General features: G+C 32.9%; 5 protein-coding genes and 1 long non-coding RNA gene across 7 annotated transcripts; all 6 read left to right on the top strand.

Annotated features, from left to right (window-relative positions):
• Positions 1-3,276: 3,276 nt before the first annotated feature.
• Positions 3,277-5,768, top strand: LOC133781800 (uncharacterized). Of its 2 annotated transcripts, XM_062220877.1 has the most exons (3): positions 3,279-3,431; positions 3,790-3,827; positions 4,909-5,768. In XM_062220877.1, the coding sequence occupies exon 3, from the start codon at positions 4,957-4,959 to the stop codon at positions 5,518-5,520; it is 564 nt and encodes a 187-aa protein (XP_062076861.1). In that variant the 5' UTR covers positions 3,279-3,431; positions 3,790-3,827; positions 4,909-4,956; the 3' UTR covers positions 5,521-5,768. The 2 variants fall into 2 exon arrangements, with proteins under 2 accessions (XP_062076862.1, XP_062076861.1); XM_062220878.1 differs by lacking the exon at positions 3,790-3,827 and having other exon boundaries at positions 3,277-3,431.
• A 7,829-nt stretch (positions 5,769-13,597) lies between these two features.
• On the top strand, positions 13,598-15,355 carry LOC133784796 (uncharacterized). Its single transcript, XM_062224068.1, has 2 exons — positions 13,598-14,678; positions 14,960-15,355. Exons 1-2 carry the CDS (start codon positions 13,598-13,600, stop codon positions 14,995-14,997), a joined length of 1,119 nt encoding a protein of 372 aa, XP_062080052.1. The 3' UTR covers positions 14,998-15,355.
• A 13,900-nt stretch (positions 15,356-29,255) lies between these two features.
• LOC133781799 (coatomer subunit alpha-1) lies at positions 29,256-34,883 on the top strand. Its single transcript, XM_062220876.1, has 4 exons — positions 29,256-29,471; positions 29,779-30,000; positions 30,756-31,250; positions 31,522-34,883. The coding sequence occupies exons 2-4, from the start codon at positions 29,793-29,795 to the stop codon at positions 34,473-34,475; spliced, it is 3,657 nt and encodes a 1,218-aa protein (XP_062076860.1). The 5' UTR covers positions 29,256-29,471; positions 29,779-29,792; the 3' UTR covers positions 34,476-34,883.
• A 2,818-nt stretch (positions 34,884-37,701) lies between these two features.
• Positions 37,702-38,747, top strand: LOC133781798 (uncharacterized). Its single transcript, XM_062220874.1, has one exon. The coding sequence runs from the start codon at positions 37,795-37,797 to the stop codon at positions 38,356-38,358; it is 564 nt and encodes a 187-aa protein (XP_062076858.1). The 5' UTR covers positions 37,702-37,794; the 3' UTR covers positions 38,359-38,747.
• Positions 38,748-47,716: 8,969 nt separating this feature from the next.
• On the top strand, positions 47,717-48,156 carry LOC133781797 (uncharacterized). Its single transcript, XR_009870268.1, has 3 exons — positions 47,717-47,741; positions 47,823-47,927; positions 48,014-48,156. It is a non-coding gene; the product is annotated as an uncharacterized LOC133781797 (long non-coding RNA).
• An 8,448-nt stretch (positions 48,157-56,604) lies between these two features.
• On the top strand, positions 56,605-58,776 carry LOC133783865 (protein EXPRESSION OF TERPENOIDS 1-like). Its single transcript, XM_062223476.1, has 2 exons — positions 56,605-57,132; positions 58,088-58,776. The coding sequence occupies exons 1-2, from the start codon at positions 56,742-56,744 to the stop codon at positions 58,714-58,716; spliced, it is 1,020 nt and encodes a 339-aa protein (XP_062079460.1). The 5' UTR covers positions 56,605-56,741; the 3' UTR covers positions 58,717-58,776.
• Positions 58,777-72,089: the final 13,313 nt, after the last annotated feature.

Raw genomic sequence — 72,089 nt, 5'->3', positions numbered from 1 at the left:
TCAAAAGTTTCCTTCTCTTAGGATTCGAACAAATACTTTTGAGGGGGCAAGATGTTACACCCAGATTTCGAGCTATGTTAATTATGACCTCGAAAGTTGGATTCGCAAATAAGTGGACTCATAAGGTTGGAAACATGCTCCAGGATTGTATGTCGAGCTTGCAGGATATAGACGACCTCGAAGTATTCATGATCTCGAAAGATAGCTTCGGGAACACACTCATCTTCAGGGACGACTTCGGATCAGGGGTCCCGAGCTCGAAAGCTGTGTCCGATCTCGAAAGTCGTGTGGCCTCAGGAGATATTCCTAGCTCGATAGATGACGGGAAACCTGGGAGGCTAAAACCTTAGAGATACGCGATAACCACCTTGAATATCTACAAGTGTTATAAATATGAGATGTAATCCTCATTTATTATTGTAAATCCCCTAGAATCGTGGGATATTATTTGGTCAGTTGTACGTCTCCTGGTCTTCAGGGGACGTTTCCTTTTATATCTGAATATAGGCATTTAAAGCCATTTATTTTATTTATACAAAAAGAGTAACTACCCAAAATATGTGGGATAGTATTCTATAGCCTTCTCTATAAATAGAGAGGTCATGCATCATTGTAAATGACCGAAATTCTGATCCTTGAGAGAAAACTCTGGAGAATTCATTCTTGAAGAATTCCTAGAGATAATCTTGAGTTTAATAACAAAGACTCGTGGACTAGACATATTTAACTGCTGAACCACGTAAAAATCGTGTGTTTACATTGTTTTATTTCAATTGGCCATTATTAACTATTGTTTATGTGATCTTCTTTCACTGTTTGACGAAAAACGGCGTCAACACACACCATGATGTATATTCAATTTTAGCCATAGATATTCTTAAGTGGGGACGCATCACTTTTGATTATGTGGTTGAGATTAAATACATATCATTGTGTGTAAAAATTGTGTGCAATTTAAGTATGTTCCAATCATTACTCATAATATATAGATATAGATTAACATAATAGAGTGTCTATGTTTTTTCCAAACTAACTATATATCACCACACCATATGATTTTTTATATACCGCTTCAAAATTTTTATTTTATTAGTATATTATGTAGTTTTTTTATTATTTTATTTTTTGTTAGTTTATTAGGTATTTAATTAAAAAATATCTTATTTAAATATTTAAAAAAATAAAGTTTAATTAATCAATAATAAAAATGAATAAAAAAATTACATTAAAGGAAAAAATAGAAAAAATAGTTATTAATAATAAAAATGAATAAAAAAATTAGATTAAAGGAGAAAATATTAAAAATAGTTTGGAGTAATTTTAGAGTGCCTCATTATCTCCTTGAAGCTCTCCTTTATATATATATATATTAAAAAAATATCTTATTTAAATATTTAAAAAAATAAAGTTTAAATAATTAATAATAAAAATGGATAAAAAAATTAGATTAAAGGAGAAAATAGAAAAAATAGTTTGGAGTAATTTTAGAGTACCACATCATCTCTTTGGAGCTATATTTAAAAAATATCTTATTTAAATATTTAAAAAAATAAAGTTTAAATAATTAATAATTAAAATGATTAAAAAAATTAGATTAAATGAGAAAATAGAAAAAATAGTTTGGAGTAATTTTAGAGTGCCACGTCATCCCTTGAAGCACTCATTTATATATATATATAGATTTTCCAAACTAACTATATATCACCACACCATATGATTTTTTATATACAGCTTCAAAAATTTTATTTTATTAGTATATTATGTAGTTTTTTTATTATTTTATTTTTTGTTAGTTTATTAGGTATTTAATTAAAAAAATATCTTATTTAAATATTTAAAAAAATAAAGTTTAAATAATTAATAATAAAAATGAATAAAAAAATTAGATTAAAGGAGAAAATATTAAAAATAGTTTAGAGTAATTTTAGAGTGCATCATCATCTCCTTGAAGCTCTCCTTTATATATATATATATATATATTAAAAAAATATCTTATTTAAATATTTAAAAAAATAAAGTTTAAATAATTAATAATAAAAATGGATAAAAAAATTAGATTAAAGGAGAAAATAGAAAAAATAGTTTGGAGTAATTTTAGAGTACCACATCATCTCTTTGGAGCTATATTAAAAAAATATCTTATTTAAATATTTAATAAAATAAAGTTTAAATAATTAATAATTAAAATGATTAAAAAAATTAGATTAAAGGAGAAAATAAAAAAAATAGTTTGGAGTAATTTTAGAGTGCCACGTCATCCCTTGAAGCTCTCCTTTATATATATATAGATATATAGATATAGATTAACATAATAGAGTGTCTATGTTTTTTCCAAACTAACTATATATCACCACACCATATGATTTTTTATATACCGCTTCAAAAAATTTATTTTATTAGTATATTATGTAGTTTTTTTATTATTTATTTTTTGTTAGTTTATTAGGTATTTAATTAAAAAATATCTTATTTAAATATTTAAAAAAATAAAGTTTAATTAATCAATAATAAAAATGAATAATAAAATTACATTAAAGGAGAAAATAGAAAAAATAGTTATTAATAATAAAAATGAATAAAAAAATTAGATTAAAGGAGAAAATATTAAAAATAGTTTGGAGTAATTTTAGAGTACCACATCATCTCTTTGGAGCTATATTAAAAAAATATCTTATTTAAATATTTAAAAAAATAAAGTTTAAATAATTAATAATTAAAATGATTAAAAAAATTAGATTAAAAAAAAAATAGAAAAAATAATTTGGAGTAATTTTAGAGTGGCACGTCATCTCCTTGAAGCTCTCATTTATATATATATAGATATATATAGGTTAATAATAAAAAGATACCGTAATGTTATGGCATCTTAATAATAATAATAATAATAATAATAGTGTCTAAAGGTTAAAAACATACATTTGATTAAGGATATTATCATGGCATAGATCAATAACATATATTGTGTTGATAGTAAATGTTAATTGATGTAATTCAATAATTCGTCATATAAAATAAAATATATGAGATTTGATGTGAAATTAGAATATCGCTCATTGAATAATAGGTCATGAATGTTCTTTGTACATTTTTTTTTTCTTCCTATTCCTTTCTAAGCTCCTATATTCCTTTCAAAGGTTTTTTTTTTCTAATGTTAAAAAATTAGAATCGATGATAGAATTGTTTCTAATATTTTTTTTTGTCAGAATATAAAATATTTTTTAAATAATAATGAAATGGCTCAAAATAATAGGGGGTGCATGGTTGCTTACCGCGAGCCTCCGCACACACAACATAGAAACCCCAATTCTCACCCTAACAAGCCTAAAACCCTAAAAACCCTCCACTGCACTTCATGCGTTTGTCTCCACTCTCTCTCACAATTCTCTCATCTCTTTCTTCCTCAGCCCCTTCCGGCCAGCATCTCTCCGTAGGTAATTTTCATATTAAGATATCCCTTTGTTCTTAATTGCTTTTGACAATTGTTTTTTTTTTTTTTGGGTCTGGTTCTTTGGTTTCTATTGTATATTCATTGTTCAGGATTTTACGTTGGTGAGCTTTGATTTGATGTTGGTTTGTGTTCTATGGTTGATGATGTACTTGACTAGGCCAAAATCATAAATTTATTGCTAAGCAATCTTATTCATCCAAGCATATGATTTCTCGCTGCAACCCTGAAATGCCAATTTTTGAAATACCCTTTACGCTGTTGTTATTATTTTGGAGTATAGCTTGGATTTTGGTTGTGTATTATGTGAAGTTTTGCGTTGTTCTTCTGTCTTTCTTTTGCAGAGGAAGATTAAGCCCTGACATATAGGTCTAAGGCTCAGGTATGCCTCCTCAATTAGTTTTCTTGAATTTTTCATTCTTATACTGGCTTAATGATTTGAAATTTGATTTGTTATGTGTGTGCTTGTTTTATAATTTGATATCATGCCTTTATGCATAAGATTGTGTTTGATTAATAATTAAATACATTTGTGTATGATATTGACTTTCCTATGTATAACCATCTGCTGAGTGCTATATGTTTTCTTTTATGTCCTTTTTTGTTATGTTTGGTGAACACAAGTAATTTTTTTAGCAGAGAAGGTTTTGGGGGTTTTAGGGAAAAAATCACCATACTCAACTCTGTATTTGGATTAGGAATACTATCCATTATATACTCATACATGATGTTCAAATAGATACCACATAGTTAATGCATTCAAAATTTAAAATATGTCTTATCTAACTTGGATATTTCAGAGAGAAGAAAAAATTGTGAACCTAAATCCAAAAACAAAAGAAATCCTATAAGTTTCTAAATATTGAACATAGGAACCTCCATGCTGCCTCCTCTATTCTTTCTTCCACATGACTTTGAACATTTTTTTCCATTTCAGAAACAGATCATAGGGAGATCTTGATATAAGTGTTTCTGTTTTGTTCCATACCTTATATTCTATCTTGGCTATTTTATTTCATTTTTGTTTAAGAGGGCTTATGTATCCATTTTCGTACTAGTGTAATTAGGGGTTTGAGGATGTATATCCCTAAATGCTCTAAGCAAATTAGAAAGTAACCTTTAGATGTTGTCGCTTTGATCAATCATAATCTGGCTGGCTGTTGAATTTTTTTTGCACAATTAATTGCAGTTTTTTTTTTTTGTTTGCTCACTATCTGTCAATTTTCCTTTGATGTTTGATTGCACTTTTCAATTTTGGATGTGATACATTTTGTGGGGGTTTTTGTTTCTTTATAAGCCACTTTTACTTTCTATCTTCATTGGAAAATGTCTTACATACATCCTTACATACATTTTGTGGTGGTTTATGTTTGTTTATAAGCCACCTTTACTTTCTATCTTCATTGGAAAATGTCTTACATACATCCTTATTTGTATTCATTATCTTCTTTTTCTTGTTTCAGACACATATTACCTAGGCAGAAAACTGCCATATTCTCTTACAAACCAAGATGAGACCTCTCGATGAAACAGAGACAACAGCAGTATTTGAGAAGATCTTCAAGTTCACAGGAAATAACCTCAAGAATATTGTAGAGAATCCTTCTCATGAAGGTCCAGACTCCGAACCTGGCCGCTATTGCTTCCGTCTTAACAAGAGCAAAGTCTACTATGTCAGTGAGTCCCTTGTCAAACGTGCCACCAACATTGCTCGCGCTAACCTCGTCTCTCTAGGAACCTGCATTGGCAAGTTCACACATGGAGGTAATTTCCACCTCACCGTCCAGAGTCTGAGTGTTTTGGCCTCGAATGCCAAGCACAAAGTCTGGCTTAAACCCACCTCTGAGATGGCATTTCTGTATGGAAACCATGTTTTGAAAGGTGGTTTAGGGAGGATTACAGAGAATATTTCGCCCGGTGATGGAGTCGTGGTGTTTTCCATGTCTGATGTGCCTTTGGGGTTTGGAATTGCGGCCAAGTCCACCCAGGATTGTAGGAAGATGGACCCTAATGGAATTGTTGTGTTGCACCAAGCAGATATTGGGGAATATTTGAGGATGGAAGATGATCTCTGAGTTTGAAATTAATGGTTTCTGAGAGTAGTTTTTGACAAGTCATATACATAATGTGAACAAGAAATATGAGATGAGAACTTTGATTAGATTGAGTGATCCAAATGGTCACTGTTTACAGTATGTAATTCAAATTGATCAGTTTTGATTCTATATGACATTATGCTAAAACAATTTCAAGATTTTCCTTCTATCCTTTTTTGTAAACAAATGATCTTGATTTTTTTTATATATATATTAATTTATTTTAAGTCCGAATTTTTTTTAGTTAGGGTTCTTTACACAATATAATCTTATAGTATATGACGTTATTTCTTTATATTTGGTCCCACTTAAGATCACTAAACCTACCTTTTATTATATGCACAATAGAATTTGGAGCTAATCCTTTAAAAAAAAATTGGAGTTGGAGCTAATAATTAATTTGGACTTTTTTTCTTCCACTTTTGGTGATTATTGCTATAATTAAAAAAAAAAATGGAGTTGGAGCTAATAATTAAAAAAAAATGGAGTTGGAGTTACCTTTTATTTTTTTTCACACTCACAATTAATTGGATTATTGCTATACGGATGATAAAATATGTGATTATGAATAAAGTTTTGGCATAATTTTTGCTTTTACAGTAAGATTTGTTTGGAAGTAACTACGTAATTATTACTCACTTGTTATATTTTAAAATACAAGTGTGTTTGGATATCAAATAATAATTATTTGTGAATTCCTTTCGTCATATTTGTCAAAACAATTGGTAATTTTTTTATGGGGCATATTTATCAAAACAGTTAGTAATTATAGAGTAAAATAAAATTCTCATGAGCTATGAGAATTGGAGAGTTTCAATCTTCACTTACATGATTAAACAAACACGCTAAATTGAGTAATTGTCTTCGAATTACACTCAAATCCAATTATAGAATGTAGTTTAAACTTTTTCAATTTGTAAAAAAAATTAACTTAATTATTTATTTTTATTAATTTTTTTTACAAATATTTATTTTTATTAATTACAATTAATATAAAAGAACCAAAGTTATATATGTACATTTTTTTGGTTAATTAAATAATAATTAAAAATCCTTAGTTTATAATATCCTGGCTCAAAAGTTTCTTATGTCATTCTCCAATTCCCTCTCTACACATATATATTATACAGAATCTTTTAGATAAATACAATTTAACTACCTTCTCTAACTATTTATCTATCATTCTTTCAAAGTTTAACAATCTCTCTCTCTATCATTTCTTCTTCTTAATACTTTGTCAGTAAAGTTTCTTAGAATTACCGAACTTAACTACCTTCTCTTACTGTATAATATAGATCATTCTTTCTAAGTTTAACAATCTCTTTCTCTTTCTCATTTCTTATTCTTCTTGTTGATATCAACAATGGCAGACAAAGTTTCTGCATTGATAGAATTGGTGGAATCAATGGCAAGCGAATTGGCCTAGTCCTTTCAGAAGACTGATACCATGATGGAAGAGCTGAAGAACCTGATGAGTGATGATTATAATCATTATCATAATCATAAACATCAAGAACATCTCAGAAAAAAGTTTAATCAGTTACTAACTGAGTTCTTTTCTTTTTCACATCTTGAGAATGGCAATAATGAGAACAACGACTCCAACTTCAAGATTTCAGATGAACTCAAGTCCCCCAACAATGATAACCAGTTTAATCTTCTTTGTTTGAAGTCAGAATTCCAAAAGTTGAAAGATAAAGAAGAGGACTTGAAGTTGGAGCTGACCAGTTTAGGAACCAAGTTTTGGAGCTCCTTTGCCAAGAAGCTTAGACTCATTAAGCACTATTATCTTTCGAATTGTTTCGAACGAGTTCAACTGAAGGAAAAGGAAACCGCGGATAATGTTGTTGATTCAGAGTTGAGAGTGAAGAGTAGGATGGAACTGTTTCATAGGACTACAGATTTGATTATTGAAAGGCGTGAAGAGGCCTTGGTGGCTGAATTAGAAGGTAAGTCTTCTTACATTGATTTGTTTTTTCTTGATCAGGCAATTGAATGGAGTAGATTTTGTATAGTTCATTCTAAAATCATTCGGACTGGGAATCATCTTTGCTTCCACCTGTGTGATCTCATGTTAGTTGCCTCGAAAAATTCAGAACTAAGAAAGTATGAAAAGTGGGCATTCTTGAAAATAACACTCAAATTACTCAAGTATGGCCAGATCAAGGATACCAAGGTCTTCAAGAGGGTTGTTTATGTGATTTTAAGAGCTGAGATTGAGCTTAAGAAGATTGAGAGGAGCAACCCTTTTGAAGATGATGAAATTGATGAAATCTTTGATATGTTCTTTAGGAAAGTTCTGCTTTTGGAGTCTATTTTGAGTTATCCGAATCTGTCTTCCTCAAAAGAAACCTTAGAGGATGAGCTTGAAGCTGTTAAGAAGGGTGTTGAGGAGTGTATGAAGCAAGTGGAGGAGATTGGATCAAAAGTGGATGTTTTGAAGACATGTTTGCTATCCGAAAAAGCAGGAGAGAAACAGGTGATGGAGGAATTTCAGACAACAATGAAACTTTGGATTGATTCACAGTGGAAATTTCTAGATGATGATGATGAGCCAGATCAGATGGTTACTAGTTCTTTGCAAGTAATGAACTTTTTCATTTTCTGAAGTAGAAGAGGTTTTTAGAGTTTGTTTTCATCCTTTTTGTTGTTTTTTCTTCTTTTGTAAATGGTCATATTGACCTTGCTTTGATTCCATTATGTGATAGTATGCATTGTGTGAGAACAAAAAGAAATAAAATATAGTTTGATTTCAGAAGATATTTTCTGTCTGCTTTTAAGGAATACACAATACAAACTTGTTAAAAATATAGAAGGTAATGAAATAAGGCATGGTGATGAAAATAAGACAGACGAAATTGATCAAATTGTGGACTCATTTTTTTTCAGGAAAATTGATCTAACACCACTAAAACTTTAGATTGATTCACAGTGGAAAAGTTTAGATGATAAGCCATAACAGATGATAGCTGGTTCTGCTTACTTGAGATTACACTAATGCAGCCATGAAATGTCATGCCAAATATCATTGTAAACATTAGATTATGTAATAAACTCAGGTATTCCTTTGATTTTGTTATGTTTTGGTTTAGCTTTGAAAATTACTTGAAAGCTAAATACCCATATCAAGTTGGTTTTTGATTTTTGTTAAGGTAATATTTGACCTTACTAATCTTGCATATCATTTCTGGTGTGGTTGGCATATATTGATACAAAAGCAACTATATGTTTATATATATATAAAAATAATATACATATCCAAAATGTTAGAATTCTCATGCTCAGATATTAAAAATTTTCTTCTTATTTTAATGATTTTTACACTTCTTTATCTATTTTTACACCCTCTGAGACTATTCCAAGTATTCTTCAATTTCCTTACATCACAATGTTCACATATACAGTAACTATACTTTGTCAACTAAGAATCTTTTAGAGAAATACCAAATTAACTACCTTCTCTTACTATATACATTATATCATTATAGGAAGGCTATTATGATCAACAAGCCAATTCACTCTATTATTATTGCTCTCTAATAGTACCATTACTCTTTTGATTGGAGAGTTTGGACTAATGGAGAAGAAGTTGTTATCATCTAAAAACTCAGCTGACCATAATGAAATCCTTGGACTAGAAGTTGGTTCAAGAGATGTAGAGTCTGCCTGAGGTGTTTCTGGCAAAACCATTTTCTTGGTTTTGGATTTATAAGAGAAGAGGAAGGTGGTTTTTTGTTTACTCAAACCAAGTTTTTGTGTTATAAAAAAAAAAAAGAAGTTTCAGGAGATATATAAAGGGAACTAACTATCATTTATCTGATTTTATCAACTTTAAACCCTTTTGTTTTGTGAGCTTTTAATGTTCATATATGGCTTATAAAATAAAAGTAAGGAACTAGTGGCCATAGTTTAAGAAGCATGCCACCAAGATTTAAGAATCAATAAGGAAGTGGCCACACTAACCATATATAACGAAAGACTTAACTAAGTTAACCTTGTCATAACAGAAATACCTAACTTAACTACCCTTTCTTACTATGTATATATATAGCTCTGATCTTTAACAACTTGTTTGCAAACGAGTCTCTCTCTCTGCTTTCCTCTTCTTGTTCTTGTTGACATCATCGGCAATGGCTGACACAAAGTTAAGTACATTAACAATTTCTGAATTATCAAAGTTCTGAGTTCTTCTCAGTCAAAACACATCAACAATTTCTTAAACGAAAGTTCAGTCTCTTTTCTTCTTCTTCTTCAGATTCTGTATACAATAATGACAACAGTACTAGCACTCCAATGGGATCCCAGATTGAATCAAAATATGTTGTAATTTACAACATCAATCAAGATCCACCGCAATATAAATAACACACATAACAAGTACCATGTGTTAGAATGTGAAAAGTGGTGCATGTTATAATGTGGAAAGTGGTGCATGGTAAGAAGCATGAGGTTCCATCTCAAAACCAATTGGTGATGAGTGGAGTAACCCATGCTCTTATAAATGGTATGATAATCCCACATACTTTCCATATGGGATTCTATTCTCTAACATCTCCCCTCAAGATGGTGGCTATTTTTGCTCACCAATCTTGGACGGCTTGATCGCAAGTGGCTCGTTGGCTCACTATCCCCGAATCACAAAGGACTCTTTTGGCTCTTTTTTTTTTTTGGACCGGTTTTGGATTTGGATCGCACATACTCGAGAGTTTTCTTTGGCTCTGATACCATGTTATAATGTGGAAAGTGGTGCATGGTAAGAAGCATGAGGTTCTATCTCAAAACCAATTGGTGATGAGTAGAGTAACCCATGCTCTTATAAATGGTATGATGATCCCACATACTTTCCATGTGAGATTCTATTCTCTAACAGTGCATGGTAAGAAGCATGAGGTTCCATCTCAAACCAATTGGTGCTGAGTGGAGTAACCTATGATCTTATGTATTGTTGAATATACCCACACACTTTCCATGTGGGATATTTTTCTCTAACATCCCCCCTCAAGATGGTGGCTATTTTTGCTCACCAATCTTGGATAGCTCGATCACAAGTGGCTCTCAATCTTTTTTTGGCTCACTATCCCAGAATCACAAGTGGCTCTCTTGGCTCTCTTTTTTGGACCGGTTTTGAATTTGGATCGGATATATACTCGTTAGAGTTTTCCTTGGCTCTTGATACCATGTTAGAATGTGGAAAGTGGTGCATGGTAAGAAGCATGAGGTTCCATCTCAAAACTAATTGGTGATGAGTGGAGTAACTCATGCTCTTATGTATTGTTGAATGTACCCCACACTTTCCATGTGGCATATTTTTCTCTAACACCCCCCTCAAGATGGTGGCTATTTTTGCTCACCAATCTTGGATGGCTCGATCACAAGTGGCTCTCGCTCTTTTTTTGGCCCACTATCCCCGAATCACAAGTGGCTCTCTTAGCTCTCTTTTTGGACCGGTTTTGGATTTGGATCACATACATACTCGTTAGAGTTTTCTTTGGCTCTTGATACCGTATTAGAATGTGGAAAGTGACGCATGGTAAGAAGCATGAGGTTCCATCTCAAAACCAATTGGTGATGAGTGGAGTAACCCATGCTCTTATGTATTGTTGAATGTACTCACAATTGGTGAATGTACTCACACACTTTCCATGTGAGATATTTTTCTCTAACACCATGCAACAACTACTCAAACTGTAAATCAAAGCAGCAAATACAAATGAAATGAAAAAAACAGAGTAAACACGAGAATTATCCTAGTTCAGATCAATGAATGATCCTACATCCAGCTGAGAAACACCACAAGCAATCCACTAATCTTTGAGTCAAATTACACCCTAACAGTTGAATAAACCAAGATTTCTCTCAGTACAAATGTCACACTCACAGTACTTGTACAATACTCGTGAACTCTCAGATTTTCACTCACAGTTTCTGAAGAATTCACTCAGCTTGGTTTTCTTTTGTCTCAGAAGTATTACAAGTAACATTGACTAACTCTCTCTTAAAAGAAAGGGTATATATATATATATACATATAAGGTTTGGTAATCCTAACTGAAATTGTTAGGAAGTTTTGGGCGGCAAAACATATGATAGAATAAGTTGCTAAGCAAATAGAGAATTAACTCCAGAAATTCCACCTTAATTCTTCAAAGCTGCAACTACATAACCCCATTTGGATGCTTGTAGTGATATACTCTAATTCATCATCCAGTACCAATATTCAGCAAGCTAATACAATGAACTAGCTTGCTGAATGGAAGAACTTTTGTCCCCAAGTCGGCTGGATTCTCTTCGGAAGGAACTTTCTCTAATTCTATTACTTGGTCTTCAATCTTCTCTCGAATCCAATAAAGACGTATATCTATGTGCTTTCTCTTCTCGTGGTACACCGGGATTTTGCATAGGTGTATTGACGATTGATTGTCTGAATACACTATGCATTTACTCTTCAAATAGCTGTAGTTCAAGAAGGATTCCTTGTAACCAGATAGCCTCTGCAGCAGCCATAAATACCACTTCCGTAGTGGACAAAGCTACCACCTGTTGTAACTGAGATTTCCAACTGATGCAACTTTGGTTTATTAGAAAAACATATGCAGTAGTAGATCTTCGGTTGTCCTTGTTTGAAGAAAAATCAGAGTCAACATAGCAACTCAAATTCAGCTGACCAGCTGCATTCTTGTAGACCAGACCATATTTTGAAGTTCCTTTGAGATACCTCACTTAAGAGCATTCCAATCCTCAACCCCTGGATTAGACATGTACCTACTGTGCAATATCTGGTCTTGTACTGACCATGATGTACATTAAGCATCCAAAAGCCATGGCATAAGGTATTGAGTCCATTTCTCTCCTTTCACTGTCACTTTTAGGACATTGTTCTGCATAAAGCTTAAAATGACTTGCCAATGGGACTCATTTAGCTTGAGCTCCTTCCATATTAAATCTCTTAACTTTGTTAATGTAATTAACTTGACTCAAGATCATCATACATTTGTGCCTCTTGACAGGTCTGAGATCTTTCATCTCAAATTCAGCCTTGAGTTTTTTCTTCACATTGTCAATCACTGCTGCATTTTTTCCAATAATTAGCATATCACCAACATACAACAATAAGTAAACTGTTGTTGATGATGCCAAGTCTTTAAAATACAAACATGAATCAAATTTTGATCTTGAGAAACCAATTTCTTGAACAAAGAGATTGAATCTCTTGTTCCATTGCCTTGGTGATTGCTTTAGCCCATAAAGTGATTTTTTAAGCAAGCATACTAGCTTCTTTCCTTTTGGTTCCACCTGAAAGGTGGTTGCTTCATATAAATCACTTCATCTAAGAAGCCATTAAGAAACATCGTCTTCACATCAAGTTGCTCAATCTCAAAGTCACACTGAGCTGCGATTACTAGCATCATACGAACAATTTTATACTACTACTGACGAAAACACATCCACATAATCGACACCCCCCACTTGAGTAAATCCGTTAGCCACCAATCTTGTTCACTTGGTGAGTTTCCTACTTTAATTTTGAACAGCCACCTACAATCTATTATCTTTTGATTTTCTGGTTCAGCAACTAATTCCCATGTCTTATTCTTGATAAGTGAGTCTATTTCTTCTTGCATTGCCATCTTCCGGGTGTTAGAGTTATTATTTGAGGGCATTTTAGTCTTTTCTTAATTATTGTTATTTTATATCTTTTTGCTATCTCTCATTTGTGTGTGTTATGGATTGTGTCTTTGCATAATTATCATGGTATCAAAGAAGGGTTTATGGAATTGAATTTCTTAAGCGTAACCATAGCTTTTGCGGATCCAACTTCGCTGTGAGTTGGCTGGGGGGTTGCAGGGGGGCAGCGCGCCACCTGCCCGGGGTTCGGGGCGGGGCCCCGAAATTTTTTTTGGCTTGGGTCTCCTTCGTATTGCAGCAATTTGGGTCGAAGCATCTTTGCAGTAACTCGGTATGTGATTTTTGTGTTCATTCTGAAATTTTAGGGTTTTGTCAGATTGCAGAATTTGGGAACTTTTGTCTGAGATAGCATTTGGAAATTTGTTTATGAAATGGCAAGTAATAGAGATGATTCCCTTCAATCCATTAGTGTGAGGTTAGATGGAAAGAATTATTCTTATTGGAACTATGTGATGAAAAAAATTTTGAAAGGGAAAAAGATGTGGGGTTATGTTTCTGGAACTTTGGTTAAACCAACAAATGACAAAGCGAATTATGCAACTTTGCTAGAAAATTGGGAAGTGGATAATTCAAAAATTATTACTTGGATAAACAACTCTGTAGAACACTCCATAGGTACCCAACTAGCCAAGTATGAAACAGCGAAGGAAGTTTGGGACCATCTTGCAAGGCTGTATACTCAGTCTAACTTTGCAAAGCAATATCAATTAGAATCAGATATTAGAGCTCTTGAACAGAAAGATATGAGTATTCAAGAGTTCTATTCAGTTATGACAGATCTATGGGATCAATTGGCCCTTACTGAATCTGCAGAATTACGAGCTTTTGCACCATATATTGCTCGTAGGGAGGAACAACGATTGGTTCAGTTTTTGATGGCACTTCGTGGTGACTTTGAGGGACTCCGTGGCTCTATTTTGCATCGTTCTCCACTTCCTTCGGTTGATTCAGTAGTTAGTGAACTATTGGCAGATGAAATTCGTCTTAAGTCTCAAGCAGGAAAAGGCATCCTCCCAGCACCCAGTCCCTCTGTTTTGGTAGTTCCTCCTCGACACTTTACTCACCATGAGAATAAACCTAACACAAAGGTTGGAGTTGATGAATGCAGCTTTTGCAAACAAAAAGGTCACTGGAAGGCTCAGTGTCCTAAATTAGTAAATCGTGCACCTCAGCAACAAAGACATCAACTCAGACCTCCTCAATTCGGTAATCAACCGCCTCATTATGGTAGCCAACCACAGTTTGGCAACCACTCACAACCTCGACCATACCGTCCTCCGCAATTTAATGCCGCTGCTACTGTACCTCCATCTGACTCGTATGATTTTGGGGCCTCATCTTCCAATCCTGCTCTTGCTGCCCTCTCAGAACAGTTTCAGAAGTTTCTTACCATGCAGCCACATGCCATGTCCGCCTCTTCTTCGGTAGGTCAGCCCCCTACTAGCTCTTCAGGTATGACATCCTCTACATGGATTTTAGATTCTGGAGCCTCGCACCATATGTCTCCACATTCGAAATCTTTTGTTTCCTTGTGTCCTGCATCATCTGTGCCTGTCATGACTGCTGATGGTACTCCTATGCCATTAGCAGGTGTTGGTTCTGTTGTCAGTCATCATTTATCGCTTCCTAATGTTTACCATATTCCTAAGCTTTCACTAAACCTTGTATCTGTTGGTCAATTGTGTGATTCTGGTTACTCAGTGTCTTTTTCTTCTACTTCTTGTCATGTGCAGGATCCGCAGTCTCAGAAGCTGATTGGGACCGGCCGTAGGCGGGGGGGTTTATATGTTTTGGATGAGCTGAAATTACCAGTATTTGCAGCTCCTAGTGTTGATCTGTCTTCCTTTCAATTGTCTCCATCATCGTCTAGTTTTTATTTATGGCACTCTCGCCTTGGTCATGTTTCAGCTTCCCGTTTAAGATTCTTAGCTTCTACAGGAACCTTAGGAGATTTGCAAGTTCATGATATTTCTGATTGTAGTGGTTGTAAACTTGCAAAATTTTCTGCTTTACCTTTCAGTAAAAGTACTTCATGTTCTGTTGCACCTTTTGACTTAGTTCATTCTGATGTGTGGGGACCCTCTCCTATTGCTACAAAAGGAGGGTCTAGATATTATGTCTCTTTTGTTGATGATACACTCGATTTTGTTGGGTTTTTCTAATGAAATGTCGTTCTGATTTCTATGATATTTATGATCGTTTTCGAGCTTATGTAAAAACTCAACATGCTTCTGTTATTAAATGTTTTAGATGTGATCAAGGTGGTGAATATACTTCAAATAAATTCTGTAATTTGCTTGCTTTAGATGGAACTGTGTATCAAACTTCTTGTACAGATACCCCTGAACAAAATGGTGTTGCTGAAAGAAAGCATAGACACATTATTGAAACTGCTCGTTCTCTTTTGTTGTCCTCATCTGTGCCTAGTCAGTTTTGGGGAGAAGCAGTTCTCACTGCAGTCAACCTTATTAATAAGATTCCATCTTCAATCACTTCAGGTTTGTCCCCTTTTGAAAAACTATATGGACATATTCCTGATTATTCTTCTTTGAGAGTCTTTGGTTCTACTTGCTTTGTTCTTCGTCCTAGTGTAGAGCGTACAAAACTGTCATCACGCTCTGCACTTTGTGTGTTCCTTGGTTATGGTGATGGCCAAAAAGGATATCGTTGTTTTGATCCAACTTCTCAAAAATTATATGTATCTCGCCATGTTGTTTTTCTTGAGCATATACCCTTCTTTTCTATTCCTGGCACTACTCACAACTTGACCAAATCAGATCTTATTCATATTGATCCTTTTTGTAAGCATACAAGTACCTCTTCTCCTCAAGTTCCTCAAATTGTAGAGTCTGAATCTTCTCCTGGTCCTATAGTCCCCTTTCCACGTCATTACTCTCGCAGGTCTCGAGTTATTGATACTGGTATTTCGCAGGCTGACATTTCTGAAACACCTCCGCCTACAGCTGTTCTAGATCCTTCTGATACTGTAGATCCTCCTCGCTATCCTCAGCGCACTCGTAAGTCTACTAAACTACCACATTTTGTTTATTCGTCTTATTCTATCCCTTTCACTTCGTTTTTAGCGTCTATTCATTGTCTCTCTGAGCCTTTATCCTATAAAGAAGCAGTTACTGACCCTCTTTGGCAGCATGCTATGAATGAGGAACTTTCAGCTTTGCACAAGACAGATACTTGGGATTTGGTATCTTTACCTCCTGGTAAACATACAATTGGTTCTCGTTGGGTCTATAAAATCAAGACCAAGTCTGATGGGTCTGTTGAACGCTACAAAGCTAGATTGGTAGCTAAGGGATTTTCTCAACAGTATGGTATGGATTTTGAGGAAACTTTTGCTCCTGTTGCAAAAATGACTACTGTCCGTGCTCTTATAGCAGTTGCATCTGCTCGTCAGTGGAATATATCTCAGTTGGATGTTAAGAATGCTTTCTTGAATGGCGATTTACATGAAGAGGTCTACATGGTTCCTCCTCCTGGGGTCCCTCACAATCATGGAGAAGTTTGTAAGCTTAAGAAAGCTCTGTATGGTCTCAAGCAGGCTCCTCGAGCATGGTTTGAGAAGTTCTCCAATGTTGTTACTTCTCTTGGGTTTCTCTCAAGTAATCATGACTCAGCACTATTTGTTAAGTGTACCAATGCAGGTCGTATTCTCCTTTCCTTATATGTTGATGATATGATCATTACTGGTGATGATTTAGATGGAATTGCAGTGTTAAAGTCTCAATTAGCTTCTCAGTTTGAGATGAAGGATTTGGGGCCTCTTCGGTATTTTCTGGGTATTGAAGTTGCCTTCTCCCCAAAAGGCTATCTTCTTTCTCAGTCAAAATACACTTCTGACATTATTGACCGTGCTCGTCTTACAGATACAAAAGTAGTTGCCACTCCTTTTGAGCTCAATGTTCAGTATTCTCCTTCTGATGGCACTCCCTTGCATGATCCTACTTTGTATCGCACTATTGTTGGCAGTTTGGTTTATCTCACTATCACTCGCCCCGACATTGCATATGCTGTTCACATTGTTAGTCAATTTGTTGCCTCTCCTACTACTGTTCACTGGGCAGCTGTTCTTCGCATTTTGAGGTATCTTCGGGGTACTATCTTTCAAAGCCTTTTGTTTCCCTCCACTTCTTCCTTGGAGCTGCGTGCATACTCTGATGCTGATCATGGTCGTGATCCCACGGATCGGAAGTCTGTTACTGGTTTCTGTATCTTTTTGGGTGATTCTCTTATTTCTTGGAAAAGTAAGAAACAAACTGTTGTCTCCCAATCTTCCACTGAAGCAGAGTACCGCGCTATGTCATCTACTACCAAAGAAATTGTTTGGTTAAGATGGCTGCTTGTAGATATGGGTGTATGTCATTCTCAACCCACTCCTATGTATTGTGACAATCAGAGTGCCATCCAGATTGCTCACAACTCAGTTTTTCATGAACGCACCAAGCACATTGAGATTAATTGTCACTTCACTCGTCACCACCTGAAGCTTGGCACTATCACTTTGCCTTTTGTTCCTTCTTCTTTACAGATTGCTGACTTCTTTACTAAGTCTCATTCTATTTCTCGTTTTCAATTTCTAGTTGGCAAACTCTCGATGCTTATTGTTGCTGCATCGTGAGTTTGAGGGGGGGTGTTAGAGTTATTATTTGAGGGCATTTTAGTCTTTTCTTAATTATTGTTATTTTATATCTTTTTGCTATCTCTCATTTGTGTGTGTTATGGATTGTGTCTTTGCATAATTATCACCATTCACTTTTATATTGGCTTGTCACAGCTTCATCATATGTAGTCGATTCAGGGATATCATCTTGTACTGCAGCAAGAGCATAGGCCATTAAATCAGCTTCCCCATACTTAGCTGGTGGTTTTATGACTCTTCTTGTTCTATCTCTTGCTAAAAGGTATTCTGAAGTTTCAGGGGCTTGTCTGGCTTTTTGAGTTACACTTGTTTCAGTTTCTACCTGAGCTAGTGGTGTAATTGTAGCATTTGGTTTAGCCCTTCTTAATTCAATTTCAATTTCAGCAAGGTCTTCATCATTACCCTGTGTACCTGCATCAAGAGAATCACAGCCTTTCTCGGCTTTCAAGTGAGCAAAATCATGTTCATTAAAAACATCTCTTGAAATTATTATTTGTGGTTTGTCATTCTCAAAAGTACACGGTCTATAACCTTTAACTCCTCAAGGATAACCTAGAAAAACACATTTTTCTGCTCTAGCATCAAGTTTTGTCTTTCATACTGTGAGCATATGCAGTACACCCGAATTTTTTTAAATGTTTCAAACTTAATGCTTTACTAGTTAGTTTTTCATAAGGTGCTTTAGAGTTAAGAGACCTACTTGGGCTACTATTTATTAGATAGCATGCAGTAATAAGTGCTTCTCCCCAAAATGATTTTCCTAAACCAGAACTAATTAATAAGCACCTTACTTTATTTAAAAGTGTTCTATTCGTCCTCTCAGCTACATCATTTTGCTAAGGGGTTTTTATTAATGTTCTATGCCTAACAATGCCATAATCAATGCATAATTTTTTAAATTCATTTTTTATAAATTCAAGTCCATTGTCAGTCCTTAACACTTTAAGTTTCTGGTTTAGTTGATTTTCCACTTCAGTTTTCCATGCTACAAATTTATTCAGGCATTCATCTTTACTTGTAAATAAGTAAACCCACACACAACGACATCTACAATTGATAAAAAATAGTGCTTACCTGAATGTGTAGCCACTCTACTAGCTCCCCAAAGATCTGCATGAACATATTCAAGTGGTTTCTTTGAGCAGTGTGTTGCAGCTGCAAATTTCAGCCTATGGTGTTTTTCGAGTACACAAGCTTCACAAAAGGTAGAGAACCTGCCTACACATCTCCCAACAAGCTTGTTTATGTAATTCCTTCAGTCCATGCTCACTCGTACGACCCATTCTTTGATGCCACATTTCCCTTTCTGACTCTTAACCACATCTGCTTCGGCACTAGGCATTGTCTCACCTTTGAGTATATATAAACCATGGAGTTTTTCACCTTTCATTACTGTCAAAGAACCTTTAGAAATTTTTTAAGCTGCCATTTGATGATTTAAAATTATATCCTTCATCTTCAAGAGTGCTAAGGGAGATTAAATTCCTTCTTAAATCAGGCATGTGCCTGACTTTTGTAAGTTTTCTTATTGTACCATCAAAGTGCTTAATAGCCACAATCCCAATGCCAAGAACTTTACAAGCTCTGTCGTTTCCAATCAAAACAGACTCACTATCCACCTGTTGGTACTCAATGAAGCTTTCTTGATTGGGACACATGGAATGTACACCCGGAGTCAATGATCCATTCATTTGTGATCTTGTTGTCTGCAACCATGAATAAATCACCTTCAAATGAGCAATAATCTGAATCTTCAACAACTGATGTAGAGTCTTGAGACTTGTCACCTTCTTCCCTTAATTTCTTTTTGAATTCAACAAAATCTCTTGTATCCTTACCAAACTTGACCTTAGACTTGGATGTTGAGTGTGATCTTTCTTGATAGATCTGCCTCTAGCAAAATAAGTGTTAGGCTTGATAAGCCTAGTATCCGGTTCACCTATACTAGGAGGGGGTCGGGTCAGAAGGGTCAAGGGTAACTGGGCCATTTTGTGTTAGTTGGTTAGAAGGGCAAATTGGGTACTGAGTAGCCTATTAGTGGGAAAAGGAAGCTAGTAATTAGTTATGCAAGAATTGAGATGATTCTAGGCATCATGGGGATATTTTCCTCTCTGTTTGTATGAGACTCATAGCATTTTTCATTCAACAAAGCTTCAGATTATTCATTATTGGTTTACTGTTTTATTGCTTGCTATTCTATTTTCTGGTTTCTACTATTCTGTTTTCTGGGTTCTACAGAGATTGTAGATAGGTCCTATTAATTGGTATCAGCAGCCAGGACCGGCGTTCGGTGTATGCCGGTATCGACGAGAATGGAGACTCGTGTTGTGGGTGTTGAATCGGCCTTATCCAGTGTCCAAAACCAGCTCAACGATCATGGATTGCTGCTTAAGGATCATGCGTTGGAGCTGGGCTCTCTGAAGGACGTGTTGGATCGTTTGGTTACTGCCCAAGGCAGGGTGGCAGATGAGCTTGCTTCTCTTCGCGAAGGGTCTCACGGTATTCCTGGTTCGGGGCGTCGTCTTTCCGGCGAGGGGTCTGTGGCGACTGGCGGGGGCGCTTCCTCCGGCCGTGTGGTGGATGGTGGGGATAGACGATCTGAATTTCGGGCTCGGAAGATCGAATTGCCAGTTTATACGGGAGATGACCCAGATGATTGGACTTATCGTGCGGAGCGCTACTTTAATTTACAGCGATTGTCCCCGGCCGAGCAACTGGAAGCGGCGGTCTTGTGCCTTGAAGGAGCGGCTCTGTCTTGGTTTCGCTAGGAAAATCAGCGGCGACCCATTCCTACGTGGGAGGAGTTGAAACTTCTACTCCTCCGGCGATTTCGTCCCACCCATGAGGGGTCCGTTTATGATCGGTTCTTTGTCCTCCAACAGGTCACTTCGGTTCAAGAATATCGTCGACGATTTGAAGCTCTTGCTGCTTCGGTAGAGACAATGGGGGAGGCTGCATTGCAGGCTGCTTTTTTGAAGGGCCTTAAAGTAGAGATCCAGGCCCCTTTGAGAATTTTGGAGCCCAATGGGCTGTTACACATGATGGAATTGGCTGAGCAAATTGAAGTCAATCAAGTTTTCACTAAAAGCTTTCGGACTGGGCCTAGTGGGCCCCTTAGGGCACATCCACGACCACCTTTGACCAGCCTCTCCCTACCTGAACACAGTAAGGGCACTTTTGTCATCTCTCCATCATCTTCCTCCTCTTCTAGCCCGACTCTTACTAGCCCTAAACCAGCGGCGGCTCCGGCGACGTCCACGGCGAATCGCCGCCTGTCTGAAACCGAACTCCAGGAGAAGAAACGCAGGGGAGTTTGCTTTAAATGTGACGGGCGTTGGACTCGAGGGCACGAATGCTCGCAGGCGGAGGTTCAGGTGGTGATTATTCAAGATGAGGCCGTGGATGCACCGGCCACTAATCCGATTGGGGAGGTTCTGGGCATTGCAGCAGCTACGGAGGCGGCTGAGGCGCACATGGTGGAAGTTTCTCTCAATGCAGTGGTCGGGTTGACGTCCCCCAAAACTATGAAGATTTTGGGTTCTATCTTGGGCCACGAAGTGGTGGTTTTGGTGGATAGCGGGGCGACACACAATTTCATCACCACGGAATTAGCCCAGAAATTGGCATTGCCATTATCCACGACTGATGCTTATGGAGTGCAACTGGGCAGTGGTCAAGCAGTGAAGGGGGAAGGCATATGTCGCTCGGTGCCGTTACATTTGCAAGGACTGGAAATAATCGAAGATTTCCTACCGTTGCAACTAGGCAGTACTGATGTTATCTTGGGCATCCAATGGCTGCAAACTTTAGGGGAAACCACTCACCATTGGAGGAACCATACGATGAAACTTCGAATCCAGGATCAGCCCGTGGTTTTACATGGAGACCCTCTGCTTCACAAGACTTGCATTTCGTTGAAACAAATGGTACGGCTGCTCCAACATGAGCGGCAAGGCGTTTGGGTCGAGTTGGGTTGCGCTTCGGTTATTCCGGGCTTGGCAGCATATTCGGATGAGATACAGCAACTTTTACAGCGGTACAAACATGTTTTTGACACACCAACTTCGCTACCGCCGCCGAGACGACATGATCACGCCATTGTCCTTCAGCCCGTCACCACTCCAGTGAGTATTCGCCCCTATCGGTACCCACATGGCATCAAGGATGAGGTCGAGAAAATTGTTCAAGAGATGCTGAAATCAGGGGTGATCCAGCCAAGTAACAGTCCCTACTCGAGCCCTATTCTTTTGGTTAGAAAAAAGGATGGCGGATGGAGGTTTTGTGTGGATTATAGGGCCCTTAATAGAGCCACGGTACCCGATAAATTCCCCATTCCAGTTATTGATGAGTTGATAGACGAGTTGCATGGGGCTCATGTATTTTCGAAGCTTGACTTGCGCTCGGGGTACCATCAAATTCGGGTGCGGCCGGAAGATATCCATAAAACGGCCTTTAGGACTCATGAAGGCCACTATGAGTTTGTAGTGATGCCATTTGGACTGACCAACGCCCCCGCCTCCTTTCAATCTCAGATGAACGACATTTTCCAGCCCCATCTTCGAAAAAGAGTATTGGTCTTTTTCGACGACATCCTCGTCTATAGCCCGGATGAGGAAACTCATGTCAAAGATCTTGAAATCGTGTTGCAAACATTGTCTCACCACCAGTTTTTTGCTAATTTCAAGAAGTGCTGTTTTGGACAGCGGCAAGTTGAGTATTTGGGTCACATTATTTCAGGCAAGGGGGTGGCGGTGGACCCTTCTAAGATCCAATCTATGCTGGATTGGCCGCTGCCCAAAACAATTAAAGAGCTGCGGGGATTCCTTGGGCTCACAGGGTATTGTAGGAAGTTTGTCAAGAACTATGGGGCCATTGCTAGACCTCTTACTGACCAACTCAAAAAAGACCAATATGGCTGGACCGAAGAAGCTTCTGCTGCATTTGAAGAACTGAAGAAAGCGCTGACCACAGTACCTGTCTTAGCACTTCCAGATTTTACCAAGCCGTTTGTGGTTGAAACTGATGCTTCGGGGTTTGGCGTAGGAGCTGTTTTGATGCAGGAGGGACGGCCACTAGCGTATTTCAGTCAGGTATTGAAGCCCAAAGCGAGGCTGAAATCCATATATGAAAAAGAACTCATGGCTATTGTTCTAGCGGTACTCAAATGGCGACCTTACCTCCTAGGACGACGATTTATTGTGCGAACAGACCAGAAAAGTCTCAAATTTCTGTTAGAACAGCGGCTGGTTACTCCGGAACATCAGAAGTGGTTAGTCAAATTGTTGGGATTTGATTTTGATATTCAATATCGCTCAGGGGAAACAAATAGGGCGGCTGATGCTTTGTCTCGGGTCGGTCATGTGGAATGTTCTTTACTGACATCTACTACATGGATGGATTGGAAGCTAGTTGATCGTGAGGTGGCAGCGGACCCTTTTTTGTCTCGGGTTAAGGCAGATTTGGAGCAAGGAAAAGTCATTGCTGGGTTTTCAATATCCCAGCAACGGATACTGTACAAGGGCCGCTTAGTTTTGTCCAGCACTTCAGCTTTGTTACCCCATTTTTTGCGTGAGTATCACAGTTCGCCCATAGGGGGCCATTCGGGGGAGCTGCGAACTTACCAACGACTAAAAGGAGATGTTTATTGGGTAGGAATGAAGGCTAGGATCTTGGAGTTTGTGCGTTCTTGTGAGATTTGCCAGCGAAACAAATATTTAGCCATGTCACCAGGGGGTTTATTGCAGCCTTTATCGCTGCCAGCACAAGTTTGGGAGGAGTTGACTATGGATTTTATAGAAGGGCTGCCTAAGTCGGAAGGTGTAGACACTATATTCGTGGTGGTGGACAGGCTGAGTAAATACAGCCACTTTATAGGCCTTCGGCACCCCTTTAATGCTAAAATGGTGGCTGAAGCGTTTGTTACACATGTAGTCAAGTTGCATGGAATCCCGCTGTCTATTGTGTCTGATCGTGACAGAATTTTTCTCAGCCATTTTTGGTCAGAATTGTTTAAACTACAAGGGACGGAACTTCGCCATAGTACTTCTTATCACCCCCAAACGGATGGCCAATCCGAGGTTGTGAATAGGTGCCTAGAGACCTATCTTCGTTGTTTCGCTTCGAACCATCCAAAAGCTTGGGCTAAATGGTTAGCGTGGGCTGAGTATTGGTACAACACCACTTTTCACTCCTCCTTGGGTTGCACTCCATTCAAGGTCTTATACGGGCGTGACCCCCCACCGTTGATTCGGTACGCAGCAGGTACCACTCATGTGATGGCTGTTGACCAGTTACTTGAAGAGCGCGATGCATTCTTGGATGACTTGAAAATGCACCTGCTGCGAGCACAACAGAAAATGAAAGAAAGAGCGGACGGGTCGCGGCGACTGGTGGAGTTCGCTGTGGGAGACAAGGTATTTGTGAAATTGCAGCCCTACCGACAGAAATCATTGGCTACCAGAAAGAATGAGAAGCTGGCAGCAAGATATTACGGCCCGTTCGCAGTTCTGAAACGCATTGGAAAAGTCGCTTACCGCCTCGACTTGCCTCCTTCGTCAGCCATCCATCCGGTTTTTCATGTTTCGCAACTCCGCGCTGCTGTCGGGACTGCTCATTCTTCCACCACGCTCCCATCCACTTTAACTTCAGACCTGGAACTTATTGTAGAACCTGCTGAAGTGCTGAATATCCGACAGAACCCAGCCTCTCCAGACCAATGTGTTGAAGTGCTTATCCGCTGGAAGGATCTGCCAGATTTCGAAGCTACGTGGGAGAAATTTGAAGCTATACGACGTCAGTTTCCGGCATTCAACCTTGAGGACAAGGTTCACAACTTGGGCGGGAGTAATGTTAGGCTTGATAAGCCTAGTATCCGGTTCACCTATACTAGGAGGGGGTCGGGTCAGAAGGGTCAAGGGTAACTGGGTCATTTTGTGTTAGTTGGTTAGAAGGGCAAATTGGGTACTGAGTAGCCTATTAGTGGAAAAAGGAAGCTAGTAATTAGTTATGCAAGAATTGAGATGATTCTAGGCATCATGGGGATATTTTCCTCTCTGTTTGTATGAGACTCATAGCATATTTTTCATTCAACAAAGCTTCAGATTATTCATTATTGGTTTACTGTTTTATTGCTTGCTATTCTATTTTCTGGTTTCTACTATTCTGTTTTCTGGGTTCTACAGAGATTGTAGATAGGTCCTATTAATAAGCCTCATCTTTGCTAGTTTTCTTCTCCTTCTTAACATCATCCATGGTAAGAGTATCTCTTCCATATTTAATTATTGATCTGACCTCACTACAAGATTCTGGTGGTGATCTAAGTATGATCACGGCTTGGCTCTCTTCATCTACCTTATAATCTACATTAGAAAGAGCAATAATAATTTGGTTAAAAGCATCTAAATTATCATCAAGGGAAAGAGAAGACCTCATTTTGAAGGTTAAAAGAATGGGTTTTAATATATATATATATATATACATATAAGGTTTGGTAATCCTAACTGAAACCGTTAGGAAGTGTTAGGAAGTTTTGGGCGGTAAAACATATGATAGAATAAGTTGCTAATGGAGAATTAACTCCACAAAATATATATGCTCCTTTAAGCAAAATAAAAGTACACGAACACCCAAAAAAAAAAACAAAGCTTTTCAATGATTAATCAAACTATTTCAGCCTCTTCAACACCAAAGCTGTTGTTTTTAAGTAGACATGCTAACAGTACACACAATTATTAACAGACAAACAAACTATTATTCAAACTTTTGAATATCAATATCAATATCAGAATTTATTAAAGACCATATATTTCTCTACAAGCATGGAATTTACTAAAATTATTTTTCAGATAAAAAAGGCCCCAGTAATAGTAGAAAATAACAGAGTTCAAAAAATAAGAAGAAAACAAATTTTATGTACATTGTTCTCAAGAGTAAAGTAATCAGATTTTTTTTTTTTAAAAAAAAGGCCAACTTGAATTACAAATCATAGAATGGAAAATGTCCTTGGGTTTTATAATGACAAGCCATTTATCTTGGACACAATCTCTTTTACTTGTTCCATACACTGATTAAGACTACTCCCAATAACTAATTCCCTGTGTAATCAAACACTTTGAAAAAATTAATGGATCAATAGTAGGTTTCAGCTGTTCAATCTTGTGGTCATTGTCGTTTTGAATGTCAGATTTTGGTTCTGAAACCAATTTGTTTGCCTTTTCTACTAACTTTACATGAAACCATGAATTTTTCTTAATTTAAAACTTGGGTTAGAGGATATTTGTTTAGTGTAATCTTATTCTCATCATATATATTTTAGTTTTTACATGTATTATAGGTTTTCATTTTTGTTGTCGTTTGCTACAAAAAACAAATATTGTCGTTTCACACGAAATGTCGTTTTTTGCAAATGTTGTCGTTTTTCAATAATATAGTCTTTTTTTCGAATATGGCCGTTTTATTTTTATTGTCGTTTTTTTAATGTGATCGTTTTCACACTTCTTTTTTTCTTCTCATTGTACTGTTGTTTCCATTTGTTCTGTCGTTTTGCATTTAGTTGTCGTTTTTACATCACCTTGCATATTATTTGCCACCCTTCATTAAAAAAATAAATACACATCTTGGCCGTTGAAAATTCTTTTGCTTAAATTGTAATCTCTTCCACGTCAATAAACCAATCAGAGCCGACAAAATTCTAATCCAACGGCCATCACTTTCATCAGTGCACCTGATAAATAACAATTAACGATGCAGTAAGTAAATCACAATATCCATTTCTCGGTTATTTTCATTTTGGTCCTCGTATGTGACTATTCTTTCATTTTAGTCCCTAGTTTTTAACTTTAAATATGCTATTATGCTAGTGATACAAAAATTAATACATTTCAGCCCTTTTATTGTCATTCATTCAAAAAATTAGAGGACAAACATAAACTAAGAATTACAAGATTTTATAGTTATTTTTTTTAATAAATTGCATAAAATAATTGTTTATTAGTATGGATGTTTTTGAATTTTTAATGAATCGATAAAGTGGTCATTAAATTATTATTATTTTTTAATAATAATTTAAATTCATTACTGATTAATTTTATACTGTAAAATTTTAATAATAATAACTGATTTTTTTAATTAAAGACAAATTTAACATTTATATTATAGATAGGCTTAAAAAATTATTAGAAAATTAAATTAATTTTTATTATTTTATTAAAAAATAAAGATACTTAATTATTACAATGCATTTTATCGAAATCCAAACTTGATAACCAATATTTTCAATAATAATTATTGGGTACCTTATAATTAGAATTTATAAATATTTAGTATCATGAACTATCAACTTATTTTTTAAAGTGATCAAACTCAATTATAGTAATTAAATCATGAAAAAAATAATTTGAAAAATTGCTTAACATGTGTCATATTTTAATTGGTCAACTTATAATTTTTTAAAAATTAATTTTAAATTTTAAAAAATAATTAAAAATCTATTTTAATAAAAACAATTAAAAATTAATTCTTTTTTTTTTTCACTCTCTCCGACTACTTTCCTTCTCTCTTTAGTTGTTTTTCACAAAACCAAATCGAGTAAAAAAAATCTAAAAAAATATAAAGCATCAAAACACAATCAAAATGCATCTTCCTTTATCAATTTCTCCACTACAAAGAGTGACCCAAGAAACCCAGTTTAGGTTTTGCAAATACAACTTCCACAAAACCAAGGCCATTTCTCTTTCTTTTTTATTTTTTCCCTCTATTTCTTAACTTATTATTGCAGGTGGTTGAAGGTTGGGCCGAAGATGGATCGAGTGGAAGACCTAGTTTTCTCGCTGCGAAGGGATTCGTTGATGGTGTTGTTGGATTCTTTGATTTGGTACAATGTGGCTCAACAAAAAGTTAAAATAATAGAAAAAAGTGACACAAAGATTTGCACAAAATAAGAATATTTGTCCAAAATATTTATTCCAACCCACTAGAAAAGTTGCTTGAGGTTTATGCAGTAAATGAATAAGGAGTGAGATACAACAAGCATATGGAATTTTCAATTCAAGCAATTTTAATGAATTTTTTGGAAAAGATCGAGAGTCTTGGAGAGCTATATAGAGAGAGAGTTTGAAGGAATGATCAAGTCTCGATTTAAAAAAAAAAAACTCCTTAAATAGGTTAGACATCGACTCAGGGTCCAACCAATTAGATTGTACATTTTTAAAACATATTTTGGAGGAAAAATACATGACTTGTACGGATGCAACAAGTGATGCGTCACCTGCTGTAACCTACGAGATTTGTCGTGCGTGTGTGACGCGTCGCGTTGCCTCCAAGGATGTGATGCGTCACCTCAAGACCTGTCTAACTTGTCCAAAAGTGAAATTATATGTCTCCAAATGTTCCCACATTTTTTGGGTATACTTAGATTACTCAATGTATCACTTAAAAATATATATATAATTTGCCTATAATAAAAAGTTAATTTTCACACTACTATTATGTGAAATCGTTAAGTGTTTTGCACCACTTTATGATAATACACTTAACCTTATATTTAATCAATCATAACATTGTCGATGGTCTTTGCTAACTTCACAACTAGTGGTGTGTAGACAAAAAATCAATGACGGTAGTGAGAAGAGAAGGTGGAGAAGGCAGTGGGATTCAGATGATGACCATCCCAGAACTCTGACCATCAGGGGAGAGGGGAAAGAGAAAGAATTTTTTTTTATTTAAATTAGTTTTGTTATATATTAATTGATATAATATTTTTCATTAATTAAAACATATTTTTAATTAATTTTAAAAAAATTTAAATAATATTTTTTAAAAAAATTTATAAGTCAAACTAATAAAAACATTATACATGGTAGGATATTATGGCAATTTGGTCGTATTTGAAAAATTGGTTGATCAAATTTGAGTTCAGATACTAAATATGTATCGTTTCTAATTATAGAACACTTACTTATCATTATTGAAAACAGAAGGTGTCAAATTTGGATTTCGATACTAAAAAATAAATATTTATTTTACTAATTACGATAAATTGATGTGTTAGCCATATTATAAATTAAAAAATAAAATCCAACAAAATTAAAATAATAGTGAAGTATTTTTCATCATGCTAAAAAGACATATATGGTATTTGATCAAGTGATAGTACATGATTTGTTTTTTTTTTTTTTTGACATAAATGATGAATTGACTAAATCTGCAACATTAATATATTCAGGGTAATAATAAATACATTAATTTAAAGTGAGGGGCCAAAGTTACAATAGTCAAAACTTGGAGATCAAAAGTAAAATTTATATTTATCTATTGTACGCTTGAAAAATTAATAAAATTACACCTATATCCCTCTTTTTCTTCTCTCTCTATCTTTTCCATTCTCTCTCTCTCTCTAAATTTTAACACAGACACTAACGAGGCCAGATCTATAGAGAAGAACTAAAAACCCTCGTTCTCTCTCTCTCTCTCTCTCCCGATCTCTCTCTATACGCGTATAGATATATACACAAATATATATGCACACGTAGCAAGACCTGGGAGTGGCGTTGATTGTGGATGCTATAGTGGACGGTTTTGATTCAAGATCTGAGGTGAATTGTTCGTTAATGGAGTTTCTTTGATTTAGATCTGTTCACGTTTTTAATTGTTACATTTTCTTTTCATGCTGAATTGTGTATCTATGTGGCTATGGAGGAACTGTAGGAAATGATTTATATGTATATATGTGTGTGTGGATGTATCAGGTTGTTCATTTTCATTTCAGGTTTCTTTGTGGCCAAATCAGATTGAGAAAATTTAAGCTTTGATTTGTATTTGGATTTGGAAAAATAGTAATTTCAGATTTGATTTATTGAAAATTGAAAATGTATTGATGCGATTCGATTGGTTTGGTTGTAGTGTTTGGAGTGAAGATGTTGACGAAGTTTGAGACGAAGAGTAATCGAGTGAAGGGTCTCAGCTTCCACAGTAAGAGGCCATGGATCCTTGCGAGTCTTCACAGTGGTGTGATCCAGCTATGGGACTACCGTATGGGAACTCTGATTGATCGATTCGATGAGCATGATGGGCCAGTCCGTGGTGTTCATTTTCACAAATCTCAGCCGCTCTTTGTTTCTGGAGGTGCGAATTGCACTTTGTTCTTCTTCATTTTGTTTTTGTATTGTGCAATTGCAAATTTTACCGCCAAATTATATCTTTGCTTGCCGTTGGCAAATCTAAAGGTAAATAGTATGTAGTCATTGTTGAATATTGCTAGATCCATATCTTAGATCTCTGCTTTGTAACTATTAGTCATTGCTTTTCTAAATGGTAAATCAAAGTTTTGTGGATCTTTAGAATTTTCTTTTACGATTCATTGATATTTATTTTGATTCTCCGATTAAGGTTAGAGATAGCAGTGGTGGAGAGATAGGAATGATAGATGGTGTAGTTTCCCAAACCCCTTGAGGAAAAACTATATGATAAATGTTAAAACTCATATCAAGTCTAGTGGTTGGTCTGAGCTTCGAATTCCTCTTGGGCACCTTATTAGTAAATGTTAGGTTTTCGCTCCCCAAGTACTGTAGGGTTAGGCAAGGAAGCTATAAAAAAAAGAAGGAAAAACACTCTGATAAAACTCATATCAATTCTAGTGGTTGCTGAAATCAGTTGCCCTTATAACTGTTTATTCTGTAGTCTTGGTCTTCATGAGATACTCACTAACACTCAGATCAATTTTAGCGGTTCCTGAAATCAGTTTATATTTTAAAAGTTTATTCTATAGTTCTGTTCAATGTGAAAACTTATCTGGTTTTATGATTTATTCTTCCCTTTGGACAGGTTGGTCATTTAGATTGTGCAGTTTATGTATTAACAAGTTATTGCTTCTTTTTCAGGGGATGACTACAAAATAAAAGTTTGGAACTACAAGCTGCATAGGTGTCTTTTTACACTTCTTGGACACCTTGATTATATCCGTACTGTGCAGTTCCATCATGAAAATCCATGGATAGTGAGTGCCAGTGATGATCAGACTATTCGCATTTGGAACTGGCAGTCACGCACTTGTATTTCTGTATTAACGGGTCATAATCATTATGTAATGTGTGCTTCCTTCCATCCGAAAGAAGACCTTGTTGTGTCAGCCTCCCTTGATCAGACTGTTCGTGTTTGGGACATTGGTGCCTTGAGAAAGAAATCTGGATCTCCTCCAGATGACATGCTGCGATTGAGTCAGATGAATACAGATCTTTTTGGAGGTGTTGATGTTGTTGTTAAGTATGTTTTGGAGGGTCATGATCGAGGTGTCAATTGGGCTGCATTCCACCCCACCCTTCCTCTGATTGTCTCTGGAGCAGATGATCGCCAAGTCAAACTGTGGCGGATGAATGGTATTCATATGATAGTCTTTTTCACCAAGTAAAACTGAAAAACTAAAATTTTCTTTTTTCGGTCTCTTCTTTTAGCTGGTCATTTCTCCAAATTGTGTTCTCTGTCTATCTGATCATGTAGTGGTGAATTAATGATTGCTAACATTTATTCATATTATTTTTATATGATGCTTCTGTTTATTTGGTGAATTAGCTAGTGTCTACCTTTGAAATTCTTTTATGATTACTGACTGGATTGAGATATTATGTCGATTTGTTTGTTCTTTTTCAGACACAAAAGCTTGGGAAGTAGACACATTGAGAGGGCACATGAATAATGTTTCATGTGTAATGTTCCATGCCAAACAAGACATAATTGTTTCCAATTCAGAAGATAAAAGTATCCGTGTCTGGGATGTAACAAGGCGAACTGGGGTTCAAACATTCCGGAGAGAGCATGATCGCTTCTGGATTCTTGCAGCTCATCCTGAGATGAATCTGTTGGCAGCAGGTCATGACAGTGGCATGATTGTCTTTAAGTTAGAGAGGGAGCGACCGGCTTTTGCAGTTAGTGGTGATAGTCTTTTCTATGTTAAAGATCGATTCTTGCGGTATTACGAGTTTTCAACTCAAAAGGATACACAAGTTGCTCCGATTAGACGCCCTGGTTCCACTAGTTTAAATCAAAGTCCTAGAACTCTCAGTTATAGTTCTACTGAAAATGCTGTTCTTATATGCATGGATGCTGAGGGGGGTTCTTATGAATTGTATTCCATACCAAAGGACAACATTAGTAAGGGTGATAATGTACAAGATGCAAAGAGAGGTGTTGGAGGATCGGCTGTTTTTGTGGCTCGTAATAGGTTTGCTGTTCTTGACAAAAGCAGCAACCAAGTTCTGGTTAAGAATCTGAAAAATGAGGTTGTAAAGAAGAGTGTCCTTCCAATAGCTACTGATGCTATATTCTATGCTGGAACTGGTAACTTGTTGTGTAGAGCAGAAGATAGAGTGGTTATTTTTGATCTCCAGCAGAGGCTTGTACTCGGTGATCTTCAAACTCCCTTTGTCAAGTATGTTGTTTGGTCTAATGATGCTGAAAATGTTGCATTGCTTAGCAAGCATGCCATTATAATTGCTAGCAAGAAGCTTGTGCACCAATGTACTATGCATGAAACGATTCGTGTAAAGAGTGGTGCTTGGGATGACAATGGGGTATTTATTTACACTACTTTAAATCATATTAAGTATTGCCTGCCAAATGGAGATAGTGGAATCATCAGAACCCTTGATGTTCCAATATACATAACAAAGGTTTCTGCAAATACCATATTTTGCCTGGATCGAGATGGGAAGAACAGAGCCATAGTTATTGATGCAACAGAGTATATTTTCAAGCTGTCCTTATTGAAGAAAAAATATGAGCATGTTATGACCATGATAAAGAACTCACAACTCTGTGGACAGGCAATGATTGCTTATCTTCAGCAGAAGGGGTTTCCTGAAGTTGCTCTCCATTTTGTGAAAGATGAGAAAACTCGTTTCAATTTGGCTTTGGAGAGTGGGAATATTCAAATAGCTGTTGCTTCAGCCACTGCAATTGATGAGAAAGATCATTGGTACAGATTGGGGGTGGAGGCTCTGCGTCAGGGCAATGCAGGTATTGTGGAATATGCCTATCAGAAGACAAAAAATTTTGAGAGGTTATCTTTCTTGTATCTTGTAACTGGTAACACAGACAAGCTATCCAAGATGCTGAAAATTGCTGAGGTTAAAAATGATGTCATGGGTCAGTTCCATAATGCTTTGTATTTGGGTAATGTTCGCGAACGCATTAAAATCTTGGAGAATGTTGGCCACCTGCCACTTGCTTACATCACAGCTTCAGTTCATGGACTACACGACATTGCTGAACGTTTAGCTGAACAATTGGGAGATAATGTTCCATCTTTGCCAGAAGGGAAAGTACCTACCCTTATGATTCCCCCTACTCCTGTCATGTGTGGTGGTGATTGGCCACTTCTAAGGGTAATGAAAGGCATTTTTGATGGGCATTTGGATAACTTCGGCAAGGGATCTGCTGTGGTTGAAGAAGAGGATGAGGCTGCTGATGGTGACTGGGGTGAAGAGCTTGACATGGTTGATGTTGATGGCTCACCGAATGATGTCACTGCAATATCTGAAGATGGAGAGGCTACTGGAGAAAATGATGAAGAGGGAGGATGGGACCTTGAAGATTTGGAGCTACCCCCGGAAGCAGACACCCCAAAGGCTGCCAATGCACGCTCGTCAGTTTTTGTTGCTCCAACACCTGGCATGTCTGTGAGCCAGATCTGGGTCCAGAAATCATCTCTTGCTGCTGAACATGCAGCAGCTGGAAACTTTGACACCGCAATGCGGTTGCTTAACAGGCAACTTGGAATTAAGAACTTTGCTCCATTAAAATCCATGTTTCTTGATCTGCAGACTGGCAGCCATTCCTATCTTCGTGCATTTTCATCTGCTCCAGTGATACCTTTGGCAGTTGAACGTGGGTGGAATGAATCTGCCAGCCCTAACGCAAGAGCCCCTCCAGCCCTTGTCTACAATTTCTCTCAATTGGAAGAGAAGCTCAAACTAGGATACAAGTCTACAACTGGTGGGAAGTTTACTGAGGCTCTCCGTCTCTTCATCAGCATTCTCCATACAATTCCTTTGATTGTTGTTGAATCAAGGAGGGAAGTTGATGAAGTTAAGGAGTTGATAATTATCGTGAAAGAGTATGTGCTAGGTCTGCAAATGGAGCTGAAGAGGAAGGAACTAAGAGACGATCCAGTCCGCCAGCAAGAGCTTGCAGCCTATTTTACCCACTGCAACCTTCAACTGCCTCACTTAAGGCTCGCCTTGCAAAATGCAATGACTATTTGCTTCAAAGCAAAGAACCTTGCTACTGCTGCCAACTTTGCCAGGCGGCTTTTGGAGACCAACCCCCCTAACGAGAACCAATCTAGGACAGCCAGGCAAGTGTTGCAGGCTGCTGAGAGGAACATGACCGATGCTTCAGAGCTGAACTATGACTTCAGAAACCCGTTTGTGATTTGTGGTGCAACATACGTACCAATCTACCGGGGACAAAAGGATGTTTCTTGCCCGTATTGTACTTCGCGGTTTGTACCAAGCCAGGAAGGACATCTCTGTACTGTTTGTGATCTTGCAGTTGTTGGAGCTGATGCTTCTGGGTTGCTGTGCTGCCCTGCTCAGATTCGATAAACTACTGGACCAGAAGAATTTTTCGACCATTTTTTTTCCTGCTCATCATCATCCTTCTGGCAGCCGGGGCAGTGGCGCGGTCTCATTCATATCTGCCGGTGAAAGGTAAGAAATACTATAGAAGAGTTAAATTTCGAATGAATCATTGGTGCTTAATCTCGCTTTTTTTTTTCTTCCTTATCTTTTTTGGTTTTACTTTTCCTTACCTATGGGATTATCCTTTAATTAGTTGATTATGATTTCCAATGTAATAAAAGTTTCAGAATTTTGTTATAGGCTATTCTTGTTAGTTGTTCATAAGCAAGAATGGTCAACTCTTTTATAATTAGATGGAAGGTTATAGGCAGGACATTTTTATCACTGTAAGCAAAATTTGCGTATTTCCTATGATGATTTGTGTTACCAATTTGTTGTTGCTGTTGTTGTTTAACATGATTTTGATTCTGGTTTATGCCAGTCTGATTATTTTATTATTATTATAATATTTTTTTAACATGATTTTGGTTCTGGTTTGTGACATAATATTGTTTGGTTAAAATACTAGTGTTGACTTGACTGGTAAAGTTTAATGGGAATAAATAGTCTCTAGTCACTCTTGCAATTCTTGCTAAAAAAAGACATCTAAAAGTACGATTCATTCAAAATACAATTGGTTCCCCTTTGGATTTGGAACTTTAAAACTATTTAATAATAATTATAATAACGTGTCCATGAAAAAATTAGAAAAAAAACCCCGAATTGAACTTGATTTTTGTTATTTTCTTTGTGTTTTCTTTTTTAGTTGAAGATGCTAAAAACGATTCATTAGTTACAAACTAAATAATATTTGCTCAAAGAAATTTACTAGTTGGCATGTACACCGACCAAAAGTTATATTTGAGGAGTTATATTTGTGTTTTTTAATCGAATTTGTTAAATGACTAATGCTGAAGATACTAATAAATAATACACACTAATGTAAAATAATTTCTATCACCAATAATTATAATAAATTACATGGTAATATGTGTTTGTTTTGGTTTATATACATTATTTATATTTTATTTTATTTATTATTATAAATTTAAATTTCAACGTGGTTTTATTACCTATTGCCTAACACAAAATTCCAAATCTACCACATTTCATCCGGGAAATATTAACAGTGTTCGGACCAAATCTTCGAAAGGCTTCTCAAAATGGAATCTCTCACTTTCAATCTTTCTCAGTCTTTACTATGATCTGCCTTTAATTCTTCACTGACTAAATTAACTTTTGTGACACATCTTTGGTGCGACCGAACTTTAACAAAAACAAATGGTGGCACCTGCAACAAAAATCTCCAATGCTTAAGCCTCTCTTATTATGCTTAAGTTAGTTCTCTTTCTTTTTATATTTTGACAAAGACTCAAAAAATAATTTCTTACTCGCGACAAAAATCACATATTTATAATAAAAAAAACAAAGAGAAGGTTTAGAATAACTTATCACCATTGGCCCACGTCTCATTCTCAAGTCTCTTTTCCTGTTCAATTTTAACTAATTTTTCTTCGTCTCGTAAGAGTATCATTAATGTCATGGCCAAAAAAAGTGCTTATGTTAAAGTGGGTCCCAAAATCAACAAAATAATACATATTCAACTTTAATTTTTAGCACCATTGGCAACATTGCTTTGTTTTTCTTTTGTTATTTTTAGTTAAAAGTTATATTAATTAAATAAAATATTAGATTTTGTATTTTTTCTAAAATTAGCATCGTAACCAACAATAACAGCACTGAAAATGCTCTAAGAACACTCTTTCTCATAGGCTTGAGGCTCAAGCGTTTGCCTTTTTTGTCTTCTTATAAGACCCTTTGTTCGGACAAATCTTTTAACGAAACGTATTTTTATATTATTCTGAAAGTAATTAAACTTTGCTCACAAACATATTACTAGTGTGATTTCCACGTTATTTCAATAATACTCAAACTATATTTAATGAATAGTCTGCCATGTAAATGTAAAAATATTAATTAATACCTGAGCAAAATACCCTTACAAATAGTGATAAAAGATTATGACAATATTGACAAGAAACCTCGAAAATTTGTTAAGTTACTACATAGTTTATGTATAATTTAATTAAATGTGTGCACATTATTACTCTTTTTATGAAAGAAAAAATAAAACCATATCTCGATGAATGGCTGACTGATGACTTGTGTTTCGTCTGATTTTCTTCTTGATGAAGCTGTAATAGTAACAATAGACAAGATCATATACTAATGTGCATATGGCTTCTTACTTTTTATTTATTTATTTATCTTATGGAATCTATCAATTTCAATGAATGAGAAAAAGTATCTTTACTGATGTTGACATAAATACCAACAAGATAAAATGAGGACTAAATTGACAAATACATAAAATATGATTTTTTTTATTAAAAGGAATACAAGGCATGAATATAATAAATATCTACTCTAATAAAATAAAATACACACACCTGACCTTCTAACATTTTTTTCTTCATAAAATAAGGCAAATAAATACACACTAGCACACAAGTTTAGAATTTGCAATGAGAGATTTTAACACAGAATTATTAAAACATCAATGGAAAAAGAAAGAAAAAACACACAATCTTAAAATCAAGAGAATTACTAAGTGACATTAGTGGTGTCCAACCCTATAAAAATAGGGTGTATCGCTATTAGTATAATTCAATATCGAGTCTCACATATTTGAATTTAATAATTATTATAGCGTATCGCTAACAAATTATAAAGTATCACTTCATCTGGTGTTGGACAACTTAAGATACCAAATATCAACACTCGAAAAACAAATAAGTAGTTAAATGTCCAAAACCAAGTTACAAGGACTAATGTGCAAAATGAATAAAATAAGTAAGGTTTTAGTGGATGATAGGATAGAGAGATAGTGGTGAGTAGTGATTTTTGCTCTAATTAATTATAAATACAAATAAATTGGGTTATATTTAGAAGGGAGTGGCCAACAAAAAATTACTTGAATTAAATAATAAAATAAAATTAGACAACTTATGAGAGAAGGTCCTTGCCTTGGAAGCTTTTTTCTCACAAAAGAAAAAGAAAAAGTCCTTGAAAAGATTCGAACAAGACTTCGAAAAGATGACGTGGCATAATCTAATTGGGTAGTTATACGTATCGCAAAGGGCGGTGTATGGGGACACGTGTCCAGATGATTACCAGCCAAAGCAATAAATCGAAATCGAAACCAAATCTGAAAGACTCAAACCAAAACCAAAGGAGTAACTGAAGATAAAACGTTTCTCAACCCAAAAAATCTCACACCAAAATCAAGAAGAAGAAGGCGAAGATGGCACTGTTCGTTACCGAGGAGGAATTCGAGCTCTTGGAAATGGAGGAAGATGTTGAAGACTTGGAACTCTCGGTCTGGGAGTTTGTTGATTTGGAAGAAGATGATAATGATGATGATGATGATGATGGTGAGAATGAAATTGAAGATAATGGGTTTGGGTCTGGGTGTGAGTCTTCTCCGTTAGAAGATCATTCAATCGAAGCCCGTGGTGTTCATATTCTTCATCGTTTTGGTGATGGTGGTTATGGCTATGTTAACGATCATGGGCATCATGAGGGTTCTAATGAAAAGAATGGTGATCACGATGTGTTTGATGAGAACGAGGGCGAGAACGAGGAGTATGAGGATGAGAATGAGGATGATGAGGATGGTTCGTATGGACTAAATGACGAGTTGGTTCCTTGGTCGGTGAGCGACAAATTTGGTGGGAGGGAGAGGATGAGGAAATTGGGGAAAAGGGGTTTCCCTAAGATGTTCAATTCGAAGAAATCGCCTTACTTGTTTGTGAGGCCTGGGGTTGTTCGCGGTAAGCATGGACTGGGATTGAAGCACAGTCTCTAATCTAATCGAAGTATGACCTTTAACTTCAAGAATCGTTGAAAAACTCAACTGGGTACCTCCTAGATTGTTGAAATCTTTTCAATTTTTTTTTCTATTTGTTGTTGTTTTAGATTAGATAAGATAGACTAAGCTTTAGGAGGGGGGGCTTTATTTTCATGGTGATATTGAGGGTTGGGTTGGCTTATGTTTCACACCAATCTCCCCTTGCTCACTGTTTGTTAATTGTTAATATCCATGTTATCTGTAATAGAAATGAAATGGTATGTGAATATATAAATTTGCCCAGAAAAAATGGTCTCTTTGTTTTGTATGTTTGTTCTTTATTTTTCATTTTCATTATCTATGATCTTCAACTTTTGATAAAAATAACAATATTGGTGGTTTTGAAACTGGTATGTATGTCAACAGTGGCTGGTGCTGAAGTGATAGTTTTGGTGGTTTTGAGATTTATACATGTCAATAGTGGCTATTGGGTAGTGCTACAGTGAGTGGCTTGATCATGATCATGTCATAGTTGCTAGTGCTACAGTGAGTTGTATGATGATTTGAGACTGATATGCATGTCATAGTGGCTAGTGCTACAGTGAACAATCTGATGGTTTTGAGACTGTTATGAGACATATATTTGATGATTTTGAGACTGGTATGGGACATACTTGTTCTTCAAGTCAATTTTATTGTGGTGGTTGGTAATTGATGTTTGTTGAATTGATACTGTGCTTCTAGTCTCTGCTGTCATAACTTTTGTGAATGAATTTACATTAATGTGAGGATTGGATACAGTAGAGTTTTAGTTTTCAAGGAGAACAGTTGTGTTGTGTAGGAAGGATACTGTCAATGCCTTAAAAAGTCTCATTTTGGATTTTGAAGCTTATGCTCTTAGATTTTGTGTCACCAACTAAACAATGTCTTTTCCATTTTAGATGGGTGCAATGTTTCTTTATTCCTTTCTTTTTTTGGAGATTGGATTGTCCATATTAGGTGGGTGCAATTGTTGTTTGCTACCCTCCCTTTTTGGAGATGGTCTTAATTGGGGGATTGGTTGAGCCATTTTAAAAATTGTTTCCAAAATAACATTAAGAAATTAAGAAGAGGGATTCATTCTGGTTTTGCAAGAGAGCTAAAAGAGAAACATCATGGTGTTATGTTTATCACTTTTGGAAAATTGGGAATCATTACTACTTGATGATTAGATGGACTGAATCATATTGTTGAAGACTTCCTTTATTGAATCACACTTCTTTTTTGTTGGAATCATGAGAGATTTTAGGGATACTAGAAATATAGCAGTGTTGTCTTTCCTTGTTCTGAAATCAATGTTGGACTAGGTCACTTTGGGCCTTCACAAATCAAACATGACACATTTCTACACTATTTTCTGGGGCCAAACACTTCAGATTATCAGTTTCAACTATACAGCCATAATAAGCATTATATCTTTCAATAATGAATCCATCACTGTATGGACTCTGCCATTACCCAATTTAACTTCTCTACATCATCTCTGTCAACTCCATAATTTCACCCTGCAGAATCTGCTGATTCTTTTGTGAAAATCTAATTCATAGCTACAGGAAATTGACTTTGGGCCAATTTGTTCAGAGTATTTGGCACAAGTCCTTCAAGTATCCAAGTTGTTATGATTTGGTCCTTCAAAACTTGATTTTTGACAATTTACTTTGTTTTTTTCCTTTGCAATAGTCAGTGTATTTTCAAAATCACAAGGCTATCTCCAACATATCTTTCCATTTTTTGTTATCTTTTACATTATCTTTATACTATTCATACTTTATCTTTATTTTCATCTACAACTCAATACCCTAAATATCACTAAAAAAATATATTCTCTCACAAAAATATAATACTCTCTTTATTTTATTAATTAAATTATTACAATTATTTACACTCTACCATTTAATATTAATTAATTATATGTTTTATTAATCAATTATTAATAATATAAATAAAAATAATTTATGTTTATATTGTATTTATTCACTTTGTGAGAGTGTTTTCTTATTTAATTTTTTTTAATGTTTGTATTATGAACTTTTAATACACCTCTCCTCACAAAAAAGATGTATCAAGTTCAAATCTCCTTCCCTAATGTCAAAAACAAAGTTGATTTATAATTAAAAAAATGTATATTCACAAAAATATTGGATACAAATATAAATTAATAATTATATATCTTAAATTATTTACAAAACTAAATTTTTATATATATGAAATTATTTATAATGTTAAGAAAATAAAATAAAGATGTCTACAATAGGCCACCAAACTTCCCACATTTTAGATAATAAAAATAGTCTCTTTCGACACTCTATTATATTTTTTTTATCTTTATATTGAGTTATAGAACCTCTTGGCACATTCTTAAAAATAAAATAGTGTCAATTACCCTTTTTTTCCCTCCAAATTTTCTTTTTTTCTTTGCAAATGTTAGTTAAAAGTCTTTTCCATTGAGTAGATTAGAGAAGTTATCAGGGACCACACTGTAACAACTTGGAAATGAAGGGACTATTTGTGCAAAATACTCATTTTCTGAAGCAATCGGAAATGTGAATCTTAGTTAGATAGGAAATAAAAGAGTGGAAGGATTTTCGGTGGGAAAATTAAAAAGTGGTTGTTTGGTAAGGGAAAAAAATAACTCAATCTTACATCTTTGTGTAAACATAAATTCACATAATAAAATAAAATTAAAAAAATCAAAAGTAATTTCACATACATATATTTTCTTTTCTTATAAAAAAAAATATTATATCCTTCATATTTTTTGAAAATTCTAAGTGCACCTCATGTTTTTGGGAGCACTGGTGCACCTATTTTCTGTTTTCGAAACTAGAATGATTTTTTGTAATTTTTTTTTATGATCATATACACTGTAGTTATTTAGAGCATCCTGCAAATTTTCAAGAAATTCCAAATAATTTCCACGCGCATAAAAAAAAAATAATCACACTTGCAACAAATTATTTTAACATTATTTTCAGCACCGTAAACTATTCAAATTTTTTAAAAAATTTACATGATGCTTTAAATAATTATAATATACATAGTTATAAAAAAATTAGTCGAAAATCATCTCGGTATAAAAAAACAGGAGAGGGTGCACCCTAGACATACCCCATACTTTTTATTTCCTTCTTTATCAAACTTATGTGTTTTTTTAAGAAAAAATTGTAAAAGATAACATACTTTCTTGATAGTTGTTTCCTAGATAAGAATGAGAAAAAATTATTTTATTTTGAAGCAATTTTTACTTCAATGTTACAATTATAAAGTTTAGTAGTCTATCTCATCAATTTAGCAAAATTTATCTATTTCGGACCCAAAAAAAAAACTAACTTTTATCTTTATTCCCATTAATTTTCTTTCCTGGCAAACAATGTATTTGGACAACATGTTTCTGCCCTATTATTATTATTATTATTATTATTATTTTCAAAGTTGTACTTTACTCCTTACTTTTTGCATTTCTTCCCACTTGCCCCAATTTTGACAGAATTAGTTTTATTGTGTCCCTATTCTTTCGGAACATGACATTTTTCTTTTTTGAAAGAAAATTTAATTTCATTAATTGGTGAAAAGCTCATAGGGCCATTGCAATTTCACAAAGAAATGACTCAAATGTTGTTTAATCAACTTGAGTACAATGAAAACTTACATCACTAAAATTATATTAGATACACAATACAATAACTTATTTTTTAAAAATCAAGTGACAATACTCATTATTGAATTAGTGACACACCACCTAAAGGTTCACAACCTTGAACGATATGAACGAGATAAAATATCATATATCAAAATTGACAAAAATTGAAGCCATCAAAGGACACAGGATGATAAAATTCCATTATTAAAATGAAAAACAAAAATCATAACCTAAACTACTAAACAAAAATAAAATTAAACCTAAACGGAAGCACCAACATACCGTCTTTGACAGATTTCACCATGCACCACCAAGTCACCACTGAACCATGAGCCACGACAACCGCACTCCCACGGCATTTTCCTAAAAGCTATTTTTTACCATGACATTGTTCTAAATGTGTTTTTCTAATATAGTATTTTTCTAATCATGTCCTTGAAAAAAATAACATTTTTGTGATCAAACTACACATATATGAATGTGACTGGCAGGAGGGTAAAAATGTAATTACAGTTATGATATGCCATAGTTAAATATTTTTTATTTTGCATCAACTCATGATATAAATGAACATTTTCATGTGGTTGGATGCGTATATAGAAAACAATTCCTATACTATACTCTATACCAGTAATGGGCATGCATATATGCAATAATGACCAATCCCTTTAGTGATCGAGCTAAAGCTATCAAAAATCTGTCTGAAATGACACCATTTGCTTATATGAAGTGGGTTTTGTGTACAGAAATCATCTCATTCAAAAGAGTGGGAATTTTGAGCAAAGTGGATGACTTGAAAGACTACTAAAAATCTGCATGAAATGACACCATTTAAAGTCTTCAGAGTGGGCTTCATGTGCAAAGTTCATTAAATTTAACATTTCTAATTTTAAATCCAAAGAATTCTCACTTGTTATAGTCTAGCTTAATCCTTTCTTTAATAATCTCCTTCTTTAAACAATGTGAGTTGAATATCCCTTTTATTTATTTTAGTTTCTTCTGTTGAGTCTATTAAAGACATGAAAATAATCATTGATTAGACCTAAACGACGGCTAAAAGGCTAATCATTTTGATTAGTTTGCATCAATGAAAATTGATTTATTCTTTGTAAAAGTTTAACTTTGTAATCAAACAATAATAAATAAATGTGCAATTAATTTTTCCCTTTCAAGTTGTCAATATGATTTTTTTTTAATAAAAGAGTTCGTTAGTAACAACTTTCAATGAATAATTAAAGGAAGATTCCCATCATGTTTCATTGGATGGTTTATTATTGTTCCTCTCTTTGTTCTCACCACACATTTTTATAATATTTTTTTTAAGAAAATAACTCGAATTGATGAAGTTATCTTTGAGAATAAATTATTTTTAAGTCTCTTCACTCATCTCTCTAAATTTAATGCTTTATATATGTGTGTATATATATATATATATATATATATCAAGAAAATCTTGAAACCCTTTTCTTCCATTTAAAAATTACGAATCAAAATTTCCTATGATTCATAGAACTGGCCAACTTTACTTAAAAATAAATAAATAAAAATGTTAAAAGGGTAATGCATTTATCATGTATATATGAATATGATGGAATCCATTCGTTATTACTTATCATTAAAAACAAAAGAATAATGATATTATATAAGAATATTACTCTAAGTGCTCAACACCATTTGAATCTTTTTAACAAGTCTCACATGTATTTATTTCAATTTATTTGTGCAAATTGAGAGAGTGAGACATTATCATTGTCCTTCGTCTCCCTAATTTTTTTTCCTAAATACATTATTGAGAGAGTCAATATAATTATTGTCCTTTTTTATCCTAAATTTATTATATCATTGTCTTTTTTTTTTTTTTCCTATTTCAAATTAAGAAGTACCTGATTATTGATAAGGTGAAACTTATTTCCTAATATACATACACTTAAACGATCAATAATTAACTTTTCTCTCAGCAGCTAAGCCAAAGGTGTGCAATTTCTTCTTCTCGGCTGGAGCTTCGCCTTTGGGTCGGACTTGCTCTGGCCGATTGGATGGTTGATTAGTCATTTCTCTTTTTCTGATGTGTCTAGGTGGGAGGCGATCTGGGTTGTGGAGGGTGGATAGGTCTCGGTGGGTTGTGGGTTTTGGTGAGATTCGACGGAGCACTTCTCTTTTATGGTGGCCAGAGGTCGGTGTAGTGGATCAGATCTGTTATGATTCTGGTGGTTTGATAGAAGGGGAGTTATCTTCGGTAATGGTGGGAGAAAGAGGATCAAAGCCAAGACCTGCTTCTATGTTTGGATCTGTTATGTTTGTTTTTCTGTTGTTATTTGTTTTGTGTGTTTTGATTTTGTCATTCTATCGTCAAGAATCATATTGATGGGATTCGTGGCTTCCATGACGGTTCTTTCCAGTTCGAGGTCCAGTTATATCTGGATCAAAATGAATAAGGTATTGGTTCCTGGGTTCTTGACGGTTCGTTGTTCTATATCAGTATGCACAGATCTAGTAGATCATTGTTTATTTTCCAATAATAAAATGTTTAATCTTATGATTGATTTTGGGTGATATTTCATTACTGGAGTTGATATATTATATTGTCATTCAGTAAGAAAGCTTTGTTTACTTCACACCCATTGGATGCTCAATTGATGATGCCTATTGGACTTAGTTGAAGTTTCTATATGAGTTTTCTTTCTTTTGAAAATTGTAACTGATTGTTCACTACTATAAATATAGGCTTTCTCTGCGGGTTTTTTTAAACAATAAATAAAAAGCGCAGTGAAAATATTTGAAAGAGTAAAAAATGTATATTTAATGTCCGCGCCCTGTTTTATTGCGGTTTTTAAAAAAAACGCAGTGAAAGGTTTGAACGGGACACTTTTCTCCGCGGTTTTGGGTATAAAACCGCGGAGAAAGGTGGTCTCTACCCACTAAAGCCCAAAAATCTATTTTTCCCACTCATTTCCCATCTTCTTCTTTGTTGAAGGTCACGGCCGAAGCTCTCTCCCCACTCCGTCCCTACCCACGGTACCCACATTGTCTATTTCTTTTTGTTTTTTTTCTTCCATTTCCTTGCATATTAAAGCTTGCAATCATGTATATATAGTTAATCTTGAGTTATTTTGAAGTTTTAGGGTAAAAATGAAGAAATATTGTGTGGGTTTAATGGTGGTTTCTATGTATGATCATATGGTTATTTTTTGTAATATTTTTGAAATTTTATATAGGATTGGATGACATTTTCATTGTTTAAAACGTGTATTGATCACTAAAACTTGATTTCTTTAATGTATATTTCGGTTTAGGGTATTTTTGTATTATTTTATTTAGAATAATGTTGTTTACATAATTTTTTATATTAAAAATTAGTGCTTGCATAATTTTTTATATTATTTAGGTAATGATTTTTTTAAAGTATATTTTTGTTAATTATATTATTTTAGGATAAATTCAATTACCATATATTTACTAATGTTTAACTTTTTATTGTAGGAAATATTTGTTTGAGTATGAGCTCCCACTCAAGGTTGAAATATTTGTTCGAGGTTGAAATTGGTGAATATTAATTTTTAAGGTAAGTAGTAATTACTACTTAATTTTTATTTTTATTTTTTATATTTACAAACTATTGTTAGAGGAGTTTGAATATATTAGATATTCATCCATAGTGAAGTAGGTTCTGAGATAAAATTGTGTGCTGCGAAGATAACAGAAGGTTGAGAACATGTGTGCCTTAGTGAAGTAGGATCTGTGAATTTTCTGTGTGCTGCGGTGACTTATGGTTGAGAACATGCATGTTGTTTGTTATATGTTTTGTTTGATGTGAATTTATAGGTAGATAACTTGGGAGATGTTATAAATACAGAGGAAACTCTGCCCAATTTTTTTTTTATGATATTAGTTGAACATGTTTTATAAGTTACTATATATAATAATAATGTTTTTGTTTTTGTTGAAATTTTAAATACATATGAATTTTGGATATGTCATAGAAATAAATGAAACTCTGTCCATTTCATTTTATAATTTAATAATTGAACATAATTTTAGAGTATTACTATACTAATTTTCTTTTCATTATCAACTTAGGAATTAGGTAGATATTATCATTATGGATAAGTCATGGATTCTTGAGAATAGAGAAACACAACAATTTCAAGACGGATTCAACCAATTTTTAGAATTTTGCCAAACAAATTGTAGTGATCCGGAAAGAATTCATTGTCCATGTATAGATTGTGGTAATGGAACAAAAGGAAATATTACCATGATAAAAAATCATGTATTTTGTCGGGGATTTGATACAAGTTATCGTACATGGTATTGGCATGGGGAATCATTGAAAAATAATAATCCATATCCATTCGGGAGGCGAGGGGTTGATGATTTGGGTTATAGTGATTTTGACGATCATCCTATGGAATTGCTCGATGAAGCACAAGAAGAGTTTGTTGATGATCCTTCAAAATTTGATAAATTGGTTAGAGATGCAGATAAACCATTATTCAATGGTTGTCTGAAACAAAGATTACCAACGATGGTAAAATTTTACAACATAAAAGCAGAAAATGGAGTTAGTGATAAATGTTTTAGTCAATTTTTAGCTGCTTTTAAAGAGATTTTGCCGTTAGATAATTGCTTCCCTGAGTCTACGTATGAAGTGAAGAAAACTTTAAATTGCATAGGCTTGAAGTATGAGAAGATCCATGCATGTCCGAATGATTGTGTGTTATATCGTAAAGAGTATGCAGACATGGACACTTGCCCAGAATGTGATTCACCCCGCTACAAACCTAACAAGAGTAAGGAGATCAGGAAACTTATTCCTCAAAAAGTGATGTGGTACTTGCCCTTGATTCCACGGCTAAAGCGATTATATCGAAGTGCAGAACACTCTGAAAACTTAATATGGCATGAGACTAGGCGAGTGAAAGCTGGTAAACTTCGACATCCTGCAGATTCGCAGGCTTGGAAAAAAGTTAATAACTTAAATCCAGAATTTAAAACTGAAGCAAGACATCTTCGTCTAGGTCTAGCTGCCGATGGTGTAAATCCACATAAATCTCTAAGTAGTAGGCATAGTTCGTGACCTGTCTTCCTTGTTATGTTCAATCTTCCTCCGTGGTTAGTGATGAGAAGAAAGTTTTTGATGCTCATGTTAATGATTTCAGGCCTAAAACAACCGGGACACGATATAGATGTTTATTTGGCACCATTAATTAATGATTTGAAAGATTTGTATGAAAATGGTGTTGAGGCATATGACGGTTTTAAGAAAGAAGTCTTTAACTTAAAAGTTGTTTTGTTGTGGACTGTTAATGATTTCCCAGCTTATGGTAATCTATCAGGGTTAAGCACAAAAGGTTACCAGGGATGTCCAATATGTTGCACTAACACAAAGGCTATTCGTCTGTCTAATGGGCAAAAAATTTGTTATATGGGTCATAGACGATATTAGCCCCTAAATCATCATTATAGGGACAAAAAAAAAGCATTTGATGGTGATAAAGAACAAGGTGTTGCTCCTTTGCCACTTTCGGGGCAACAAATTCTTAAAGAAGTAGAGAAAATTGATTTCAAGTATGGAAAAATGCAGAAAAATAAGAAAGTAAGTGGATGTTTCCAAAGGAAATCAATTTTTTTTCGTCTCCCTTACTGGAAAGATTTACTTGTTCGACATTGTTTGGATGTCATGCATATAGAAAAAAATATATTTCATTCCTTGGATTGTTGAGTAAGAACGAACTACTTAAACATTATCACTGCTATGGTTGAATTTTAATTTTATAATAATCATATTTTATTATTATTTTAGTCGACATTGGATGTTGGTGCTCGTGATGATGCGGGGGATGACCATAATTTTGGACCCTTTAAAAAATCATAAATCTCCACCAATAATTACGGAGGTTATGGAAAAGTAAGTTCTTCATTTGTAATGTATGCATTATTAATTTTTAAAAGTTGAGAGCATAATATGTATTTAATTAATTTTAATTTTTGTAGAGCATACGCACAATGTTTGGAAAATGAATACATCGGCACATTTACAAAATTGGTGAGAGGCTCTTGTCCAAAACAACCTGAAAGTCATGAATGTGGTTATTATGTACTAAGATACATTTATGATCTTGTAAATGCACTGAATCCAGCAGAAGTTATCAAGAAGAAAGTATGTTATATTTTAAACTCTTTTTTGCTTAAGAAAAACTAGATATAGTATTTAATTATCTAATCTATATTAACTTTTCAATTTTGCAGTGGTTTGACAAAAAGCAATTCAATGTCAAAGAGGATCTACTACCACTACAAAGTGATTGGTTAACTAGATTAATGCCATTTGTTTATGAAATCTAAATTTTTGTATGTATGTAAGATTAAAGTGCTAACTTATATTTGTTAGAATGATTAAAGTCTTTGATTCATTACTAGCCAATTATTTTGTATTAGATATGAAATGTATATATAATAATTTAACAAATTAGTTATACTATTGAAAATAATTATTTATTAAAATTGAAAATTAATTTTTTTTTATTAAAAATGCTCGGTTATCAACCGAAATTATTATTTTTTTTATTGAGAAAGCCTTTTTCTCTGCGGTTGTAGTAAGCCAACCGCGGAGAAAAAAGAGTTTTCTCTGCAGTTCTAATAAACAAACCGCAGAGAAAGCTCTCTTTTCTCCGCGGTTGGCTTACTACAACCGCAGAGAAAAGTATATACTTTTCTCTGCGGTTTGCGTAACACTTTTATCTGCGGTCGAATACTCTCGAAAACCGCAGTGTATTGAGTAAAAAAACCGCAGAGAAATGCCTTTTTTGTAGTAGTGGTTACTGATATTGCTCGGTATGAGCTTGTAATGAGTTTTGTCATATTGATTTTATTGATGAAGATTGCCTATTTTCCTTAAAAAAAAAAACAATTAAGATTTAAAAAGATTTCTCAAAAAAGAAGAAGTCGTGTTTGGTTTAAGGGAGAAAACGATGACGAAGAAGAAAGTAAGATAGAAAAAATCAATAACATTAATTTGTTTCATCACTATTAGACTTTATTTATTAATTACTAGTGAAACAATAAAAATGATATAATATTATTCGAAGAATTATCTTACATATAAGTTTATTATATGCATATTTTTACATAGTATATATATAATTAAAGATATAATTTTGCAATTACTGCCAATATAAATAGATAAATATATATTTTTACTTTTTAAATTATGCTTAGTTTAGTTTGTAGTACCTAGATAATTTGTGTCAATGTAACATCTCTTCTCTAAATAGTGTGGAGATTAGAAAGAAGGATAACGATTGAGTTTTATATAAATATATATATATATATATATTTATATAATTTTATCTTTCCCTTTTAAATTTAAATTATAAACAAAATGATTTTTACTTCCTACCTCCTTAATTAGTTGAGTTCGATTTAATATTATAATTAAAATTTAAAATCTAAAAGAGTACTGTTTGGTATGAGTAAGAAATGGCAGGAATTAGAAAAATAGTGGTTACAAAATTGATTTTTAGGTAGGATGGTGTTTTGGCAAAAAAAACTTTGGAAACTGAGAGACTATTGAATGAATTTGAAATTCATATTAATGATTTTTTTTTAATTTTCCAAATTAAAGATATCTTATGAGAGGAAAACCCCCTCAAGTGAATTTTTAATTTGTATTTGCATAACTACTTTTGAGATTATTGTATAAAAATAAAATAATAAGGGTCACAGATTAGAAAGAGCCTTTTATCTAATGATTATTTGTATCACAAATGTACCATCACTACCATTATCTTAATTTCTTTTTAATTTAATCATTCTCAATGAATAAAGATTTTCATAATTTTTTTAATGAATAGGATATGAGTTTATAATTAATTTACAAAATAGAGATATAATTTTACAATTAACTTACAACGATAGCTAGAAATGACAATTCAAAAACTATTTTATAATGAAACAGCTGTAAGTATTATTATTATTAATAATAATTTTTCCACAGTATAATATTTTTGTTGAGGGTTTTAACACAAACACTTCCTAAGTTTTTCACTATTTGACAATTCATTTATTGAGAAAAAAATTCAAGTCCTTGAATTCCAAAAATAATAGCAATTAAGTCCTTTAGTTAATTTCTAACAAAATTCTAAGTTTTTTTTATGAATAATTTTGATATTTTAATAGATATTATATTTTATCCACATATTCTATATAGCATATCATATGATTTTTATTTATTTAAAACTAAAAATTTTGTAAAAAAAAATTAAATAATAAGAGCATTCACAATAAATGAGGTAAACTAGCTAATTTTCTAAAACATAGAGAAAAATAGTAAAATTGAGTTTCCAATGAGTGAGCTAAATTTGAGTTATTTAATATATTGTTTTTATCTTAATGAATATTATTACTCCACGTGTAGAGATAACTCTTCATTGAGTTAAAAATATTTTTTTTCTTTGTTCTTTCTTCTCTTTTATATTAATATATTTTATTTTATTTATTTCTCTCTATTTTTTCAGTATTTTAATAAATACAAAAATCATATTTAAATAATGAAGATAAAATATAGAGAAGAAATAGAGAAAGTTGATGTACAATGTAATGTAAATGTTTGATGTAAAACAAAAAAAAATATGACTTTGATGATGTATTTAAAAAAAAAATGTTGTTATTTAGCATTTTAAGAAGTCTGACACCATATGAGGTGTCACTCTATAATTGGTTAGAATTATGTCATAATACTTATTATGAGAGTCAATATTATATTACACTAATAACAACATGTTAACTTCTTATGACATTAGGCATTAGTAATGACCTTAACATTTCTCTTCAAGAAAATAGATTAGAACATCGGTGAAAGTGCCCTAGGAACTAGATTGTATTTATTTTTTTTGGCCGACCCTAGTTAATGTACTATTTTTTTCACACCACAATTAATATTTTTAATTTTGTAATCCACTAAAACTCATTTGACTAGTATTATTATTTTCTATTAAATAGTAAGGGGTTAGAACAATTGACATACTAACGCCAAAACATGATCATATCATTATTACCATTCACCTCTTTTATTTTCTTTTCAAAGAAAAAAACAGTAGAATAGGCAAATTATATGGGACATAAAAATACCATCCAAATTTTCCCATTCAACTTTTCACATCAAGATACTATTGTCCACTTAACAAGGCAATACCTTTACACGTGTCAAATGCCCATTAAGCCATTTAAGTCACTTAAGAGCTAACATAGAAACTTCCCACGTCATTTGTTTTCTCTATTCATGTTCCCCATTATGGTCGGAGACCAGTATATCAGTATTTTATTTTATTTATTTATTTATTTAAAAAAAAAAACTATTTTGTTTGAGGCCATCAATTATAAAAATAATAATAAGAAGAGAAGTTTACAATTATATAATTAGAATTTAAAGTATTTATAAAAAATAATTTTAACTAAATTATTTATACAAATACTAGTGTCACTTCAGCATAAAGTGCTAGAATTTAAAAAAAAAAAATATATGCTTCTAGAAATTTTTGGTTCTTTCTAGGTGGTAAAAAATTATCTTTTAGTTTATTACCATAATGATAAAATACTAATTGGTCATTTTTTTTATTAAAAACTTTATTTTTAGTTCACTTTTTTTTTTCGAATCTTATTTTTAAATCATATTATTTAGTATAATTTGGTTACTTTCGAAACTTATTTGTAGACATCTTAATATATCAATTAATTATTTTTAAGTTATATTATGGTATCTTATTATTTAAGATACATTTTGGTAACATTTAAGCTTATTTAAAAAACTAATTAATTATTATATAGTATACTAAGTTACCATATAGTTTATTAATAAAAATTAATTTAGTATACTACACGTTAACTTTTAATAGACTTTTTTAGTTACTCATGTAATTTACATGTCTTATTAATTAAGATACGTTTACGTTACCTTTAAGCCTATTTTAGAAACTAATTAGTTATCATATAGTATAAAAAATTACTTCTATAATTCCAAGTTACCATGAATAACTTATTAGAAAATGATATTATTTAGTATACTGCATAGTTACTTTTAGAAGCTACATTTTTGTTGCTTTTAAAATCATTTAAGATACCAATTAGTTACCTTTTGATATATGACTAAATTTTTTAGTATGCCACAAATTTATAGCGACCAACAAACTTAGTGAGTTACCAAAAAGAGTCTTATTATGTTCTATTTAAAAGTTACCAAACAATATCCTAAACAATATTTTAAAAAAAAGTTACTTGAAATGTTTCTAAAATAGATTTAAAGTTGTTTAGAATACTATATAGTATCTTTTAAATGTGAAATAAGAATACAAATTTCGATATATTAAATTTTGTTTAAGTTTAAAGTTTAGTTAATTTTTGGTTAACAAAATATAAAAAATAAACTAAAGTGTTATTTTTTATTCTAGTCATTTTCTTTGGCGACGGTAAAAAAATATATGTTTCCCACATATCAAAATGATTAACTCGAAGAATAGGTCGCGATGGTACCACTCCTGAGCCCATGCCAACTAGAGGTGTGGCCGTAAAAGATTTTTGAAATTAAGGAAAAGAGAGAGAAATAAAGCAACGTTAAAAAAATCCTGATAAAATGGTAAACAATACTTTGATAGAGAAAGAAAAGATAAGAGATAAGAACAATTAAGTTTATATAGGGTATAAAAAACAGTACATTTGTAAATAAATTTACACATGTTATTTTTGAAAATAATTTGATAAATAAGGCTGAGGATGTAAATTTTTCTAATAATAGCCTTGGGTATTTCTGTCATTAGAGTTTATCCAAATTTACAAAATAAGGATTAAGTAAGAATATGAGCTGTGACTTAATTAAACTCAAATTCACTCCTTACAAAAATTAAGATGTTCAAATTAATTATGTAGCTATAGAGATAGTTTTTATTTTGAGTGAGAGCTTATATGGATTATATTTTGAACATAATAAGAATTTTAAACTGATATTACAATTTATTTATAATTTCTTAAATTCAATAAAAAAAAAAGAATACACATATAATATCTATCATTTTGAGTTCTTCTACATTATTCTAATGATTAATAAAGAAAGATAAAAGAAAAATTAAACTTAAAAAAAAAACTCACAAATTAGATTCTGTGTAACATGTTGATATTGGAGGAAACAAAAGAAAGCACATACATGTGAAAATCTAATCTGTTTAGAAAAGGTGATGACCTCTAATTACAACACATTTTGGTGCCCACACTTAACAAACTTGAAAATAATGTTTTGCTTAAGGTAACAAAAAAAAAAATACTTTTTTCAAAAGTGATTTTTTTTTTTTTAAGGATTTTTCAAAAGTGATTAAACAAAGTCTCACAATATTTGAAACAACTAAAACCCTAGCTAGTTTCTAAGCAAAAAGGGAACTACTCCTTGTATAGATGGTAATTTATACTACTGCAGATCAAGAAGGATATTTTTCTTAACCAATAACTGAGGGCTATTTGGTAATGAGGAGTCTTATTGATGGTATTTATTTATATAGTTGGAACTAATTTAAGCAAGTAATTAATAATCATCATTAATTAATATTGGAAGCATTTAGCATTAAAGAATGCAAATCCCAATAAGTCTTGTACTGATATAAATGAAACCCTAATATATACATAGTAATTATCACAAGATGATTAATCTGATGAAGAGCATTTATTTGACTTCAGTTTTAGCAGTTTTTATTTATTGTGGAATTTCATATCTTTCTCTAGGACTTTCTGTCATGGTACACCATCTCTTTATATATGTGTTTTCAGTTTAGATAATTTTGATATGAGTGAAGTGAAGGTTTAGTTTAAATTTAACAGTTTTCTAATTAAATTATCAATTAGTATTTGACTATATAGCTGATTTGAAAACAAGTATTCTTAATTAAAAAAGAACAACCAAAAAAAATCATGAAAACAAGGACAAATTTTTGATGAGTCTGTTTTTAGCTTAGTTTTAACATGTGTTTAGGATAAGTTTGAGTCATTTTTGGTGGAGTGTGTTGCGGTATTATGCTTGTTTGGGTATGTTTTCAGGAAATAGGAGAGGAAATCGTGAAGTTTGGCAAATGACTGAAAAATCAGTTGAAATTGAGCAATTTGTGCTAAAAGTTGATAAGAAGGGAGCTGAAGACTCATTCGCGGAGAGAATTGGTGGAATTGCAGTTTGGAATTGAGATTTTGGAAGAATTTTAGGGGCCGCGGCGCTTGAATGGAGAGCTGCGGCGCAAGGGAGAAACAGAAAGTGCCTAAATCCTGGAATTTTGAAGGGCCGCGGCGCCTGGGGGACGCGCCGCGGCGCTTGCTGAAGTCAGAGAGGGTCCGCGGGATAGAGGATGCGCGCCGCGGCGCCCGAATGCAAGGGCCGCGGCGCGTGTGGCTGCACATGAATTTCGTCTTTGTTATGTTTTTTTTTAGGGTTTTGGTTTAAAAGGACGTTTTTAGAGTTAATTAGAGATTATGCAGAATTAGAGAGAAACAAGTCATTGGAGGCAGAAGAAAAACATTGAAACCTAAAGTTTGAATTCTTATTCTCTTCTGTAATCTCTCTACTCATGTTTATGTTTATATTTAATTTGATTGATGTTAGTATGTCTGCTTTGAACTAATCTTTTTATTAGGGTTTTAGTGGATTCTTCTTGAAACTATGATTTCTTAATGAAATTTTTCTGAATTTCTTTCTTCTGCTGTGGATTATTTATCGTACACTTAATGCTTGTGAATGTTTGATCGTCATTTACATGTCCATATGATTTTAACCTAATCTCTGAAAAGAAAAGGATAATTATGCTATAGATAAATAATCACAATTTCATATTAGACGAAAGTACTTTTATGAGTTGTGTAGTTTAGGGATTATATGCTTAAAGCCTGCAATATATTGATTACAACAGAGATGTAGGGCATAGTATATTGTAGAGAATTATAGATCCTAATAAGACTATAATATATAATTATAATCTGCTACTACAACAGAATTAAGATATCTTGAGAAATTGAGTAGAAATCATAAGTGGAAAGTTGATGAAACTAAAGCCCTAACTTTTGCATTTATTAAATTAAATCAACTCTTATTACTGCATTTATTTAAGTGTTAGTAGTTTCCTAATTTTTAGTAGTAAGTATTTTAATTGTAATCTGAAATTATTAAGCAAATCAATTAGAATTAGAGATTAATTGTTGGTGATTAATATCAGTCTTCGTGGGATCGACACTTAACTTATCATATATTACTTGATTAGACCACGTATACTTGCGTGTTACATTTTTGCGATCAATTTTATATGGATAAATATAATAAATGTCTCTTTTTTATTTAATATAGATATGCATGTCTATTTTATATCATTTATAGGTACTACTAGACAACTAGTTCTTTCTATATATATGATTAGCTTTTGTACAAAGCATATGAGTTGATATTAAAAAAACAATATTTTAAAAACACAATATATATTTTTTTTTTTAAGGGCACAAAGTTTAATATCTAAACAACCAAACTTGTTATTATTTGGTTGGGTTGGATTCAAACCAATTTGGTGGTATTACTACAAGAAAAATGTGAATTGGTGATATTTTCTTTAGTATATATACATTCACCACAATAATGTGTATATATATATATGAGTTGGTTCAAGAATAATAATGGGTTTAACACTGTTCATGTCACATTTAAAAGACTTGAAAAAGACTTTGTGTAAACTTTTTTTTTTCTTTCTTTCTTTTTACAAAGACTTGTATAAAACCTCTATCAAGCTAAAAATAAGTTTAATTAAGTTAATATGTTTATTTATTGAGTTTTGTTTTTCCTTTTAAATGTGACACATTTCCTTAGGCACTATCAAATGAACTAGTTGTGAATATTCCCAATTAATTTGGATATTAATTGTCCAATTCCAATTAGTTAAAACAATTATGATGTCTTAAAAAATATAAATATGTATAAATGTTTGAAATCTTCATCAATGTTCTTTACCTAATAAAACTCTTCTCTGTAGTCACCTTTTCACAAATAAATGAAAATTAATGCTGTCAAACAAAAAAAAATTCAATTTTTTTTATCATGCAAGGTTGAAAATCATTTATGTATTTATATGGTCACAATAATCAACAAATACATGAATTATACAAGAAACTAATCACTGTAATTCTGTGTTCAATTCAAATATTGAGCTAGATTTGATTGTGTAGTTTAATTGTTGTAATTATAAAAAATAAAAAAGCATAAATATGTATATATAGGTGTGTGTGTTTGACAGTATACTACTGATCAATATTGCGGCTTTGTATGTAATCATACATTAGAAGAAAAAATATATATAATCTAGATATATATATATGGGACTGGCAAAAGCTGTCCCTATGTATATATAATAAACTCACAACATAAGCTTAATTCCAAATGACCCACACCCCCCACCAAAATAAAAACATCTACATATAGATAGACATATACATATACACAATATATATATGTGTGTGTATATAAGGCCTCTATTCCACCTGAACAAAGCCTTAAATTGACAGCTTTTTTTTCTTTCTTCTTACAAAGAGAAAAGTAAGAAAAGGGAAAAGAGAGAAAGAGAAAGAAAAAGAAAGAGAGATGAGTATACTTAATCTATAGCATATTTAATTTATTAGATATTAGCTAGAGAGTTTATATATAGCTATAGATATATATATAATGAATATGATGATGAGGCAAGTGAGTTTATCTTCAAGATGTCAAGACTGTGGAAACCAAGCCAAGAAAGAGTGTGTTTATATGAGGTGTAGGACTTGTTGTAAGAGCAAAGGTTTCCAATGCCAAACTCACATTAAGAGCACTTGGGTTCCCTTGTACCGAAGGCGCCATAGACATCACCACAGTAATCTTCTCAATACAAATACTTCTACTACTATTCTTCATCATCATCATCATCATAGTAATCAAGATCAAGATCTTGATCATCATGATCAAGATCATCACCAGGGATTGCAGTACTATTTCAACACCAAAAGGCTCAGATCACAGCTCATCACTATTAATAATCCAAACCCTCCTCCACCAATACCAGCATCTTCCTCTACACCAGGTACTACTCTCCTATACTACTACTACTACTACTACTACTATATCTATCTATATATAGTTCTATACTACTGTTTCACAAAAAACCCATATAAATTTATGTATGTAGATAGAGAAAAGAAGTGTGTATTTGTGTGTAGAAACATAAAATATGAATACCCAATTGCTGTTTCTGACAATTGTAATCGAAATATGTATGTATCATAATATCCCCCCCTTTTCTTGAGAGTACTTTTTTCTTCTTCTTCTTCTTCTGCTACTACTGTTTCTTACTCAACCTAGAAGATACTATGTTTAGATTCAGCAGATACATGTGTGTGTATATATATATATATACCAAATCTATATATGTACAAAAACCCAGATGAGGAAATCATGTTTATAATCAAAATATACTACACAATCCCCCTTTTGAAGGGAAGTAGTACTGATTTTCCACTGTTTCCAACTCAACCTAGCAAACTAGCTAAAAATCCCTATGTTTAGATTCACAAGAAAAAAAAACTGTACACATAATCATACATAGATGTGTATATCTATACACATAATATATAAATATTATGAAGAAAAAAAAAACCCCATTTTGAAATTGATGAAGAAAATCCAAACAATAGTGCTGAAAGTTCTAGTAATAAGCTATATTATATATATATATGTACATATGTATTCTAGCTAATTTCCCATTTCTCGATCTAATACTCTTGGGTACTATACTGTTTAGTTCGAATCTAATTATATATATATATTCTGACAATCACTACTTTCTTTGTATGGAAAATAAATTTAATTAGAAGCTATATATAAGCTATGAAAGAAACAACCTATACATATATATTTATAGGTTCTACATACACAATTTTTTTATTATCATTTGAAAAATAATATTTATAATATAAGAAAAACCCAATGCTGGGTTTAGCTATTTTATTTTATTTTACTAATTATTTTTGTATCTTTAGGGTTAGAAGAAGAAGCACAAAATTTCCCTCCTGAAGTGAAAGCCACGGCCACATTTCACGTTGTACGGGTAAGCTCAACGGTCAACGTTAATGGGGTTGACCAGAATCATGATCAGTATGCATATCAGACGGCTGTGAGCATAGGAGGCCATTTATTCAAGGGTATTCTCTATGATCAAGGTCTCCAACCTAATACTAATACTACTTCTTCTTCTAATTACACTGTCACCGGCGCCGGAGACCGGACCACCACTTCTGCCGGCGCCGGAGGCTTTAATCATCGCAATCATGATCATCATGGTCAGCAGCAGCAATTGCCTATAGATTATTTTGTTAGTGTTAAATCTCATCATCATGATCATCAAACTGGTGGAGTAATTGGCACCGTTGGATCAAGTGCAAGTGCAACTTATTTAACGGCTAATATTTCATCATCATCACTTGTTGCTAATGCTGAGGATCATCATCATCATCATCATCACCAAAATCATCATCATCAACCGTTGAATATGTTTGGTTCTTCTTCAACAACAACTACAACAACATCAACATGTCCAATTTTGTTTCCTTCTAGTAATGCTTTCATTAATAATCCCGGTATGCAATTTTTCCCAAGCAGAAAATCTTAATCATCATCAATTATTATTATTATTACTACTTATTTATATAATTAATTTGATATATGTACATTCTCTATCTGTTGAGTTGATCTGAAAACAAATAAAATAGAGATTATTAATTTCTCCCTTTTTATATTATTATTATTATATTTCAATTACCATTTTTCACACATATATATATATATATTACATCAATAATATTATATTTGGTGTAGGTTTCTATAAAAATGTAAGACTAGTCTCCCATTACATAACAATGTGAACACAATTTTAGTCTCATAAAGTTACATTAGTGTTAAATTGCATCATATATATAGTTACAAGTATAAACTTATCATACCCTAATATACAAAATATGATGATATTGACCTATTTAAAATTTGGGCATTAATTTTATATGATTCTTGATCATAAATATCTTGCATGTTTGAATTTTAAACTTGGCCTATTTGCATTGTGATATTATATATATGTAGTGTGGTCTATATATATAAATATATGTTTTAATATATCTAATCTACATGTTCAAATTCCAATGTAGTCTGATTAGTATAAGCTTAATCAACTATATATATACTGTATATTAGTCTAGATAGAGGTAGGTTTTCAAATAGGATTTTGTCTTGTTATACATATACACACACATATATATATATATATATCTATACTATATATCATCATAATCTCTTCTTTAAAGGGTAACTTTTGGTTAATTATTATGTGTTGTTTATGAACTTCGAAACCACTTTTTCCCGGTTTACCCGTTTTCTTGCCTCCTTTAAACAATGTTTGGACAAAATTATAAAGATTGCGTGTTATATTTGTTCTCTGTGTATATAATAGAGAAATTGGAAATCATCTCTTTGAAATCATATTTCAAAGATCTTTCTTTATAATTCAATTAGTTATTTAAAATTTTCGACCATTTATTTGAATTTTTCAACCAGTTGTCTATATTTTTGACTAGCTATCTAAATTATGAGATGTCATTTTGTAATAAATTATTAAAACTAGACTAGAGTGCAAAATGACTTTAAAAAAAATAATTCATTTTATCAAAGACCTATATAATATAATGTTATATAATTAGGACTTTGGGATAAACAAATATATATATATATATATATATACCTACGTACATTGCATCAAACCCAAATTGTTACAAGGACTTTGGGATAAACACATTATATATATACACACACATATTTAGCAGGTAGATGGTTAGTTGTTAATGCTGCTTCTGTATTATATATATAATTAATATATATATATATATAATTTATGTGTCTGATTTTAAATGCAGAAAGAAAATTTTACTTCATGGTAATTTATATGAATTATATATATATAGGGTATTACTGCAGTGGGCATATGTGTACGACTTGGCTCATAATAATAGTAAAAATATATATTATTTCAGGGTTAATTAATTAAAATGATGATATAATAAATCCCTTTATTTTTTTTAGCTTGACATAAATGAGTTTGCTCATCTCTCTGTGATATTAATTTTTGTTGATGCATGGTACAACAATATTAATATGCATATATTATATATAATATATATATTGGTTGAAAGCCTATTGAGAGAATCATGCCAATTAGGCCTATATTTAAAAATAACACACATAAAAAGTTGGAGCTAAAAAGTTGAAAACCCTACTCAAGATATACATAAATATATGTACACAATAGAATTCATATAATTAATTAAAATTAACCAGTGGGAAAATTGTAAATAAATTAAGAGAAAAAGAAAAATATAAGGTGGGCATCTCGTGAATATTAATTTAAGTACTATATAAAACTTTAAAATAAAAGCCATGCTTGATGATCTTTGATGCCAAAAGGGTAATCACAATAACTATATATAGAAAAATATTGACACCCTATAACGAATATATACTTAATTTGTACTTCATCAAAAGCATAGCCTTATAAATAAATTAAATTAAAAATAAAAATAAAAATAAAAACCTTGTATATTTAGAAAAGTCACTACTTTGAAAACGGCTCCATCTAGTGTAGAATTCATCTAAACAAACCTAGCTCCTTAAGAAAACTATGATCACATACAATAGATTCTCTAAAGTGCCTTGTAGATGACTTTCCTATAATGTCCAATGAATTCCTTTTGTACAATATTTATACAGACTTCATTCATGAATTAATTAATTATATAGAAGAAAAAATTCTTTATTGGAAGAGGTATAAATAATTAATTTGCTATTGGGAATGAAAAGTTTATAAATACAAGGGGGCCGGGCAAAATGACCTATTTTTTAAAGTTATTTTGCACTTTAATCTAGTTTTAATAATTATTTGCAAAGTGATCTCGAAAAATTCAGATAACTAGTCGAAAATTTTAGACAGTTGATCGAAAAATTCAGACAGACAGCTAGTCTAAAATTTTAGACAGCTGATCGAAAAATTTAGAACAGCTAGTCTAAAATATTAGACAGCTGATCGAAAAATTCAGACAGTTAGTCGAAATATTTAGACAACTAGACAAATTTTAGATATATGTTATTTTGTAAAAAATTATTAAAAGTAGGTCGGAGTACAAAATCACTTGAAAAAAGAGTCATTCTCACAAATTTCTAATTATTTTGATTTTTTTTGCTTTATGTATAAAGTAAAGTGGCCGAAGAGTGTGATGTATTTTTTTTAGGTTATAGAATCTTGGGTTTGTAATGATTTTCCATGTTGTGGTCTATAGTATTATTATATATGACTTTTTATATACATGGGGTACTAGAGGATAATATTAGAACCTAATAAAGACTTTTTCTAGATTTAAAACAAGATATTTAAAAGTTGGAGTAGAATAAATAAAGTAGCTAGCAAAGTGGAAAAAAGTAATGTGTGGAACGGTTTTTGATATATATTTTGAGGTTTTTGAGAGTTAAAACTCATGAATGTAAATATGCATTGAATATAGTTTTAGTCCTTCATCATGGTGAAGAGTAGTTATTATGTAAGAATTAAGCCAAAGAATCCAATATCCATATATACACATACATATACATCTCTCTTTCTACTATATTGATTATATATACATATATTATTATATATATCAATGAAAAGAGTATTACAATTGGCTCAAGTGTGTTTTGTATTTAGATTTAATATTGTGATTAATGTTGAAAATTATGGATTATATATAAGATCATATTCAATGTAATTATAAAATTATTTTCATCTAAAAAAAATCATTAAGCTTTAGATATTGCTATTGAGTTATGTATAGTATCTTTTATAACATGAATATAAAATATTGTTCATGAAAGTTATTTAATGAAAACATTTTTTTAGGTAGAGATAGAGGAAAAGAGAACAAGATACCCTTTTTCTTATATATATATGTGTGTGTATAAAGTAGAATTTATTAAGTCATACAATATTAATAACATTAATAATGATGCAAATGCATGCATGGAAAAGATTTACCTATAAAATCATCAAAAGATCACATATTTATTTTCAATATATTATTAATTAATGTATATGATTTGTTTGCTATATAGAATTGGAAGGGGCAAATTGGGATATAAATGAGTGCTATTTTATATTTATTTTTTATACATAAGAAAGAGAGAATTAATATATACTAATTAAGTGGAATATAATTTGTCCTAATGGAATAACTGTACGGTTTTTTAATTCTTAATTAATAATAATATATAGGGCAAGCCAAGGGAGAAGAATATGAATAGAATGATTCTATTCTATAGTAGTACTATTTTTAGAATATTTATCACTTACCCTTTACATATGCGTGTATATATAGCTAACTATTAGCTATATATATACATAAATAGATTTTGATTGAACTATTTGAACTAGCTTAATTAAGAATAAGATATATGGATCGTACTATATAATATACCATAGTATGGCTTAAATCATCAAGTTGAACAATGCAACTAATCAATATTTTGTTGAACTTGCACTGATGAACTACCTCTCTAATATGACTATATATATATATATTATAAAACAAATAACATGTACGTGAATTGGGTTGATTAACCTAATTAACAAGATGACAAAGTAGATATATATATATACAAATATATATATATATGTACTTTGTACATGGTGTCATAACCTGTTCAGTGTTATACATAATAATAATAAGAATAGTGGGTGAGTCATGATATAAATATATATATATTATATTAGAGCATGTATGTACAATATTATAGTAGGCCTAGGGTTTCAGGTGTTGTAATTGAGTTGTACGGACTATTATAAATTTTAAATTACCCTGTGGATCTACTTGTTATAAGACGTATAGCTATAGTAAAAGTACTAATGTTAAAGCTTTAATTGATAGGAGTGTTGGTCAAGTACTCCTGCCCAGCTACGATTTGAGACAATTTATAGCTTGTACTTTTCTTTTTAAAAAAAAAAACAAAAAACAAAAGTTCCGTACAACCCTATTATATGTGCTTTCAAAGAAAAAAAATTTATTTTATATTTTAGACCGTTTATATATTCATTTTCTGCATCAACTTATATAGGTTGCTTGGTAAAAATTTTAATTTTAATTTTCTTAAACATAAAAATAGGAATATTGTTTTCATTTTTGTTTTTTGATTTTTTTAAAATAAAAATGTGTTTGGTAACTATTTTTGTTTTTATATTTAAAAACAAAAAAAATAAAAAATATATTTGATAACTTATATATTTGGTAAACATTTTGGAAGTTATTGATGCTAGAAGAGGAAAGATGCCCAATATTACGTGTACAAAGAGGAAAAAAAATGAAAAAATATATTAAAAATGAGATAATTGTGTTTTCTGAATTTGATAAAATTTAATGAAAATTAAAAAGGGATTTTTTCATAAATAAATAATTTACCAAAAAATTATTCAATTATACGATCTCTCCCACATTCTTACATAAATGTTTAATTGTTAAATTTTTGTTCAATTATACGGTCTCTTCTTCATAGCACCAATTACACAATGGCAACTCCAATTGCATCATTGTCTTTGGAGTCGTTCCTGGCAAAGAATAGTTGTTAGAGATATCAATGTCACTGACGTCCTTCATGACGCGGATGAAGTCAACCCAAATGATATCGAAGCGAGAGAGGAGAATCCTTGCATTATCGGATGACAGCAATATCATCGGAGTTGCAGAGGAATACCGGTGATTACTAGTTTCCGCAATTTCCGGCAACTTTCAGCAACTCCTACCATTTTAAACGACTTCCATCCAGTTTCACTCCCAAGACATGTCTTAGTGTTGGGGTCCTTAGGATGTGTCTTAGTGTTGGTTGTTGCACCTGAGTATTATGTTGCTATTGAAACTGGGTTAAAGTCAGCTTCTTCAAGCACTCATGTATGAGTGCGTACGTAGGGGAACGACTTCTGAAAAGCATGAGACAAATTAAATTGATGAGCTTAATTATAATAATATTATATATATATTTATACAACTATAATAATCAATAACGTGTAGCTTAATTTTTTTTTTTAATGTATATGTCTATTATACCATATGATATCTTATGTTGGTTTATTGCTAATTACTTGATAGTTTATAGCTATCATTGTCTTAAAAGAAATAATAATAATGTTGACTGTTTCAAGAGTCAAACTTTTGATTTTATTGGTGAACCTCAAATATGCAACCGGCTGCAACTTAAAATGGAAATCAATGCAACCCAATACAACCTCAAATAAGTCTATGCAACTCTCATATAAGCTCATGCAACTCAATACAATCTGAAACAATTTTAAAAAACTTAATACAACCCATGACAATTTAAAAACTCATAAATTGATTTAGTTTTTATGCAACTCATCATGCAATCCACTACAACCTCAAATGTAAACTCAATGCAACCTCAAATGCAACCTCATGCAACTTTAAAAAACTCATATACTAATTTCATTCTTATACAACCCACTACAACCTCAAATGCAAGTCATACAACCTAATGAGTTGCAAGTCATGCAACTTAAATGCAAGCTTAATGCGACTTCGTGCAGCCTAAAACAACTTTAAAAATCTCTTTTTCAAATTTCATCCTTATACAACCTACTGCAACCTAAAATGGAAGTCAATGCAACCTCAAATACAAGTCTATGCAACCCTCATATAAGCTCATGCAACTCAATGAAACATAAAATAATTTTAAAAAACTCAATGCAACCCACGACAACTTAAAACTCATAAACTCATAAACAAATGCGGAAGTTGTGGTCAATATGGACATAATAGAAAGACTTGCAGAAACCGTCCAATAAGGAATTAGATACTAACTGCATCCTAGAATAAAAAACCGAAGACTGATACATATTCATTCATTATTGCTTTATTTTAAAAAAAAAAAACAAAGAAATTGTTTTGGTACAAAACTAAGATGATACAAATCAATATGCATTGTTGATTTCGTAGATCTAGACAATTGTTTTGGATCACTTTCTTTATGTTTTGCTGAGTTGCTTAAGATATTTGATCAATTTGCAAATAAGAAATTTAAAGATTACTTAACATCTGAGGTTGTTGATGGTTGCATTGAGTTGCATTAGGTTGCATTTTGTTATATTGGGTATGTGTTTACATTTTGTTATATTGGGTATGGTTGCATTGAGTTGCATTAGGTTGCAGTGGGTTGCAGTTGGTTGCATTTGGACTAGTCATGTGTTGCTCTCGGTTGCATGTGTGGTTGCATTCGTAATTCATAAGGATAACTCACATTAGGAGTTGCAATGGGTTGCACTTGGACTAGCCATGCATTGCTTTAGATTGCATGTGGTTGTATTCGTAATTCATATGGATAACTCATATTAAGAGCTCATATTAGGAGTTGCAGTGAGTTGCAGTGGGTTGCACTTGGACTAGCCATGTGTTGCTCTCGGTTGCATGTGGTTGCATTCGTAATTCATAAGGATAACTCACATTAGGAGTTGCAGTGGATTGCACTTGGACTGGCCATGCATTGCTTTAGGTTGCATGTGGTTGCATTCGTAATTCATATAGATAACTCATATTAGGAGTTGCAGTGAGTTGCAGTAGGTTGCACTTGGACTAGCCATGTGTTGCTTTCAGTTGCATATGGTTGCATTTGTAATTCATATGGATAACTCACATTAGGAGTTGCATTGGGTTGCACTTGGACTAGCCTTATGTTGGTTTAGGTTGCATGTGGTTGTATTCGTAATTCATATGGATAACTCATATTAGGAGTTGCAGTGAGTTGCAGTTGGTTGCAGTTGGTTGCACTTGGACTAGCTATGTGTTGCTCTCGGTTGCATGTGGTTGCATTCGTAATTCATAAGGATAACTCACATTAGGAGTTGCATTGGGTTGCACTTGGACTAGCCTTATGTTGGTTTAGGTTGCATGTGGTTGCATTCGTAATTCATATGGATAACTCATATTAGGAGTTGCAGTGGGATGCAGTTGGTTGCACTTGGACTAGCCATGTGTTGCTCTCGGTTGCATGTGGTTGCATTCGTAATTCATTTGGATAACTCACATTAGGAGTTGCAGTGGGTTGCACTTGAACTAGCCATGTGTTGCTTTAGGTTGCATGTGATTACATTCTTAATTCATATGGATAACTCACATTAAGAGTTGCAGTGGGCTTCTATTTGAGTTTCATTGGCCTTTATTTAATTATATGAACAAATATTGACAAACAAACTTGCAAACAAACTTAAAACGAAGCATTAAAATTAACTCAGGCATTTCAATGAACAGCTTGTGGTCACAACAAAATGAACAAACGAATATTACATACATATATCCATATATGTTATGTAACAATATCATTATGTATATATATGTTCATATCACTTGGTTATTCTCTCAACTGAAGATGGAAATGGACCTATCAATTCATTGTTGCTCAAACTTCAAATACTCAGAAAAACTAATGAGTCAAACCAACTTGGAAATGTTCCATTTAAGAAATTGTTGTCCATTATAAAAGTTTGAAGCTTCACCACTTCTTAGATTTTAGGTGGAACTAAACCAAAGAAAAAAAATTAAACATATTCAAGGAGGCAAAAAACTTTCAGACTATTAAGCCTTAACAGGGTGGTAAAGAAATAATCAATTGAAAATCTCTGTGACAAAGTTTGATTTGGAATAGCAAACCCATTTAAATCACTAACCTTAATTGACTTATCTATGATCTTTCCATACTAAAAAAAAATGGGTTAGAGACAAATATGAGCCTTGACCCGACTTTCTACTGCAGAAGTGAAGCTCAACATCAACGTTGATAATGGTGGACCAAGTGATGTGTGTGGCGGCGATCTGGCTTCTCCAAAGTCAAGTGGTGGTGATGGTTGCTGTAGAGAAAATAAGAGAGAGAGTTTGCGTGGGTGGCGGGGTTCTTGGGTCTCCAAAGTGCAGCGGATATGGGTGGTTGCCGACGAGAAAGATGAACTAGTTTTGGCAAGGAAAGTGAAAGAAGAAGAGAAATAGAAAATGGGTCTGGTTTTGGCAAGGAGGCTGGAGGAAGGAGAAGTCGTATAAATGGATTAAAAAATTAATGTTAATCCAAAAATTAGAAAAAACAAAATTCAAAAGTGGGAAACAAAAAAAACTACCGTAAAATTGTAAAAAAAGTTTAAAATACCGAATATACGGTAATTTCCCAATTAAAAAAAGTAAAAAAATGAAAATAGACTTTCCGAACAAACTTTCCAATTTTATTATCAGATTTTTAATTAAAGAAATGAAAAACTATTTAAATAATGGTTATCGTACATTGCCAATGTTTTTAAAAGCTGGTTTAAACATTCTTTCCAATTTTAAAGTTAAAAATTGTTTTTTTTATGATTTTTAGATTAATTTTTTAAATGTTTAATATGTTTAAAGTTTAAAATATAACATGTCTATTTCTTTTTTTAAGGAATTCTTTTTAAAAAATAATTAAAAAAATTGATTTCTTTTATTTTAATAAAATTTATATATTTTTTTATTTTATTCATATTCTAATAAATTTATAATTTATTTTTTTATTATAATTATAAAAAAATTAAGTAAATATATCAAACCATTTTTTTATGATTTGAAAAACGCTTTCGAAATATAATTTAAATTTACTTGTCTTTGGCTTTGGCTTTCATTAAATTTAAACTTAAAAAAGAACATTATATTATTTTAGTACACTATATCTCTTTATTATTTTCTTGTGTCAAGTTATACTATTTTTGTTTAATTAATATTTAATAAAATACCTAAGTTAATGCATGTATTGTATTTAAAAAACTAATTTATTTTTTTTGACATCATAAATATCTAATATTTATTTTTTGTTGCAACCGTTATTTTTTCCCATTAGGTAGCAAATACTAAACTTTTTAAATAGGAATATTAGCAGCATAAATACCTAAGTTTATGTAATCGTTACACTTAAATACCCAACTTTTAATTTTTATATAGCATAAATAATAAAAAAAAAAGTTTAGTTTTAAAAAAAATAAAATATTTAAATTCTAAATTTAATTAATAAAAAATTAACACCTCAAACATTAAATTAAAAATTAAAAATAATTTGTATACTTAGATATTTTGAAAAATTCAAATTTAATTAAAAAATTATTTCTAATATTTAAGATTTTTCAAAAGATCCAAATATATAAAAAGATTAAATAAATTATATAATTGTTTTTAATTAAATTTAAAGTTTTCAAAATATCTAAATATAAAAATTATTTAAAAGTAGAAATATTATAAATCTTTCAAAAATATTTTTAAATAAGAATTTTTGAAAGATATTAGAAATTCAAAATAATGTTTTTAACTAAATTTGAATTTTAAAAATTTTAAAATTATTTTGTAATATAATTTTTTAGGTGTTAGTTTTGTATTTATCAAATTTCATATTTAAATATTTACTTTTTAAAAATTAGATTTTATTTTATTATTTATGCTACAAATATTAAAAGCTAGATATTTAAGTGCAATAACAATTATATAAACTTATGTATATATGCCGCTAATATCTATAATTAAAAAGTGTGTTATTTGCCTCTTAACAGAAAAAAGTAACGATTGAAACAAAAAATAAACATTAAGTATTTAGGTACAAGAGAAACATGAACTTAAGTATTGAATATTTATGTCACTAATATCTCATTTATTAATAAAATTCTAATTATATTTGATAGAGTAATTGGTGGTGAAAATACTTGAGTTTTTCAAAATTAACAGTTTGACACCTAAGTTTTTTTACATCGTAGGTAGGTCGTCGTTAAGTGCCAAGTAAGCATTTACGTGGCAACATGTGATTGATCCACATTATTTATTTTTTATTTAAATATTATTGACAAAAAAAATTATTTAAATATTCAAAAATTAAATAAAAATGATTTAAATTAAAATAAAAATTTTAAAATGAATTAAAATTCGTTAATGAAAAAATTAGTCAATTAATTAATTAAAAAAATTGGTACTGGATTAACTAATTAAATTAACTACAAGTTTGTTACCATGAAATTTCTTCCACAATCAACCATGAAATTCTTAAAAAATCAGAGTATTCAACAATCAACCATGAAATTTCTTCAATAATCAACAATGAAAGTTATTAAAAATTCAGATGTTCATCTTCTACATATTGAAATTTCTTCAACAATATACCATGTCATGTTAGATTTGAAAAAAAGAATCGGATTATATTCGTGAAACCCAAATTTGGGCGGAGGTTCTTCGTAATGTTCTTGAAACCCATACAAAATTATGTATATAAGAAGACAAAGCTTTAACAATGGCTTGAGAGACCATCCAAAACCAATAATCTCATTGCAAAAATATACCAAGAAAAGCAAAGGTCATGGCAAGTCAAAACATCCAAATCTTAAAGAACAACAGCTCTAAAATTGATAAGGTCATTTTTGTATTAATATTGATAAGTTTTTCTATGTTTGGATGGTGTTATGATAACATTTTTTAGTAGTTTTAACTTAGTTTCGTGACTCTACAACATATTTCCTACATTGCATTTTATGATAATAAATCTGACATTTTGATGACAAGTGTAGTTTATGAATCATAGGTTGAAAAAAAGATTTGCTGAGAAGAGGTTAAAATGAAGTATTAGGAGCATTCCAGGCTTACGAGATTGAAGTGTTGAAGTGGCGGCAGTGTACAAGCCATCTAAGGTCGAGAATTGAATAAATTGAACATAGGCCGCGACCCATAAAATTCAGGCGCGCGACACTTTAATTGGAATTAACGTTTTAGATTTTATGTTCTAAACGGGCCGCTGCCCAGGCCCAGATTTTTCAGGCTGCTGCTTGTTGTGTAGAAAAGTGAAATTGGGCCGCTACCCAGTTTTTTCAAGCCACGGCCTACGTGGCCAGTTTTGCCTATATTCTGTTTTAGGCCACAACACGCATTTTTCAAGCCACGGCCTGCGACGCTGTTTTCATATTTTTATTTACATTTTAAATATAATTTAAAGGAGACTATAAAGGATTATTAGGGTTAATTTGAGATTAAGTTTTTATTACGGTTTTGAGAGAAAAAGACTTAGAAATGACTGGAGAGAAGACTACAACACTATAACTGTAGCGACCCAAATTTGTTAATAAGGCTTGGAGCCTTGATTAGTGTGCCAAGAGGGCAATAATTGTTATACTGTGATAATTTATGTGAATTTAATGAATATGTGATTAGAGTACATGTTTAGGTGATTAAATATGCATGTGGGCCCCATTTGGTGGTTAGGGGCAGATTCGTAATTTTAGCCCGTTGAGGGCATAAATGCAATAAATGTTATATATGAGATATTTTCAATATAATGGTGATATATTTGTGATGCACGTTCCGAGATGATCCTAGAGAGCTATTCCGCTTAAAGTCACAACGGGATGTAATACCCGGCTCGGGAGGAGCCTAGGGGTAATTCGGGAATATTATAAATTTAGTTGGGGACTTTAACTTAATGGTTAATGGTATTCTGGTAACTTGGGTAACCATAGGTAACCATTGAGGATAGCTACTTTAAGTGAGAAAGTGGTATATTTGGAAAGGGATAGGAAAGGTCTAAGATGCCTTGAGGATTAGTTAGAATTTGGGTTAGATGAAAGTGTAATTGGGTCTTTTAGCAGCTGGTTATGTTGGGATAAGGCTGAGGGAAATTTTACAATCGTTTAGAAATCAAAGGAAGGAAAAGAAAACAGAACTTCTCAGCTCTCTCTCTCTCCCATACGATTCTTTTCTCCCTCTCTTTGGTGAATGAGAACTTGCTGAGTTTTGAGGACTTTGGGCTAGCAAACTGAAGGAATTTGGCTGCTGTGGTTAGGAAAGTTATCTCAAAGGAGTGCTAAGGTCTGAGGTAAGGTATTTATCTCTGCTTTGTTTGAGTTTCTAAGCTTGATTTTGAGAGATTGAAGTTTGAAGCTGAAAGTTGGTTTGTGGCTGGTTTGTGTGGGGATTCAGTTTAGGAGCAAGAGGAACTAGCTTGGAAGTGGATTTGGTGGTGGCTCAAGGTCGAATTCCATCTTGAGGTACGAGTTCCATGCATATTTGAAAGTTATCTCTGGTTTGGTTTAAGAATTCTGAAGGCTGGTTTAAACTTTGCAAGGGTTGGTTAAGTTTTGGAGAATTTTGAACCATTAAGTGATTCTTGAGTTTGATTGTGTATCTAGGGCTATTGTTGATGTTTTTAGATTGTTAGATGGTTTATTTGGGGTTTTGAATTGAATTTGGGACTTAGGTAAGTCTTGGTAAAGATTTGGGAGTGTTTTGGCTCGGGGAAAACCCAAAATTCTGGGTTCGCGAAGGGGTGTCGCGGCCCTGTTCTTTTGCGTCGCAGCGCTAGGCTGCAGCAGAGGACGAGGGCCATTCTGGGCGTTGCGGCCCTCATAGGATGGCGCCGCAGCGCTAGGCCATTTCTGGGCAGGGGAAAATTGTGGTTTTTAGGCTTTTGCCCAGGGGGCTCGGGGGACGCTTCTGCCACTTTGTGTGGGGTTCCAGGGGGTCCTGAGGGCTCAAGTTTGGTTCCGAGAGACGCTTATGAATTGGTTAGTAATAGGGATGTTATTTGTGTGTTGTGACTAGGTTCTCGGATAGGCTCGGATTAGAGGACCGTGCTCGAGGGTTCAGTGCTCAAGAAGCTCGGGACACAGGTAAGAAAACTGTTGTACCCATAGAGCAGGGCGAGGCCCCATAGTTGTGTTGCAGGGCACGACCTTAAATGATTATGTGTTGGGTGTATCCCATTGAGTATGTTAGTATATGTTTAAGTTGTGTTTAAATTATGATGTGTATGCATATATGTGAATGATCAGCTTGGGCCAAGAACGGCAAAGGCCGAGAACGGCAAGGGGCCGGGAGCAACGTTTAGCACGCGGAGTGTGAGTTGCCAAGGTAAGACCCTAAAGGATACCTAGGATATCCT

Source organism: Humulus lupulus, chromosome 6 (assembly GCF_963169125.1).
Source record: "Humulus lupulus chromosome 6, drHumLupu1.1, whole genome shotgun sequence".
NCBI lineage: Eukaryota > Viridiplantae > Streptophyta > Magnoliopsida > Rosales > Cannabaceae > Humulus > Humulus lupulus.
This window is presented reverse-complemented; position numbering and strand designations above follow the sequence as displayed.

Coding starts and splice junctions, on each gene's coding strand:
- LOC133781800 (XM_062220878.1), top strand. CDS start 4,957: ATGAGACCTCTCGATGAAACAGAGACAACAGCAGTATTTGAGAAGATC.
- LOC133784796 (XM_062224068.1), top strand. CDS start 13,598: ATGGCAAGTAATAGAGATGATTCCCTTCAATCCATTAGTGTGAGGTTA. Junction 14,679..14,959: donor GCCCCCTACTAGCTCTTCAG/GTATGACATCCT, acceptor TGTCATGTGCAG/GATCCGCAGTCTCAGAAGCT.
- LOC133781799 (XM_062220876.1), top strand. CDS start 29,793: ATGTTGACGAAGTTTGAGACGAAGAGTAATCGAGTGAAGGGTCTCAGC. Junction 30,001..30,755: donor GCCGCTCTTTGTTTCTGGAG/GTGCGAATTGCA, acceptor CTTCTTTTTCAG/GGGATGACTACAAAATAAAA. Junction 31,251..31,521: donor CAAACTGTGGCGGATGAATG/GTATTCATATGA, acceptor GTTCTTTTTCAG/ACACAAAAGCTTGGGAAGTA.
- LOC133781798 (XM_062220874.1), top strand. CDS start 37,795: ATGGCACTGTTCGTTACCGAGGAGGAATTCGAGCTCTTGGAAATGGAG.
- LOC133783865 (XM_062223476.1), top strand. CDS start 56,742: ATGAATATGATGATGAGGCAAGTGAGTTTATCTTCAAGATGTCAAGAC. Junction 57,133..58,087: donor AGCATCTTCCTCTACACCAG/GTACTACTCTCC, acceptor TTGTATCTTTAG/GGTTAGAAGAAGAAGCACAA.